Genomic DNA, 64,800 nt, shown 5'->3' with positions numbered 1-64,800 from the left:
GACTTCATACAGTGGACTACGGATAAACAAAGCTGACTTCAACAGAAATGGCGGCCAAACGGAACGATGGTGTCAACTATAGTTGGCCTGGAAAAGTCCGATAAATGCTTCAAATGGTGATGCACTCCATCGGACAGTGACACGGAAGGTAATGCAAATTAAGGATGTCAAAGTTGCAAGGTATTGACATCATGAGGAATTCGCTGGGCAAGCAATGATCCCTGATGAAGAGAGCGCTGCGAGGTAGGTAGGGTCTTGCATCAACGCTTAATTCGATTTGAGACACCCGGCCAAAGGCAGCGCTTGGTGGACCAGTAGGTTTCCTTATACCTAACTTTACCCTACTGGTGGCGACAAGAATCTCAAGATAACAACTCCTCTTTCGAAAATATGAGCCCCTCCTTGCTGCACCGGGTTACGGACATTTAGCGCTCCCATGGAATGTCCGGTTGTGTGCCTCTTGGCAATGCGAAGTTTCAGTTTTCTATTACTATGTCGAATACCGCAATTGAGCCTGTACATGAGCAGGTATGGGTTCGCACCATCGATCCTTTGTGCATCACGTGGGTATATAGAATCACCTAGTCATTTCCTCCTCTATTGATTAAAATTTAAACTTTGAGCAACCCCTATCGCGTATGAACCTTCAATTCTAAGTGATTATTATTTCATCTTCTGGCCCACATACCCTTCGTCGAGCCCGAACGGAAGTTTGTCTGATTGTGCATGAGTAATGCGTTGCTACAGGGAGACTCTTGCACTGAACACCTCTTTCATCATCACTAACATTAGATCGCATTTTCCCGTAATCTAGCAAAATCGTCAAAAATTGGTATGATCACTTAAAAATAATTTATATTCGTTCTTATTTAAATATATATGTAGTATCGACCACTAGGTTAAGAAGAAGCTAGCATAATATTAAAGTGTTTTGTAATACTATGTTTCCATCGCGAACAACTGCCGTACCGCTCTCGTGTGTATGTGCCAATATTGTTGTTGTTTCCTATCACGTTTGTGGCTCATACCCACAATGGATCGATGTTGAGGGCGACAACAGCAAGAATCACGCTACCACTTATTCTTCGTTCACTCCTTCTGGAACAACCGACTTCTCATGGTGCCCAAATTTTTACCTATTCTGAGGAGAAATGTGAAAAATTTGAGGGTCTATTGCGTGGCGAAGGATGTGATTGTATTGACGAAGAAACCGAGAATATTGTTCGAGTGCAAGTTACTGTTTCCGACCAGACGGTAAGAGATGCAGTTGGAAGCCTGCATGGAATGTTTTGGAATGCAAGAACTACGCTGAAGTATTCGAAACCTTCCCGCATGAACACGAACTTAAAAAAAAAATTTCTGCCCTTCCACTTTGCGAAGAAGGATAACCAGCGAAGCTGTTTAGCGCACGACACAGAGGTGACCCAGAATATTGAAGAAAGGTACGAACATATTTATTGTCCTAATCTGTGGTCATTATGCCGATATAGGTAAGCACAGGGGCGTAGCAAGGGGGGGGGGGGGGGGCTTATGGGGCTTCACCCCCCCCCCCCCCGAAAGTTTTTCGTGCTCTCATGCGCCGCCGACCTAAACAACCCCCGGCGTTGGAAGTTATGTTGGATTTTGTCTACACTGCAGAAAAAATTTGCCTTACGTTACAGAAAATCTGCTGGTAATTTGTGACCGAACACTTTTCCCTAAATTAAGAACGGTCATTTCCGTAGAACGGACAACTGTAAAAGAGAGACCGTAATACAAGATACGAGTGCTTCTGTATCTAGAATACGGAAGACTCTGTATTCTGAATCTGTACTATAACCGTTAAAGTACGGTGCTTCTCGTATTCAGAAAACGGAACACACTGTGTGCTGAATCTGTACTATAACCGTTAAAATACAGGTGCTTGCCGTATTCAGAAAACGAAAGACTTCATATGCTGAATCTGCACTATATCCGTTAAAGTACAGGTGCTTGCCGTATTTCCTCTTGCAGAGCATATCCATTGTTCAAAGAATGTGTCATCGGGGACAAAATTGCCCAGGACGTGCGAGAGTCGCCCGAATTTTATTGGTGCACTATTTGCTGAGATCAGCCGTGCTAACATCTGCGTTCGGAATGTGCATACGTGACCCACTGTTTTCAGCGGTCTTGAACGGAAATGCAATATTGTCGATGCTCGCACTTCCAGGGTACTTTTGTCCACGATAATATATCTCCTTTAAAGCAAATGTCATGAAGGCAACTCATAGCCGAAGCAGCAGGTCATCATTGAGAAAATTATCTTGCCAAGAATCTGACATGGCTGCAGAGATAAAACACTTTGCCCTTCGTGATATGAATGCATTGCATAGCATATATACAAAAAGGTGCAACATTTCAGTCCTCAAGTTCTTAGATCGCAGAAGCAACTTTGTTTTCTTCAATCACTCGTCTTGCACTTTTTGCTGGTGAAAGTTGTTCTTGACCCCAAACGCTTGCAAGGATAAACTTGCTGCTGTAAGGAGAAACAAATAGTATTCGTGAATATCCATCCTAAAGAAAGCGGCAAAAAAGTAAAATCACAGAACATGACAAAGCAGTAACTTCTGTGTAAGAAAGACATGTAAGTAGACCAACATTGTTGGAACAACGGATGTTGCTGTAGCCAACATTTCGACATAGGCGCTTGTCATTAGGGTAGCAAATGTTTTCCTTGGCTGTGTTGTTTTGGATTGTGCATAGCTCACTGGCCCCTAGCCTCATTGGGGGAGAAGAAGCTGGTGCATATAATAGGTCAAGAGAAGCCAAAGTGTTAAAATAAAGAAAGGAAGGGTGTGCTTAGCAGTGGTGATTGTGATGGAGCGGGTATGAGCACTGCCGTCAGTTCTTGCTAAGAGTAGGGGTGACCAAAACAGAAAACGATGTACACATGTAAGCAGTCGTTAATCCAGTAGACCTAATCTTCCCAGAAAACAAAATAGGTATTAAGATAAACAGTTTGCACATTTGGAAAAAGGAAACGAAGAATTAAGGAAAATAAATTTTGTATCAAGATACATCTGGTTAAGATCACTGTAAATGGTAAATGAAGGCACATTATGAACACTTATTTTGTTGAAAGCCGATGAAGAAAAGATATATTAACCAAATATTAAAAAATAGGGACATTAAAATTAAACTGGGTTTGACCATAAAGCAGTAAAGAACAGCCTGTGGAAAAAAATGGGATGGACAATATGATAACCAGGTGCAAGATTGCAAAACGTCGAGCGCTGTTTATATTCATGCTGCTGTTGACGGCTTCAAGTTTCTGTCTTACTGTGGAACCTTTGTCTTACTTGAACAAGGCAATGGGTCATTTTTTAAACAGGTCAGTTCAAATGCTGTTCAAAGCTTCAGCATTATTGTAATGAAAGAAAATATTATGGGCAGTTCTCCTGGGTGTGCTTTCATTCACCAGTTATTTCCACAGGTGTAAGCTCAAAATTTAATGGTCTAAATGGACCTCAGCTCCGGCAAACCATTAGCTGGTCTTTTTTTTAACACAGATGCCTGCACATTATATGTGTTGGCAGAAGCGCTAGCGAACTACATTATACTTGTTGCCACCACCAAAGTGAAACTTAGTAACAGTGAGTGAAAAAACAGCGTTCCACAATACTGATTCAAGTCATCTGGGAAAGTTGCTTAAGTTATTGTATACCGCCCACCCCACCATAGACACAATTATACACCACACTGACTCTCATGGTATCAACCATGCTATTATACCACTAGGCATCAAGTGAGGGGAATTAGGGGATAAGAGGACACAATTCTTTTTGTTAGAATCAAATGTGCTTTATAATAATGCTACATTGCAACTAAAAAAGGAGCAGCCGGTTTGTGAGATAGTGACCAATGCATACGAAAGCTAATGACATTCTGTGCAGCAGAGTGTTGCCGATGAGGTATTTGCACACAAGTGCACTCTTTCACACAAAATGACACCCTGCAGTCAAACCTTGTGCCAACATTAGAGTTTGAAAAACACCACAGTGGAAAGCAAAGAGTGCTAAATTTGTTGAAAATTACTAAATATTATTCGATTATTCATTATCCTTACTGTTCGTTAAAGATTCACAGACTTTTCCTAACGGATGCTGTAAATAGGCACCCTGCTTTTACAGTCGTAGCAACAATGATCGGTGGCACAGACAAGAAGAAATGCTCATGAAGTTTATGCATGAGTATACCCTACAAATTACACCCCATTTCACATTCTAATGTGGTAGAAGGGGAAGACGAAAGAAACTTTTCTGGTGGAGGATGCATACCCAGAGTATAAGAAACAAGTGTACCCTAACCATTGCTGTTGCCGATGCCTGTGCACTATCAGTTACATGTAATATGGCAGTTACAATTGTTTGTCCACAAGCACTGCAAGCTGCTGCCAGTTTACCAGTACACAGCTGTAATACATTTAGGGCAAGTCAAAGCTCTCTAATGGATTTATCTCATATGACACAATTGGAATGCAATATTCTGCACATAAGTGAAGCGCGATGTGCCATTCCATACAATGAAACACCTTTGAAGGATCTGAATCACCACCTGGGCACTGACGAGGTAAAGAGTGTGTTCTGTGTAAAGTAGTGCACCTGTATACCCTAAAGCTGTGGAGAATGCATTTAGTATCAGCTGTGAAGGTTTCTAATTTTAATTGCACACAGTAAAAACCTCCGTGCAGTTTTGAAAAACGCATACCCCCTACCATTTTGCTGTTCAAAGGTAATGACACGTAGGGCCACAACATGTACATTATGGGTTTCGTTTCCAAACAATCAAAGTGAATAGCCGCACCCTAAGTGTTATGTGCCTCCTGTCTCACATTTTCTGTCAAAAATTGTTAGTGTTGGATGCTGCGATAAGCAGACAAACTGATTTCTGGAGCAATATAAAGTATTAAGTACTGTGATCTCAGTTATTTCACTACTGTTTAAGCATTATTGCGTCTTAAAGTAAAAAAAATGAGGAATCAATACAACATGTATATTTCACGTCACAACCCTCATGAGGTATTTAGTAGTCTGGATTATAAAGGATTCCAGATTTACAATGCAGGACAGATTTTATTCCACTGAAAAAAATAGCATCATGCCAATGATTCTGCATTTGGTGCTATATCTATTTGTATTTAGTTCAGTTGGAATGTGTGTGCATTGTCAGCGATATCGCTTGACATGTTTCAGATTGACTTTTTCCCAATTTAGGCAAATTCTTGTTCGCAGATAACCTTGTATGACACCAAGAACTTGTTTAGCAGGAGTATTTCTAACATTTGCAAGATATGAGGCTCCTGAATGAATAGCTAAGCCTGGGGTGCACGCCGCCCTCTAATCTCATCAGCAAGTTTCTAGAACTCATCTACAAGGTTTCTTATGATGAATGTAAAGTCGCTTGAACGGGAGAAATAGGGAATTTAAACAGGTAAATTATGCAGCATAAGAATGATGTTAGCAAGAAGCAAGCATCAAGAAGCACTGTCACTCGATGTGCATAGGCTATCAAACACAAGATTTGGGATGATATAAAATTATGGCATTGGAACGAAATGTCTTTTAATCTATATATCTATATATAAACTCTGAATATTCACTCTACTGCCACTACCTTCACCAGAAACATTCATAATCATTATCATATCTATGTCACATCATCCTGGCCAATATTGAAGCCTTCATAAGCTGCTTCGTTTACTGCAAATTCTCTGCGGGAAAGAGGTGTCCGTATGAAGACTATATCATATACTTATTACCCGTTTTTTGATAAATGATAAGGGAAAAACTTCACACCAAAATGCATTGAGCTTGAGCAAGTTCTATGTTTGAAGCTGTTGATTCTATTTTCCCTTTGGCATCTTTGACCCACCTGGTTAGCTAAGTAGACAGAAAAGCTGCAGGAGAAAGATGGGGGTGCCAAATTAGACTTGTGCCCCAGGGGATCTTTTCACGGTCACTGGAGGAACTGCCTGTGGTCTCAGTATCTTCCTTGAGGGCCATGGCCATTCTATGGAGCCTTGTCTCCACAGGCTGCATAAAGAAGAATAATTTCCTGAGCTAAGTCTTTTTCTTAAAAGAACCCATTTAAGTTGTATTCGTGGCCTTGCACCACAAAACTGACACATGACTGGCCACTCAAGACACTTTATGTGTATTCGCAGGCTTATTCCTTGGAAAAACACTTTTATGTAGCACACAATGAGTAACAGTAACAGAAAAGTGTATCGGGTGGCTTTCATATTGCTGTACAACTTTTCATTGACACTGTTCATTTAATTATTATGTAAATTATGTCATTAGGCAGAGTGCAAAAAATAATCCGAATATCTCCGAGTGATGGCAAACTACATTACCTTCGTTCTGTCTAGTTACATCGCATTTACATATTTCTAAATCTTGCTGCATGATAGTTAGGACACCCTGTAGATCAAAAAACAATATTACAATTTTCATAATCATCTCTTGCATGTTATTGGTGGCTATGGCTGCTTCAAGTTATTCTTTCAGTAGGGTACAAGCAGTTTTGAAGTAAAATTGTTTTGCATCAAGGGCGCGTAATCTAGAAAATCAAGCTAAAGGTCAAGTTGTGTTCACTGTTCAGATGTTTACCTAAGAAGCTGCAGGAAAAGAAAACAGGACACAACACCTAATAAACAATGCAAAATTTGAAAATCTCAACTGAGCAAGAAACCAGTTTTTGCAAACGCAGAAAAAAGCCCTTGTCGAGTACACCCTTGCTATGTACTCCAAGTGAAGTTGTTACCGCAATGCTTGGGCACCATATGAACGTAACAATCAACAACTTTGAGCAGAATATTAACACCACTAAATGAACTGGCCTTTGAAGATTCTTGATCTGAAATCCTCAACGACTTGTTCTGGCGTTCAATCTGTCGAGTTCAATCTGCATTCTCAAAAGCTGGCTCTCGGCCATAATTTCTCTAAACGTAACATCAGCTTAAATCTCAAGATAGGGTTGACCTGTAGATAAAGTGGATAATGCATGGCAAACATCATGAGCACTCGTACATGTTAACGAGAGGGTTCACGCATGCAGCCATGAAATTATGTGATGCAGACATGATATATTGAAGCTGGTTTTGTGAATTGTTTCATGCTTCCAAGACGTCTTCTCCAGTTGTGAAAACTGTCTCCACTAGCTAAATAAGCGATGAGAATAAAAAAAGAACTTGAACATCCTCGCAATACGTTGGCCATGTGCAAGTAACCAGCAGTCTTCTTGGGCTCCTAGGTTGCCTGGTGCAAATCTACTATGCCGCAGTACTTGCGTTACCCAGTACCAGCCACTTTAAAATACAATGTGTTCGGAGCCCTTTCCCTCTGTTTTTCTGCTTTGGAAACAGTTTACCATGTGTTCAGTAGGCGTCGAGAAAGGGGACCGAAAACACTGTGCACCACTGATTTCTAAAATGTTTTGCTAGATGCAGCACACCGTACCGGATGCAGGTGAATCTTGTGGAAATGCGGCGTCATGCAGTCGCTTGTCCTGGAAGCAGGGCATATGGTGGACTAACTAGTGCGTGCGATCAGATAATATTGCTGCCGAAAAAGCTTTCTTTGTGGTTTTTCACATTTTAGGAAGTCTCTACATGTCTGGTAAGCGTGCTTATGACATGGCTTTGCACTTCCACATTTTACAATGTTGAGCCAAATGGGAACCTATGCCTGTTGGTATGGATCGCTCATGTTCGCAATGTTTCGTGATACTACGATTTTGAAAAAAAAGCTGTGATACCACCGCCCGAGAGTTATCGGAAGCTTTATGCATACAGTCATTGGGGTAACAGTGCATTAGTGTACCTTTTCTTGTGCAGTGCTCCATATGGTTTTTTTGGATTCTGTCACATGAGTGTGCTCTTGTGATCGGATGTTGGTAGTTCCTGCACATGCTGTTCAGAGCGCATGTTCTTCTAGATTCTGCTGTCTATAAAGGAGTGACGCAATAAAGAAATGTCAGTTGAGAGTAGTGCCTTGTTCTGTCGTCTTTCTTGTGTCCGTTGTTTTGCGCTAAAAAAAAGTAATTATGTATTCCTTGTGTGTGTTTGAAGACACGCAGTAGCGATTCCAGTAATGCTGCCCAGTGGATTAGCTCGCCGCAGTTTGAAGTGCCACAAAATATAAGGAGAGAAAACTGCATTATAGTTTTGTTGCAAACAAGAATATAACTTGAAGTGCATTCTGAGGCGAGAAACTATAACAAAAATTTCATGATGTACCACTGTGCAAGGTTTTAAGGCAGTCAAATACATTTAGTGCAAATATCACGCTATAATGGTACACAATGGTGGTAATCTGTAATAATATAAAAGGTGCCTTAATGTTACAAGAAAAGTTGACATTACCTAATAACAGCCTTCTAAATTTTAGCATGCAGGGGCACCACTTGGTTAAACAATAGTGATGTAATGTCTATGTGAACAAGTATTACCCATGCATTTCTACCATTGTCTAAATGGCAGAAATGAATGGATAATACTAGTATACATAGATATTACATGACTATTGTTTAACCAAGTGGTTAAACTATGTCTGCCTCATACAAGATTAGAATTAAAGCATAAATTATATATAGTCACCCTAACAGTAACACCTCATTTGAACTTCACAGTAAGTAGACGCCTGTTGATGCCAGCCTCCCGCAATGCTAAACTGTGCTGCATGCTTTACAGAGAAATTGTAGTGGTATCACTTAACTCTGAAGCTATTCAGGACTACAGCATTGTAGAAGACATCTACAAATGTCCCATTTCATGTATAACAGCCTGAATTGCTTGCACATCTTACCAAGGGCAAATTAAGATTACTTCTCCTTGTTGAGCATTTTTACCTGCTAGACCACAATCCAATGACATCAATATATTAACACATTACCTCAAAGAACCTAATTTGGCTTATAGATTAACACTTTCGCATACTGCCACAGCTGCACTCTTGTCATATGCGTTGCAATCATAAAGGAGTGCTTGTCCACCAGCACTCCAATGTCACCAACATTGATCACCTACACAGCTATGTAGATGGTCGTGATTCAGGTAGCAAATAGCCAAGAGAAAAAAAATCCACTCACTTTGAGAGCTACAATACTGCGATAACTTGAGAGAGATGGACCCATTGCAGGCAGCAGACCTCTTCTCAGCTCCAGCAGAGCAACAGCAACTTGCCTTTCAGTAAAAGAAAATGATTAATTAGTGATGACAAGTTACCTTGTTTTTGCTGAGTATCAATACAATCTGACTTTCATGCATATCCATTCTCCGCTTTAGTAATACAACTGAATTATTCGTAAAATAGAGTCTATGAGGATACCATTCGCTTCTCTTGTATGTCCAGATCTTTTCGCACTGATACACCGTTTACTGCTTGCTTACTGACACGGATGCTTTCACTGCCCAGACATCATCCGAAGCAACACGTTTTGCTGCACCGCAAGAAGTAGCACCAAGGAAACACAGTAGAGCAGCCAGAGCTAAGAACTTTTTTTTCTGGCCACAATTAAAACACGCACCCAAGCAAGAAAGTAACGATCACAGGTAGTGAGCCACTGCTATTGCCTCGAACTATTTCCGTATTTTAACAGAAGTTCTTGTATCGGATACAGTATGCTCTCAAGGCAATACAAGCGTCAATACAAGTGCGCAACTGAACACAGTTTTATTCTACGCTTTTAACGCGAGTGAGCAAAAGGTTAGAAGGACCACATGGAAATTGCGATGGAGCCGATCGCGCTAACACTGGCATCGATCTGAAAAGATAGGGTGATCCCTTTCCCCATTCATGTGTCATTTTTGCCCTAAGACGTTGCATAGTGGTCTTTTGGAACAATATTTCTGTTCGCGACACCGGCTTACCACACATAATTTTAACACGTACGTTATGCAAATCAAATAAGATTAAAATGGGCTTACCTCATGAGCAAGTTACGAGCGCGCGTAGACTGTTGAACACCCGTTGAGAGCAAGCAGGCTATCCGTGTCCAAGCGCATACGTGCACCCAAACACAGGACGACTTCTTCGATGCCGCAGCATGCAGAGTTTTGTACACGAAGTGAACGACATCCAGCGCAAATATCCCCGCGCGATGACGGCAAATGACGAGCGCACAAGCGTACACCACACAGTGACAAATTCGGAACTTTGTCAATTCGAACGTGCCGAGACCCAAGCCGCGTAACCATCCATCGCTTCTGTTCTTCGCTCCCGATGCGTCAATCTCTCTTCCTTGGGGTCTTGCTCCACTCTTGAGTACAAATCAAGAGATATTTACGGCAAATTAACAACTTTTACAACACGACACAATAAATGCCGGCAGCTCCGTCTGCCACTCCTAACGGATGGATGGATGGCTGGATGGATGGAAGGTAGGAGCGTCCCCTTTGAAGCGGAGTGATGGCAGTTGCCACGATGCTCAGATTTTTATTTTGCCTTTTATTTTTACATTTATCTGTGTTGTGTGTTATTGAAACTCTTGATTTTCTTTAAATACGTCTTCCTACACTTTTAACCTTATGTCACCTCTCTGCTTTTGAGCCACCGATCCTCCAATTGTCTTTTGCTAATTTCCACCGCATATTTATTTAAATTACTATTATTATCTCTGAACCCTAGGGCCTCAGGAAGCGTGAATGTGGCCGCATCGACATCGGGATTGAGGCCATCACATTTTAGTATGGGGTGTTCCATTGTGTCTACATATTTACCACACACAGTACATGTGTCTTCTTCTTCATTAAATTTCTTTTTATAGTTCAGCGTTCTAAGACATCATGATCTAGCTTCAAAGAGTAGGGCACTGCCTCTTGAGTTATCATAAAACGCTTCCTTCCTGATCTGCTGTTTCCATTATCGGTATAGTTCCACACTATGCTTCTTTTCCATTGATTTTATCCAATTTTTACCTTCCGCGTTTTTAACCTGTCATTTAATGCTCTCTTCGTCCTCGTGTCTGGCATACTTGCTGGTTAGCTTCCTAGTTCTTTTCAGCCATTGTGAGTCAACGCTCTTTATGTATATGTATTTAAATACCTTAGCTGCCCACCTCTTATCGTCCAATTTCCTCAGGCGTTTTTCGTATAGGATTTTACTCTGAGCTTCCCGTGCTTCGAACGATGCCCAGCCCATATTTCCCTGTACTGCTTCGTTTGTGGTTTTCCCGTGGGCACCCAGTGCTAACCTTCCCACAGCTCTCTGATTTACTTCTAGTCTCGACTGAACCTCTGCCCTTAAACACAGGACCACATTCCCGAAAGTAAGCACCGGCACCGTTACTCCTTTCCAAATACCTCTCAGTGCCTCATACCTGTTGTACCCCCACAATGCCCTATGTTTCATTATCCCGGCATCTCTTCGCCCTTTTGCTATGAGAGACTGTTCGTGCTTTTCCGTGTACATCTGCCCTTAGTTTATTCATACCCCGAGATATTTGTATTCGGCCACTCGGGGTATTTCATGGCCTTGTATTGTAAGCTCCTGATCAGTTGTATGGTTGAAAAACATCCCACCGGGCTTAGCTGCGCTAAAACTGAAACCTAAACTGTCTCCTTCGTCTCCACAGTAATTAACCAGAGTTTGCAAATCTTCCTGGCTATCTGCTAACAGTACAATACCGTCCGCATACATTAAACCCGGTAGTCGTTGCTCATCAACCTTTTCACCTAATCTGTACGACAGATTATCTGTCTGTACGAGAGACAGAAAAAGAAAGAATGCATGGTCGTTCTTCGCCATCACTGCGGCGATTCTATATGGATTGCAACGCGTTCGCTTGAGCGCAACCTCTCCGGAAAATTTTGTCTCGCTGGTGTAGGATACCGAGGAGTATGCGTGTGGTTCTCTGTGGACCAAGTGTCTCACGTTTTCTTCGATATTCTTTCGGTAGCCACATCAGGTGCCCAAATTAGTCATTCCATTGTGGCTTACATGCTTTCCTTGCCTTTCTTTCATTTCCGTGCCTCCGCCCCACAAAAGAAAAAAAAAAGACATTTTTGCGGCGCAGCAAATAGTCGCATGGTGAAAGTTCGACTTTGTTACTTCTTTTGCGGAAAGTAATAGGCCACGGGATGCGTCAGTTGCCAGATACTCTTATTATATTGTCGCGTATACTCTGCTGAAGTATACACACTGAATGGGGATCCAGGCGTTTGTCCTTCACGAAACGAAACCGTTGATGCGCGATGCCGAGACGAACCTCGTTCTCTTCTTTGGTCCCCTTGCTGTGCCACTGCATGTGGCACTACCCCCTCTTCAAAAAAATACCAATAAAAGAATGAAAACATACATAGGCTTGACGTGAGAGCGCCGAGATGGCCTAGGACGAACACATTGGCTATAGTCACAATCACTGTGGTGTGCGATATAGTCACAAGGCACTGAGGGACGAGCAACTACAAAAACTAACCTAAGCGGCATAAAACGTCGAATTTTAGGGGCTATGGTACGGTTTCAACCGCACAACATGCACAATCTCAGATTGTGGTTGTCGACGTCGGGGAGGCTGGCTTCCGTCAGGGAGGACTTCGTAATTCACGTCACTAATTCGCTTCAACACTTTGTAAGGTCCGAAGTAGCGACTCAAAAGCTTCTCGGATAGTCCTTTTCGGCACGCGGGAGTCTAGACCAAAACTTGATCGCCAGGTTGGAACTCGACTTGTCCATGGCGGAGATTGTAACGTTGTGCATCGATGCTCTGTTGTTTCTTTATGTGCACTCGGGCAAGCTCACGGGCTTCTTCCGCTCGTTGCACGAAGAGTTCGGCATCTTGGGCGAGACCGAGGTGATCGATGTTGTCGCATGGCAGCATTGCTTCTAACATAGTCTGCACTTCACGGCCGTAAACGAGGTAAAGCGGCGTGAAGCGTGTTATTTCTTGCGTAGCAGTATTATAGGCAAACGTTACGTATGGGAGTATCTCGTCCCACGTCTTGTGCTGTACGTCTACGTACATAGACAGCATGTCAGTCATCGTTTTGTTCAGTCGTTCGGTCAAGCCATTTGTCTGGGGATGATAGGCAGTTGTCCTTCGATGGGTTGTGCAGCTGAGTTTAAAAACGTCTTCAATGAGCTGCGCTGTAAAGGCTTTGCCTCGGTCTGTGATGACGTGCGATGGGGCGCCATGTCGTAGGACGATGCTCTGTATGAAAAACTGGGCAACCTCGGAAGCTGTGCCTCGAGGCAACGCCTTTGTCTCAGCATACCGCGTTAAATAGTCTGTGGCGGCGATTATCCACCTGTTGCCAGAAGATGACAGTGGAAACGGGGCCAGAAGATCCATGCCAACCTGGTCGAAAGGTTTGCCAGGTGGGTCAATCGGATTCAGCGATCCCGCAGGCTTCACAGCTGGCGACTTTCGGCGCTGGCAGTCACGGCAGGCTTGGACGTATCGCTTAACACACTCGGCAAGTTTCGGCCAGTAGTAGGATTTGCACACTCTATCAAGCGTTCGCGTAAAACCCAAATGGCCAGACGGAGGCTCGTCATGACAGGCGAATAAAACTTCAGCACGGAGGTCTGCTGGAACGACCAAAAGGTATGCCTTGTTGGTGGCAGCGGAGTTCTTCTTATACAAGACGCCATGTCATAAACAAAAAGACGACAAACCTCGAGCGATGTGCCGGGGTATTGATGGGTTTCGTCCTTCCATATGTTCGAATATAGGTCGTAGTGAGTCGTCTGCGCGCTGCCGTGTGGAGAAATCAGTAACGCTTACGGCCCCAAGGAAAACGCCGTCGTCCTCAATGTCTTGGTCGGTAGTGTCGATAGGGGCACGCGAGAGTGCGTCAACGTCGTCGTGTATGCGGCCCGACTTGTACACGATGGTCACGTCGTGCTCCTGCAGGCGTAGACTCCACCGTGCCAGTCGTCCAGATGGGTCCCGCAAATTTGCAAGCCAACATAACGAGTGATGATCGGTTACAACTTTGAAGAGGCGGCCATAGAGGTAAGGTCGAAATTTGGCCAGCGCCCATACGACGGCAAGACACTCTTTCTCCGTAGTGGTGTAGTCGGTCTCTGCACGCGATAGTATGCGACTTGCGTAGGCAATCACTCTTTCAATACCTTCCTGCCGTTGTACAAGCGCCGCACCAAGACCGACGTTACTGGCGTCTGTATAAACTTCCGTGTCCGCCTCCTCGTCAAAGTGGGCCAGAACTGGTGCTGACACCAGACGCTGTCGAAGCTGAGTGAAAGCAGTCTCTTGCTCTGAGGGCCAGACGAACGATACATCGTCCCTCGTGAGTCGAGTCAGCAGCTCCGCCATCTTCGAAAAATTTTCGATGAAACGCCGGTAGTATGCGCAAAGGCCCAGGAAGCGTCGGACACCTTTCTTGTCGGTCGGTGTTGGAAATGTGGCTACAGCGGCAGTTTTCGCGGGATCGGGGCTAACGCCTTCCGCGCTGACCACGTGTCCCAGAAACATAAGCTGCTTGTAGCCGAAGTGACACTTCTGAGGCTTAAGGGTGAGGTTAGCCGATCGGATGGCTTCGAGAACTTGCCGCAGTCGTTTGAGGTGGTCGTCAAATGTCGCCGAGAAAACAACCACGTCGTCGAGGTAGACGAGGCAGGTTTGCCATTTCAGACCAGCGAGAACGGTGTCCATCATTCGCTGGAAGGTTGCTGGTGCCGAACAGAGCCCGAAAGGAAGTATCCTGAATTCGTAAAGGCCATCTGGAGTGACGAAAGCAGTTTTTTCGCGGTCTCGTTCATCTACCTCAATTTGCCAGTAACCGCTCTTTAGATCGAGAGACGAAAAATACTTAGCTCGCCGCAACCTGTCTAAAGAGTCATCGATACGTGGTAGTGGGTACACGTCCTTCTTGGTGACATCGTTGAGGCGTCGATAATCAACACAGAAACGAAGCGTTCCGTCTTTTTTCTTGACCAGAACGACCGGGGACGACCACGGACTGTGCGAAGGCTGAATGACACCATCATCTAACATCTCCTTGACTTGGGCTTGAATTGCCTCACGTTCTTTCGGCGAGACACGATAAGGCTGTTTGATGGGGCGTGCGTCGGCGGATGTCGTTATTCGGTGCTTCGTGATCGGCGTTTGGCCCACCTTAGTACACCGAGTGAAGCACGCGCGGAATTCGTTCAGAAGTTCATGCAGTGCGCTCTTTTGGTCGTCCGTAAGCTCGGAGTCTACATCGATGTCTCTGAGTGAACCGTCGTCTGTGTCCACTTCAGAAGCAAAGCACTCGACGATGTCCGTTGATGATTCGGCGTAGGCGACGGCAGTGCCACGAAAAATGTGCCGATGCTCAAAGGTCAAGTTGGTAACGAGGACCGCTGTCTGGCTATCACGAAGTTCCACAAGGCTTCGCGCTACACAAATACCTTGGGTCAGCAGCATAGAAATGGCTTCACCGTCTTTTAGCTCGTCGGACTTGACCGGAACCATAACACTTGCATGCGGCGGTATCGTGATGCTGTCGTACGAAACGCGAAGTGCGGATCTGTGTCCAACGGCGTCGGTCTGTGTTGTTGCCCTTTGCGTCGAGAAAGTGATGCAGCGCTCGCGGAGGTCAATAATGACGCCATATTCCCGGAGAAAGGCCATCCCAAGGAATAAATCACGGGAACATTCGCGTACAACCAGACAAGTGGCGAGAAAAGCAGCACCGCGAATTTCTACTCTCGCCGTGCATAAGCCAAGTGGTGTGACGACGTGGCCACCTGCAGCGCGAACTGGTGCCCCGTTCCAGGGCAACGTAACTTTTTTCAGAACCCTCGCCAGTTTGCCACTAAGAATGGAGTAATCGGCGCCGGTATCTACAAGTGCACTCATTTTTCTGCCGTCGATCAACACAGGAATGTCCAGTGAAATCTTGTTGGCGGGAACTGGTTCTGGCGTAGTCGTGTTTTCGTTGTTCTGCGGTCGGCACGATACGAGGTCTTCAGCGCGTCGAGTATCAGCGGCCCCGCCTGGGAAGGTCGCTGACGTCAGTTTTCCCGGCGTGGACTTGGTGATCTCCCTTGCATCGTCCTCGAGGTGGTATCACGAGCAGGGAAATATCGCCGCGGTGATGGTGAGCGTGACTGCCGCTGCGATGTGCCCGGACTGCGCTGCTGCTCGATTAATTCTGCGATGTCGGGAGGCCTCTGGCCAAACCTAGGTCGAGGCGAATCGATGGAAAAACCCCGTAGGCCGAGTCGGCGATAGGGGCACTCCCGATACACATGACCAGCTTCGCCGCAGTGGTGGCACAGCGGTCGTCGGTCGGGTGCTCGCCAAACCTCTGATTCCCTCGCGGGCGTTCGGCGGTCGTCGAAGTACGGTAGCGGAGTTGTCGGAGCGGCTTGCGCCGATTGCAACGCGACTGGCGACGCAACATAAGTAGGTGCAAAATCTTGGGCTGGGCTCAGTAATGTTTCTGCGTAAGTCTTCCGCCGGGACTCACTTGGCAGAGGTGGCGCTTCACTGCTGGAAAGAGATGCCTGCAGTGCCTGCTGTACTTCGTTGCGTACGACGCTGGCGAGGGAGCTGACTGGCGGTGGCGATGTACCGTGGTGCTTCTGCAGCTCGTCGCGAACCACTGAGCGAATCAGCTCGCAAAGCAAGGTGACGTCGCACCCAAAGCCTACCGGCGTATCCGGAGTGCAGGCGGAATTTACTTGTCGGTTGTACATGTTCGACCGTTGCTGAAGCGTCTTTTCCATTGCGGTGGCTTCGGCGAGGAACTCCGCGACAGTCTTGGGCGTATTCCGAACAAGACCGCCAAAGAGCTGATCCTTTACGCCTCTCATCAGATGACGCACCTTCTTCTCTTCCGACATGCTCGGATCGGCACGCTGAAAGAGACGCGTCATGTCCTCCACGTACATCGTGACGCTTTCGTTGGGCTTTTGGACGCGTGACTGAAGGGCTCGCTCCGCTTTTTCCCGGCGATCAGGGCTGGAGTAAGTCTCCTGTATCTTGCGCTGGAATTCAGGCCATGATGACAGGGCACTTTCGCGGTTCATAAACCACGTGCGAGCGCCATCCTGGAGGCTGAAGTAGACGTTGTCCTACTCGTTAAACGCAGCCACGCGCTCGAACTCCGCCAGCCAGTCTTCTACGTCTTCAAATATGTCGCCATGAAAAGCCGTCGGCACTTGGGGGTTCAGCAGCGTTAGGTGAGACGGTGTCATCCTTTCTGTAGAAGTGGCAGTATTCGTAGTCATCACTTTATCCTGGAGGTTTTCAAATTCTGGGGCGAGTACTCGCATTCGCCAGCTTGTGCGGTGAACTGGAGTCAACTCCAATTGCGCGAGGTTCTTGCTGCCCAGTGGGGTCTCCTGCATGAGTTGGGTGTACCCAGCAAGCTCCACCAAATTGTCGCGTATACCCTGCCGAAGTATACACGCTGAATGGGGATGCAGGCGTTTGTACTTCACGAAACCTAACCGTTGACGCGCGATGCCTAGACGAACCTCGTTCTCTTCCTCTTCAGTCCCCTTGCTGTGCCACACTATGTGGCAATATGGACACTGCAGGTGCATTCCTGCTGTCGCCGTCGCCCTCATGTTCTGTATAAAGTCCAAGGGCGATAACACCGTGACGCGCGCCGCATGCTGTATGTGCGAGTGGAAGCGTAACGGGGGTGGGGGTGGCCTGGGTGAGCCGACGATGGTGGCTCAGTGTTGTTTGCGCAAGAGAGAAAAGCGGAGACGAAGCGCGCCGCCTTCCGTCGCGCGCGGTACATCGAGGGGAGTGGAGGGAGGGGGCGCCTGTGATCGGTGAATCTATGGTTGCGAAACATGTTTATTCGCCTTGTTTGACGCATTATGTGCAGTGACTTTTTCTTAGATAAGTAGATTTATTGAATATTTATACGTATGTTTAAATATCTTGTTGCGATGTTTTGTGTATACGTGCAGTGAACTTTGTTTCCAGTGACACTTATTTGCGTTTTATCAAGCTGTATATTCGCATTTATATAGTTCGTTGTGTCTTCGCATTTCTAATGTACGAGGGCGAGTCAAATGAAAGTGAGCCAGCCCATCCCGCGCAATGTTGTTTCGGTTCATTATCTGTGACGCATGCGCGTAGCATACAGACATCTCTCATTTATAAAATTGACACACACGGGTGAGGATAAATGTTCTTTTAATGCTTTCATTCACTACGTTGAACATGGTTGTGACAGAATGGACCCACCAGGATTTGAACAGAGTGTTGTCGTGAGGTTTTTTACAGTTGAACGTGTTTCCCTAAAAGAAATTATTCGCCATATGGCTACCGTGTACGTTGAACATTCTATTTTATTGACCACTGAGAAGAGTGGTGGTTTGAACAGTTTCACTGGCCATCCACCTTCACAAGGCCGGGATGACGACTCACGTTTTCTTTTGCGTCTAGCGTTGTTGCTGCGCAGATTATAGGCTCCTTTCCTTGACGGTTTCGCCCGTTATCGCGGCCGCCGATGCAAAACCACAAGCTCTAGCGCAACAAAGTGGCGTGACGCGTTTGTAGCCAAATGCCAACTATACAGCTCTTTGAGGCGCACGCGAGAGCTTTGGGGAGCGAGTCCTCCTCGTCATCCGCCTCTATCAACCCCTGAATCGACTGAAGGAGAGCGCTCCGGCACCGCTACAAATGTTCTTGTTTACGGTTGGATTTTGTAAGGAATGGCTCAATTAAATAACGTGTGAGCGCGACCCATGACTGACTCTTCTTCATCTCTACACATCATCATCACTTGTACAAGTTCCTCATCTGCAATTATCGTCATTAGCCACGCAGCTTGTTATTCGGCTTCGTAACTCGAGCTCGGCTGGATTAAACGGTTCCTTATAAGTGATGGAAGGTGCTTTTCGTTCCCCGCGACCTCTCGCCCTTATCAATCACTGGAGTGCCGCTGGGTTCGCAGCATACCACCTATTGCCATTCTTGCGCAAGACAATCCGAGCACGTCCGTTACCACCACCCCAGCACAGCCTTCGCCATCCGTGGTCGCCATCCACAACCACCACCGTGACCCACCAGTCTTCGCTTGTCTGCGGGAAGATGATGTCGACGAGTGGCTCCAAAACTACAACCTGGCAAGCGACTTCAATAAGTGGGATAACTCACAGGAATTGTACAATGTCCCCTTCTACCTCACCGATGTCGCGAAAACCTCGCTTTGTAACCATCGGCCTGATCTCCCAGACTGGGAAACATTCACGCAGCATCTTCGTCAGATCTTCGGCGCTTCAGCTGTCCGCACTGAGGTCGCGAAGAAGAAGCTCGGTGAACGCGTCCAATTCCCCGGGGAATTGTGGGACACATCCTACACATCCTACATTGAGGATGTGCCAGCTTTGTGCAAACGTGCCAACGCCACCCTGTCCCAGACCGACCGCATACGGCAATAAAGGGATAAACACCGTCGCCTTTAGCGCACTCGCCGCACAAAATCCTTCCACCATCCTAGATGTAATAGCCACTTGCTAGCGCCTAGAGGAACTTCCATCTCTACGGCTATGCACGCATAGCACAGACCTTCGTTTGCCTTCAGCAGTAGAACGTCCCGGGCGGCGCTCATACTGTGCGCCAGAACTTGGCGTCGCCCCTTCTCCGACCGGCTTACGCGAGTTAATCAAGCAAGAGATAGCCTCTGCGTCGCGTCTGACATGGTCCGACGGCCCCTGCTCTCGACAGGTGCAACATACGCCGACGTCGCGGCGCTCCCTCCGGTCACCACGGCGCCTCTACAAACGGATCACTATGTCCCTGTGCAGTAGAAGTAGGTGGTAACTCCGTTAGACAGGATACCAGTAAGCTATCCTAGGAGACGAAAGATCTGATCAAGAAACGCCAATGTAAGAAAGATTCTAACCCTGCTGCTAGAATAGAACTGGCAGAACTCAACAAGCGTAAGACAGCTGACATAAGCAAGTATAATATGGATAGAATTGAACCTGCTCTCAGGAACGGAGGAAGTCTAAAAGCAGTGAAGAAGAAACTAGGAATAGGCAAGAATCAGATTTATGCGTTAAGAGACAAAGCCGGCAATATCACTACTAATATGGATGAGATAGTTCAAGTGGCTGAAGAATTCTATAGACATTTATACAGTACCAATGGCACTCAGGACGGTAATGAAAGAGAGAATAGCCTAGAGGAACTTGAAATCCCACATAGTAACGCCTGAAGAAGTAAAGAAAGCCTTGGGAGCCATGCAAAGGGGGAAGGCAGCTGGGGAGGATCAGGTTACAGCAGATTTCTTGAAGGACGGTGGGCAGATTGTTCTAGAAAAACTGGCCACCCTGTATACGCAATGCCTCATGACCTAGAGTGTACCGGAATCTTGGAAGAACGCTAACATAATCCTAATCCATAAGAAAGGGGACGCCAAAGACTTGAAAAATTATAGACCGATCAGCTGTCCGTTGCCTACAAAGTATTTACTAAGGTAATCGCAAATAAAATCAGGAACACCTTAGACTTCTGTCAACCAAAGGACCTGGCAGGATTTCGTAAAGGCTACTCAACAATAGACTATATTCACACTACCAATCAGGTGATAGAGAAATGTGCGGAATATAACCAGCCCTTATATATAGCTTTCATTGATTACGGGGAATTGTTTGATTCAGTCGAAACCTCAGCAGTCATGAAGGCATTACGGAATCAGGGTGTAGACGAGGCGTATGTAAAACTACTGAAAGATATCTATAGCGGCTCCGCAGCCACCGTAGTCCTCCATAAAGAAAGCATCAAAATCCCAATAAAGAAAGGCGTCAGGCAAGGAGATACGATCTCTCCAATACTATTCACAGCATGTTTACAGGAGGTATTCAGAGACCTGGATTGGGAAGAATTGGAGATAAAAGTTAATGGAGAATACATTAGTAACACGCGATTCGCTGATGATATTGCCTTGCTTAGTAACTCAGGGGACCAATTGCAATGCATGCTCACTGACCTGGAGAGGCCAAGCAGAAGAGTGGGTCTAAAAATTAATCTGCAGAAAACAAAAGCAATGTTTAACAGTCTCGGAAGAGAACGACAGTTTACAATAGGTAGCGAGGCACTGGAAGTGGTAAAGGAATACATCTACTTAGGGCAGGTAGTGACGGCGGATCCGGATCATGAGACGGAAATAATCAGAAGAATAAGAATGGGCTGGGGTGCGTATGGCAGGCATTCTCAGATCATGAACAGCAGGTTGCCATTATCCCTCAAGAGAAAAGTGTATAATAGCTGTGTCTTACCAGTACTCACCTAGGGGGCAGAAACCTGGAGGCTTACGAAAAGGCTTCTACTTAAATTGAGGACGACGCAACGAGCTATGGAAAGAAGAATGATGGGTGTAACGTTAAGGGATAATAAAATAGCAGATTGGGTGAGGGAACAAACGCGAGTTAATGATATCTTAGTTGAAATCAAGAAAAAGAAATGGGCATGGGCAGGACATGTAATGAGGAGGGAAGATAACCGATGGTCATTAAGGGTTACGGACTGGATTCCAAGGGAAGGGAAGCATAGCAGGGGGCGGCAGAAAGTTAGGTGGACGGATGAGGTTAAGAAGTTTGCAGGGACGACATGGCCACAATTAGTACATGACCGGGGTTGTTGAAGAAGTATGGGAGAGGCCTTTGCCCTGCAGTGGGCGTAACCAGGATGATGATGATGTCCCTGTGGCTTAATTACCGCCACCAGCGCATGTACAGCCTTATCACTCCACTCCGCCTCCTGCTCGACCCATTTGCTATTACTGTGGCTACCGCCGGCATATCTTCCGGTTCTGTCTACGGCGTCAACATGATGAGCAACGTGGTTATACATTCGAAGAGCGAACAGACGTCTGTCCAGCAACGGGCTACCAGAGAACCTCCTACCGTTCTTCATTTCACCGATCCTCCTCTCCTCCGTACCCTACAAACCTGCCTCTGAATTCTCGAGAATCTCCGTCGTCGTTCCGTATCACCTCTCCGACCTGCTTCTCATGTTTCCAGCGCTCACTCGGAAAACTCTCCGGTGCAGTTTTAGGAGGGGAAACTGCATCCACCGGACAGCCTACAATTCCTCCAGAGAGACCGTCGAACTTGTCGTCAGCGGTTGCGGAAGGTGTGCTCGTCGAAGCTCTCATTGACACAGGTGCCGTCATTTCGATTATTTGGGCAGAACGTTTTTCCCAGCTCCAGAAAGGGATGATGCCTTATTGTGGCCCGTCTGTTCGCGGAGCGACCAACGCCGTTCTTCGTCCCAACGCGCAATGTACAGTTCGAGTATTCATTGACGGAATACGTCGTCACATTGTTCTTGCTGTGTTTCTCGAGTGTTCCCATGAAGTGATTTTTGGATAGGATTTCTTGTCTTCGGCGTCCACTGCTATCACTTGTCGTGAGCGACTCGTACACCTGAATGCCTCCGGTTACTTTGTTCCTGATACTGAAGAACGCAGGCGCCTCGTCACCTCCTCCGATGATGTTCGTTGGCCAACAAGACAAGAAATTATGTGCCAATTCCAGTGACATTCGGGACAGCTACGTTCCCATTCTTCCCTACGGTCATACACTATCTAGAGAAATTCTGATTACTCCTGGCCTTTTCGCTTCTCTCATTGCTTTGCATTCCTCACCGCATTAAACCAAACTACCTAACCTCGACTGCAACCCCGTGGATCAAATGTCACTTGCGCTGTTCATACACAGCCTAATGCAGTTCTTGCCCTTTGGACTGTACTACCAGAGTCAACGTCGTCGCCACTCTCTGCCTCTTCCACGCCGCTCACGGCAACCATAAGCCCTGACTTGACCCCTGCCCAGAGTCGCGATCTGCTCGCACTATAAGAAAAACACCGTTCCTCGTTCGGCATCAATTCTTCAGCCCTCGGTATGACAGCTGCTGCGACTCACCGCATGCACACTGACGGCTCCCGCATTGTTCACCGGCGACCATATCTCGTGTCTCATGAGGAGCGCGAAATCGTTGAGGTATTGGACATGCTTCGACGGAATACAATACGACCTTCCTCAAACCCCTGGTCCTCTCCAGTTGTTCTAGTGCACAAGAAAGACGGTTCAGTGCGTTTTTGTGTTGATTACCCTGGTCTGAACAAAATCACGCGCAAGGATGTTTACCGTTTGCCACGGATCGACGACGCACTAGATTCTTTACAGGGTGCCGATCATTTTGCTAGTCTTGACGTTAGATCCTGCTACTGGCAAATACCGGTGTCAGAGTCCGACAAGGAGAAAACTGTTTTTGCCACGCCATATGGGCTATACGAGTTTAATGTGATGCCCTTTGGGCTCTGCAATGCACTTGCCACCTTCGAACACGTGATAGATAATGTCCTGCACGGTTTAAAATGGAAGACCAGTCTTTGCTATCTCGATGACATTGCAGTGTTTTCAACCACCTTCCCAAAACGCAGCTTCTTCAACAAGTGCTAACCTACTTTGCAAACGCTGGCCTACAGCTCAACACGAAAAAATTTACTTTCGCAGGAAAGACTACCAAAGTTCTGGGGCACTTAGTCAGGAAAAGTGGCATTCGATCGGACCCTGAGAAACTTTCCACCATCCTTGTGGTTCCTCGTCCTCTGCGCCCAAAAGACCTGCGCAGTTTTCTCGGACTGGTATCATACTTGCGGCGCCTCATACGCAACTTCGATGCGCTTGCGTCTCCGCTCCATCAACTTCCCTCAAATAACACGCTCTTAGTTTGGTCCGCCGATTGTAAAAGTGCCTTGTTTTTGTTTAAACTTACAGCGCGCAAAACAAACAGGGACGAAGAAAAGGAGCAAAACAAAGGACCGGGTAGCGCTTATCCGCTGCATTTTATCACAAGTGTTGTATGCGCTATAGGCGTGTTCTGTTGAGTAGATCGCGCAGATCTGTGGGTATTTAAGCACGTGGTTCTTCGAAAATAAAACCAGTTGTTAGAAAGCGCTCGTCCTTGTGTTGCTTCTTTTCTTCGTCCCTGTTTGTTTTGCGCACTATAAAGAAATGAATCTGTTGCTACTAGGCCGACTCGCACTTATGCCTTTTTTTGACCCTCAAGGAGGCCCTGACGTCCGACGCGGTACAGTGCCACTTTGACCAATGTGCAGCTACTATCATTCACACTGACGCCAGCAGTCGTGGTCTCAGTGCCGTTCTCCTGCAACATTACATCACCTTGCGTGAACGAGTCGTTGCTTACGCAAGTCGGACGCTGACTGCTGCTCAGAAAATTACACTATCACCGAACAAGAGTGCCTTGCTGTTGTTTGGGCAGTGCAAAAGATTCGGCCGTACGTCCACGGCCGTCACTTTACAGTCGTCACCTACCATAACGCACTGACTACGGTCACTAAAGAACCTACCGGGTCGCCTTGGTCCCTGGTTGACCCGTTTACAGGAGTATGACTTCGATGTTAGGTACAGGTCCGGCAAGAGTCACCAAGACGCAGATACTCTATCTCGTTGCCCTTTGCGGAGCAATAATGACTCAGTATCGCCTAATCTTAATGATGTACAGCCCGAGCCCACTTCATCACCTCTGTCCGTCTCAACGCTCGAATGGCTGAAACCTAATCACCAATCAGTCCTTGTTTCCCACCAACGTGCTGACTCATACTGCCAAACTATTTTCGACCGCATGCAACGCTCTGCTTCACCTCCGAACGCCCGACTGCGTCGACAACCTGAACAATTCAAGTTTCACGATGGCGCTTTGCATCGCTATATTTATCATGTCGATGGCAACAAATGGGTACTAATCACACCACGTTCTCTGCAACGTGAGGTGCTTGAAGCGTTTCATGATAATCCGACGCCAGGCCTCCTGGGAGACCACAGTATACGTACGACAGAATATGAAGTCGGTACTCTTGGCCTGGCCTCTCTTCTGCCGCAGCCACGTACGCCGCATCTTTCGCTATTTGTCAACGCCGCAAACGACCTACGACTCCTCCTCCTGGTCTTTTGCAACCTCTTCCTTGTCCCGCTTCGCATTTCGAGGTCGTCCGAATTGACTTGTGCGGTCCTCTTCCCAAGACTTCCCATGGCAATCACTCGATCGTTACGGCCGTAGACCATATGACACGCTACGCCGAGACAGCCTATATACAGCCTGGGAGTGCCGCTGAAGTCGCCGATTTCTTTCCACACAGCATCCTCTTACGTCGCGGAGCTTCGCGCGTTCTCCTCAGCGACCGCGGCAAAGCCTTCCTCTCGTCTCTTCTTACCGAAGTTATGCGCGCCTCAAACACCATTCACAAGACCACTTAGAGTTACCACACGCAGACCAACGACTTGACAGAGCGTTTTCATCGTACTCTATCGGATATGATTGCAAAGTACATCAGCCCCAAACACACCAACTGGGATGCAATCGGACCGTTGTGACATTTGCATACAATACGGCTCTACAACTCACCACCGGCTTTTCTCCATTTTTCCTCGTCTATGGGCGCTCACCTAGTGGACGTCTCGTTCCTTACGGCTCCCGTGTCCTCAGCAACGCCCTTCACAGAACAATTTTGGCTCGCCTCAAAGGCTGCCGTCATCGAGCCGGCATTAACTGCGACATCGCTTAGGATGTGCGTAAGCATCGCTACAACTCGACTCACCGTGTTGTCATTTACTCCCCTGGCGGCGAACGTTTTCTATGGACTCCTGTGCGTGTTCCCGGTTTATGCGAAAAATTCGTCAGTCGTTTTATTGGACCCTACATGGTCGTTGAGCAGACAAAACCTGTTAATTACCACATCTCACCTCTTAGAATTTCTTCGGACCACTGTTGCCGTGGTACAGAAATTGTGCATGTATCTCGCTTATAACCGTAAACTCGGCGCGTTTCATCATATGCCGCGCCACCAGGCGGCCGCTTGTACTGCGGGAGGGAATTAGTGCGAGCGCGACCCATGACTGACTACTTCATCTCTACACATCATCATCACTTGTACAAATTCCTCATCTGTAATTATCATCAGCCGCACAGCTTCTTTTTCTATTGAAATGAAAATAAAAGAAAGAGACGTAGTCACCTTATAATGGCTGTGTAAAGGGGGTCGGCAGGCTAAAAAGCCCCGTTGCCATCGCGTGGCTCACACCCAGTTCGTTCACTGGCTGCGCCCTAGCTGCTGTTGCCGCGTAGGCAGTCCGAAGGGACAGTGCAGAAAGCGGCGTCGTCACTTTTACTATCTTGCGGCAAATACGGGCATCTATCGCTGAAAGTGCAGCGCCGGTGTCGACAAGTGCTAGCGTCAATGTTCCTTCTATTGCGACTTTAATAACGTTTTTCGGGGAAGTGTGAGGCCTTATACATTTCGCAGACAGCGCAGTTCTCGCCTCCTGAACTGCGATTTTTAGTTTTCCTGGCGCAGAGGGCTCCGCCGACGGTGCATGGGGGAAAGGGAGCGGCGGCGAGGAGAAGGTGAACGGTGAGCGGAGAGTGCGGTCTCGACGGCAGGGGATTCAAAGATGTCCGAATAGTTGCGGCGTTGTTGGAAACGTGGCGCATATGGACGCACATTGCTGGGGACGTTCGGTGTAAGGAGGCGAGAGTGACGTGCTACGTGTCCAGCACGGCCACAAGAAAAATTGGCTGAATGCTTAGCATGGTTAAGCCTGGAAGATTGCGAAAGCAATCTTCCAGGCTTAACCATCAGCCGAGGCTTGGCTGCGCCTTAGCTCGGCTGATGGTGTGGACATGGTTGCCATTTGTTAAACTTATGGCTACACATCATCCGACATAGCGCAAGGCAGCGCGCGTACCACTGCGAGGAGCCGAGCTGTAGCCCCATTTATCCTCCTAGCGTGACGTCACACTAGCGAGCGCCCTTTCTCGGTAGCGCCGCAGCAGCGGCGCTCAAGGCTTCGCCTCCACCATCGATGCCGCGAGCTGGGGCCCCGTCTCTCGGTCTGACGTGACGTCACACGGTCGCGTGACGCGCAGCTGTGTAAGGAGGCGCCACGACCACCGATGGGCCGAAAGTGCGAGCAGTATTGCTTTCGTAATAAAACAAATCGGACGATTGTCTTCCGTGCGCCAATGATCTTGAGGTCGTGCGTATATACTGCACCAGTGGCAGGACTGGAGCGGATACGGGCGGGCGCAAAGGCGGGCGAAGGGGACCGTAGGTCTGTGGTGCAGGCCTTGAAGCGACTTCGGCGTACGTCAAGGGAGCGGCAACCGGAGCCTGCTGGAGAGAAGGTGGAATGTGGTCGGCTACCTGCTCCTTGATGACAGGTTGGAGAGCGGGCGCCAACGGAGAATTCGACTGGCCGTGTGTAAGGGGAATCACAAAAAGCTGACGAGCCACCTCTTCACGGACGAACTCCTTGATCTGTAGCAGCAGCGACGTGTTATCCGGGGAAACAGCCAAGCTCGACATTGAAGTCGCCTGAGGAGGAGATTGGCGGGTGGCTATGCGTTGTTTGCGGAGTTTGTCGAAGCTTTGGCAGAGACTGACGAGTTCAGAGACTGTCGCCGGATTTTTCGCCAACAGCATCTGGAAGGCGTCGTCTTCAATGCCTTTTAAGATATGGCGGATCTTCTCGGCATCAGCCATTGTGACGTCAACGCGGTTGCAGAGGTCGACAACATCTTCAATATAACTTGTAAATGTCTCCCCGCACTGTTGCGCACGACTGCGCAAACGTTGCTCGGCGCGAAGCTTGCGAACGGCGGGGCGCCCGAATACCTCCGTCACGTTAGTTTTGAAGGCTGCTGCTACGTTTCGCCTACGACGCGCGGTATAGCCGGCGTGGATGCAACGGACGCCGGGGTATCGTTCAAAACGGCGGACATTTTGGCCCGTTCAGCGCCGCCGATACGCCTCCCCGCCAAGCGCGTCCAGGCATGTTTCAATGCCACGTGTCTTCAAGTGTGCGTGTGTGTGTGTGTGCTGTTGGTGCCCACGCTTGTCAAAGCGCGGCAGCCGGGGAGAGGAGCTCCCCAAGTGTGAAGCGAGGAGGTCTGACCGGCGCCGGCCCGGTGGATGCGTCACTACACTCGTCTCAACGTGTCTCTCAGCCTGTCCGTGCCCCGCATCACGTGCGCCTCTGACGAGGCGTTCCTTCTCCCCCTCGACTCCGAGAGTATAAAAGCAGCTGCTCCCGGACGCCGAGAGAGGCTCCGATTTCTTCCGTTGAGTAGCGTGCTCTCCCGTCTCTCCACATCGGTCGACCTGACCGCCCGCTCTTTTGCGATGCTAGAATAAACAAGTTGTTCTGTTAGCAGTCGACTCATGCTTTACCAGGACCTTCGGATGCTTCAAGTTGTGCCCCAGGCCGCCAGGCCAACGCTACCCTTGGGGCTTGCGACCAATTTGCAACAACTCGTGCCAGCGGCGCGATTGCAACAACCGGTGCCAGCGCTGAGATCACAACAACTGGCTGGTAGCGGTGAGATCGCGACAACGGAGGCCAGCAGCGAAGATCTGCAGTTGACTGTATGCTGAGCAGCACAACGACCATCCGGGAGCAGTGCAACGAGCCCTGTGTGATGACTGGTTGCCTGCAGCGGAACGACTGCGCTGAATTCTTGGCTGCGAGGTTTGGTGAGTGCGGGACTTTCTTCTTCTGAGTTTTGCCAGGCTTTTGTTAGTGTCAGAAACAGAGCTGGTAATTGTGGTTGTCGTTGCTGCCGGGTTAGTTTGCGGCAAGACAATAGTAGGCAGTAGAGAAAGCAGCATTCAGAGCAGCCATGGATTGGAACTCGTTGCGGAAACCGAAATTGCTGGAGCTTGCAAGAGAGTTGGGTCTGGATGTCTCAGACAAACTCAGAAAACCAGAACTGCTAAGGGCTATTCTTGAGTTAGAAGCTGAGGATGACGAGCTGTCGGAATCCCTTGAGACCATTGAGGAGAGGGAGCGCGAACTTAAAGAGCAAAAAGAGAAAGAAAAAGAGGAGCGCGACCGTCAACACGCTTTGGAAATGAAGCGTCTCGAGGTAGAGATGGAAGGCGCTCGTAATGGAAGTCAGGCACACGGTGCAGGAGAACGAGTATTGTTCAACATGACTGACCTGATGCGGCCGTTTAAGCTTGGAGAGGACACTGGTTTGTTCCTGGTTAACTTTGAGCGAACGTGCGAGAAGCAGGGGTTCTCTCGGGAAACGTGGCCACAGCGCTTGCTCACTTTGTTACCCGGCGAGGCGGCCGACGTAGTCGCTCGCTTGAAGAGAGAGGAGGCAGAGGATTTCGACAAAGTGAAATCGAGTCTGCTAAAAAAGTACAGGCTGTCAGCGGAGGCGTTCCGTCGGAAGTTTCGGGAAAATGAGAAAGGCAGAAGTGAGTCATATACAGAGTTTGCCTACAGGCTAATGTCAAACATGCAGGAGTGGCTCAAAGAAGACAAAGCGTTTGGTGACCACGAGAAAGTTCTGCAGTGTTTCGGGCTAGAACAGTTTTACAGTCGGTTACCTGAGAACGTGCGGTACTGGGTCTTGGATAGGCCAGACGTATATAGTACAGTGGCTAAAGCCGCTGAGCTACCCGAGGAGTTTGTGACGCGTCGGGCTCGCGGAGCTAAGGACGGTCAAAAGGGTGAATTTGGCTCGAAGTTTGAGAGGCCGAAGTTCACACCCATGAGAGCAAGGGGGAACACACGTAGTGCGGATGCTAGTGAAAGCAGTCCGACCGAACCTAAGGAGACGGCGGCAGCCGAAGCCGAACGCAGAAAACGGTTCGAGACGAGGCAAGCGCGCGTTTGTTATACGTGTCAGAAGCCGGGTCACTTTTCGGCGCAGTGTCCAGAAACAAAAACAAAAGTCGTGTTTTTGTCATTATGCAGCACTGACGAGAACATGAAGCTTCTCGAGCCTTACATGCGAGACCTCCTCGTGAACGGGAAAAAGTGCCGAGTGCTTCGCGATTCCGCAGCTACAATGGATGTAGTTCACCCCTCCTACGTAGAACCCGATATGTTCATGGGCGAGTGCGCATGGATCAAGCAAGTCGTGGAAGCTCATAGCGTGTGTCTGCCCGTAGCAAAAGTGCTTATTGAAGGACCTTTCGGAGCGCTTGAGACGGAGGCCGCAGTGTCATCTATGCTGCCCCCCCAGTACCCGTACCTATTTTCGAACAGGTCCGATCACCTCCTGCGCGAAAAGGGGCTTTTGTTTGGTGAGGCTAGCGTTCAGGCCTTAACCAGATCGAAGGTTCGGGAGCTCGCTGCAAAGGCGGTAGTTGCGCGGCCGACGTAGTCGAACAATGAGAAAGGGTCAGAGGCGCAGCACACTGATATTCAGAGCACGTCCGAACTGAATAAAATTGAGCCTGCAGCGTTGAAGGCACCAGATACTGGAGAGGAAATGCCCGACACGGGAAAGTTAGAAGAGCTATCTGCAGATCTGCTCATCGCGCCTACGTCCGACGGACTTAATAGGTTGCTAAAAGTCAGCCGGTCGGCTTTGATAGCCGAGCAAAAAAAGGATGGCAGCCTAGAAAACATACGCTGCAATGTCAAGGAAGGTACCACCAAGAAAAATGCTCGCTTTGTGGAAAGAGGTGGGGTCCTGTATCGGAAGTATCTAGACCGCAGGGGAGTGGAGTTCGATCAGCTGATCGTGCCTCAGTGCTACCGTCAGGATCTGTTGCGCTTGCCGCATGGGGTTTCGTGGTCCGGACACCTAGGAGTTAAGAAAACTAAGGACCGTCTCTTGCAAGAGTACTATTGGCCAGGGTGTTTTCGGGACGCGGACCACTTTGTGAGGACATGTGACACCTGTCAGCGGGTGGGCAAACCAGGGGACAAATCGAAGGCGCCGTTGAAGTTGGTACCTATCATTACGGAGCCTTTTAAATGGATGAAAAACGTTTATTCAACGGATTGAGAGTTTGCAGGCCAAACATGGCCCTTTACATAGGTGGAGTCCTTTGTCTGGGACCCCACTGGACGAAGCTGCTACCCGCGCCCGTTGGACTAGAGCCCTTTGGGACTCCAGCGCCGAGCAATTGAGTAGGGCTGCCTCCCATGCCTCTCTAGTGGGGGAAGGGTTGGGGGGAAGGGACGGATTCATCTGACATGCCCACACCATGTGAAAGTTATCGGAGACTTCCTCACAGTGAGGGCATCGCCCATCAACTTTTGGGTCAAAATGTTTTGCTATTGCAGGACACAACAGGGTGTTTGTCTGCAGGCGCCGCAGTGTTCGTTCATCGGCCTTACTCAGGCCCTTAGCAGGGACCGGGAAAAGCCGATGACGTTCGCAATAGTCTGCCAGAATTTCCCTGAACCGCAGAAGCGGTTGTCTAATCTCTGAGCCGGAAGAGTCTGGTTGAGGTGCCCGGTGGGTAAGCGCTCGGGCGGCCGCGTCCGCAGCCTCGTTACCTCTAAGGCCCTGGTGGCCCGGAGTCCAAATAATGCGTTTAGGTGAGGGGTCCGATTTCCTCACGGCTCGCTGTAAAATGCGGTAGGCTAAAGGTGATATCTCGCCCGCCAGGTAGTGCTCACAGGCTCTGCGCGAATCTGTGATGATTACCTTCGAATTCGGGTCCGAGGCGGCAAGTGCTATAGCAACCTCCTCGGCCTGCGCGGAGTTGAAAGCGTGGTAGGAAAGTCCGTTAACTCGTTGGTCCTGGTGAACTACGGCAGCCGTGTAGAATCCAGCGGGCGACGGCCCTGCCACATCAACGTAGTATACACCCTGCTTTAATCCATATTGGTGTTCGAGAGCCCGAGCGCGCGCCTTTCGTCTGCCTTCATGTGTCTGCGTGTCCATGTTGCGCTGGAGTGGAGGGACCCAGAGCTTGTGACGCCAGAGCTCCGGAAGCCTGCATGTCTCCTCTGGAATGCACTCGTGTTGTATGTGCAAGCGGTCTAGCAAGTGGCGCCCGGACACCGTCTGCGAGAGTCGCGTGTATTGGTTCACAAGGTGGGCCTCCTTTAACTCCTGGTAGGAGTTAAGCACACCTAGAGCCAACAACTTAGCGTTGCAGGTAGCCACCGGGAGGTCCAAAGCTCGCTTTGTAACCTTCCTTATGATGGCGTCGATGCGTTCACCGTGTTTCTTTGTAGTTCGAAGGTAGGGTACGGAGTATAGGATCCTGCTGGTTACGAAGGCATGGGCGAGCCGAAGCGCGTCCCTGCCCCGCAACCCGCCGCGTTTGTCGGAAACGCGGTGGATCATACGTCCGACCTGTTCGCCTATGCGTTTGAGTTTGTCGATAGTGGATTCCGGGCTGAGTTTGTGATGGATGAACAGACCCAGGATCCGGATCTCCTCGACCTCTCTAATAGGACCTCCCATCAGAAAGAGACGCAAACTCGTGTTGTCTTTGGGATAGGTTTTAATGTGAAGAAGTTCCGATTTCGCAGGAGCGCATTGGAGACCACAGTGGATAGCATAGCTATCGACGATGGAGGCGGCCCGCTGGAGGCGGTCCTCCATTTCCCCAACGCTCCCTTCGGTAGTCCAAATTGTTATGTCATCCGCGTAAAGTGCGTGTTGGATGCCTTCCACCCGGGCCAATTGTTGTGGAAGCTGCATCATGGCAATGTTGAAAAGGAGTGGCGACAAGACCGCTCCTTGGGGAGTGCCCCGTGTGCCCATGGTGTATGGGCCATATTCCTCGTCCTCGATCTTAAGGAGGGCCTGACGCTTCGAGAGGAAATCTCTGACGTAGGCGAATGCCTTGCGCCCGCAATCCGTGGTGCTCAGGTTTGCCAGGATGCTGCCGTGACGAACGTTGTCAAAGGCCCCCCTAAGATCGAGGGCAAGGATGGCCTTGTCGTTGTGGCGCATGGCTGTGGGTCGTATTATGTCGCGATGTAGTTGGAGGAGGACGTCCTGTGCAGACATATGCGGGCGGAAACCAAACATAGTGTCTGCAAAGAGGCCCTTAGCCTCCATGTACGGAGAGAGGCGATCGCGAACCATCTTCTCCATAAGTTTGCCCACACACGAAGTCAGTGAGATGGGCCTTAAGTTGTCGGTATTTACGGTCTTGCCTGGCTTAGGGATGAAAGTGACCAAGGAGGTCTTCCAATCAGGAGGGAGTGGACGCCCGTCCCAGATCTGATTAATGTACTCTAGCAAGTGAAGGCAGGCCGAGTCCGGAAGATTCGCCAATAGTTTCACTGTTATGCGATCACGGCCCGGAGCCGTACCTCTGCGCATCTTAGCCAAAGCCGCCCTAAGGTCGTGGAATGTAAAAGGGGCATCAAGATCTGGATTAGGCTTGCCCGCGTACTCGTACTCGGGCCCAATCGGGTCCTCTATGCGACAGAGATACCTGTCGCATAGCGTGTCCGCGAGTTGAGCTGTCGTGCCTTGGCACCCGCGCAAAGCTCTCAGAAGTTGTCGTTGCGTCTCCCCTCTCGTCTGAGTGGGGTCAATGAGGCTGCGAAAGAGACGCCACGTCCCTCTCGAGCTCATTTGACGCGCTGCCAAATTGCACTTTTCCATCCAATTTGAGTCCGTGAGCTGGGCAGCATACGCTGCGGCTTGCTCCGTGAGTTCGGTAATGCGAGCCTTAAGCTTCCGATTCAGCTTTTGCTTCTTCCACCGTTTGGTAAGGCTTCGGCGCGCCTCCCACAGGTGCATTAGGTGATTGTCCACTGCGGGGATGTCTTCGGAAGTCTGAACTGTCGTAACGTGTTGTTGCTGTATTGTGTGTAATTGCTTTGCCCACTCAGCGTAACCGCTGGAAAAGAGCAAGGGAGGTACCTCCTGCATTCTGAACTTATTCCAATCGGTCAATTTGGCCTTGCTCCACTTTTTGCGAGCCGCCTTCGCCAGAAGAGTGATCCGGAGAAGGCAGTGATCGCTACCAAGACAGTCCCCCAGGTTCTCCCAGGCGGCATCTTTAGCGTTCTTAGCGAGAGATAGGTCAGGGCATGTGTCACGCATTACCGAATTGCCCACGCGTGTGGGCCATGCCGGATCCGTGAGCAGCGTGAGACAAAGTGTGGATATTAACTCCGCCAGTTTGCGTCCTCTGGCCTTCTCAAAGTGGTATCCCCAATGAAGGCTGGGAGCGTTGAAGTCCCCAACAATCACGAGAGGTTCCTTGTCAGCCAATTTGAGCGCGCGGTAGAAAATTTCGTTGAAAGTTACGCGCTGCTTGTGCGGGGGGCAGTAAATATTAAGAATATGTATTGACGGGTAATGGCGCTTAAGTGGCAGGACCTTGACCATGGTGTATTCTTGTTCAATCTCCAAGTCGAGATCGACCGGGACTGCGGTGTACGCCTTGTTCACCAGGATGCACGTTGTAGGACATCCTTGAAACGAGCTATACCCAGTGAATTTAGCTTCCGCGCCGGGTTCCTGTAGAGCCAGGACCGCCAGCACGGAACCGAGGGACTGCAGGTAGAGCTGGAAGTGCGACCGTTTCTTCCAGCTCCGAAAACCCCTGCAGTTCCACCGTATGATCTCGAATTTCTCTTCTACGGCTTTATTAAGGGCTTTCCGCTGGGGTCGGATAGCCATAGTGAAGGTTGTTTTTAATTGGGAAGGGCATGCCCACTCCCTGAAGGCGATGGCACCTCAGACAGAGGCACCACGATCTCCGGGGAGGCGGCAGCCGGACTGTGTTCCTGGGAGCCTATGGTCTGGCGAGTGACCACCTTTCGCCTACGCAAATCCGGTCGCGGGGAACGAGAGCGAGAGCGGCTGTTCCTAAATTGGACGCTAGCCCGTTCCTGTACTATGGACAGGACAGTGTCAATCACGGCTGGAGTTATGCTCTGCACAATGTGCGGGAGCTGTTGTTCCCAGAGTTCCCGGAAGGAAGCCCTGATGTCTGCTAAAATTTTACCTGGCATGTCCGCAATTGTGCGTTCTAAATTTTCCAAACGGTGCTCTACAATGGGCATGCGCTCGACAGTTGTGCTGCCCGAGTACTGCGAGACGCTAGATAGTTCTGACGTGGCCGAGGCCCTGTCATCTTGTTCTGCCACCTCAGCTTGCTGCATGGGCTCCGAAGGCCCGTCCTCTGCCCGAGGCTCCGTGAGCCTGGCCAATTTTGCCTCTAGCTCGTGTATTTTGTTAGCTAGAATTTCGGTCTGGCGCCTGAGTTCAGCATTTTGCCGCTGTAGGGCGGCTTCGGTTGGGAAGGGGGAGGGAGGCCCGGAGACAGTCCTAACCCAACCGCTCACCTTGATTTGGGCGTTTTCCAGGGACGGGAAATCCCCAGCGTTGAAAGTCGGCGCCTTCGTCCTGGTCCCGTACTTCGCGTTCCTCTTGACTTGTCCGGACTTGCCCGTCGTAGTGGTAGACATCCTGTTGTTGACATTGGTGGGCGGAGCCTGCTTGGGAGCCGACTTCCGCCTGGCGTTGGTCGGTGGAGTCCTCGGTTTGATAGGCTTCCGGTACTTGCCGATACAGCCGGCAGCACCGGTGAGGTGGTTGCCCCCGCAGATGAGGCAACGAGGGGTGCAATCATGTTCAGCAGGGCCCTCGGAAGTGGTAGCCACTTGAGAGCCACAGCGGCCGCAGCGTCCTGACTGTGGATTCGGGCAGACGTCAGCCCGGTGCCCCACCGTGCCACAGCAGTCACAGGCGGGGATCGTCTTCTTATAAAGTCTTACAGGGATGCCCTGGTCGCTGCAGTAGATTTGACGGGGCACCCTCTTCCCTTCGAAGGTGACCACTGCGACGTTAGAGTCGCCCAGTTTCCTCACGGAGAGAATCTCGCCGTGCCTCCACCTCAGCTTTTGCTTAAGGGAGACCGATGTATCGTTGGGGTCAATGTTGATGACCCCCTTGCAGACATCACCCGAGGCTTTGGCGTGTCCACGGAATGGGAGCTGGCGGTCCCCTACCACCAGCATAACGTCCCCGAGGAGCCTCTCGGCGGCAGGCACTGAGTTCAGTTCACACACTAACACATTTTGATCCCACACAGGCCATACAGAGAGGTCCACCTCTCCACAGTCACGTATGAGGTTGCGCACCGCAACTCCGGCTTGGCCTGGAACGAAGGTCGCCTTCAGATCCAATGTTGTGCATGGCTTGAGCACCACGATGAGTTCGTCGCGCCCAAAGCGCGGCGTTTGCTGCGGCCGCCATTGGGGCTTGCGGGCTTCGCCTTTCAAGGTCGCGCTAGCCGCGTCCCCGTGCGCAGCATGCGCGGAGCGAGCCGGCGTCTGTTGCTGCTTGGCGGCACCGGCAACTTTGGGAACGTGAGGCTTCTGCTTGCGCCGTCATATGCGGACCATGTCGTCCAAATATTCTTCTTCGGATGGTGGAAGGTCCTCGAGTTGAGCAGTATCCATGCGTATGACTTGCATAGAAGCAGGATCGTAGCCAGTCACACTCTTCGGAGCCGCCATTGCCGGGCAGTCTCCGGCCGGGGCTGGCGGACGCCGCACCAGAAAGACGCCGCACCGCCGTTAGGCCTAGCGGTGCGGCGGTCGGCGAAATCTTCGAGCACTCAGGAATTCGTCAAGAATGGGCCCACCTTGATGAAAGTGGTGTCCACTTGTGCCGCTGATCTTCACGGAGACGATGGTACCAAAATTTGCGAGATCCGGGTTGAATGACCGCAATTAGAGACGATCATTGGCGGAGCCGAGGTTAAGTGCGTTCGTCGCCGCCGACGCGTCAACAGCGTTTTTTTCAGCCTTTTAGACGGCTCGTTATTGATACAGTGGGACCTCTGCCGGTAACAACCACGGGGTACAGACACATTTTGACTGTGATCTGCCCAGCGACAAAGTTCCCTGAAGAAGTGCCGCTTAAAGAACTCAGCTCAGTTGAGATAGTCAATGCACTACTGTCCATATTTGCTCGAGTTGGTTTTCCTGCGGAAATCCAATCAGATCAGGGCACAGTGTTTACTAGCGCTTTGACGACAGCCTTTCTCGAAAGGTGCAGGGTAAAGCTGTTACACAGCTCAGTGTACCACCCACAGTCGAATTCCGTTGAGAAGCTCCACTCCGTGATGAAGCGCGTGTTGCGAGCATTGTGGTTTCAAGAACAAACTGACTGGGAGCTGTGTCTGCCTGGGGTGATGTTTGCGTTAAGGACCGCGCCGCATGCGGCTACGGGGTTTTCGCCAGCTGAGCTAGTGTACGGTCGCTCGCTGCGATCTCCGCTTCGCATGCTTCGAGACGGATCCCTGCCCTCTCCAATGGCTGCAGACCATCTCTTCCACAAATGGCCGCCTCCTGCGCTAGAGCCTCGCTTTGCAGCAACATTCCTTTGAGGTGCGTTACAAAAAGGGGAGTCTCAACGGTAACGCCGATGGCTTAAGTCGAAGCCCCTAACGTAGGAATCAGTTATTTGTTACTGATGTTTTTCTTCCTGAGGCAGGATTTTTAACATATTGCTTTTGTTTAGTGTTTCAAAGTCATGATGTGCGTTCTAGTGCAATTTTCCAATTTGTGGACGCGTTCTGGGTGCTGCTAGACTATTGTAAGGAACTAGGCAGTAGTATAAAAGGGGAAAGAGCCTGGCATGACTTGGTGAGGGTTGTTTCGTGCTTGCTGACTGAGCGGTTGAGTTTCGGCGTAGTTCTAACGCTTGCCGGGAACGAGAACAAAAATGTCAACTCTCCCGAAGTCACTTTGCAGTGTCCTGTGTGAACCTGAACGAGAGAACGAGGCCTTCTCTCGCGGCAACAGCAGCTAGGGCGCAGCCAGCGAACGAACTGGGTATGAGCCACGCGATGGCAACGGGACTTTTATGCGAAGCATATTACTAGAGCTAAACCCAGCTCCTCAGGCGCGGCGGTGTCGCCTTTAATGACCTTTAGTGACCCCATGCCATACCACGTGACACCGTGACGTCACGACAGAGGAGAAACGGGGCTCCAACTCGCGCCGTCGCGGCTGTATATAAGCAGCTGCGCTTGTTTCTAGGTGGCTTTGGCTCAACTCTTGCAAGATGGGCTGGGTGGGAATCGAACCAGGGTCTCCGGAGTGCGAGACGGAGACGCTACCACTGAGCCACGAGTACGATGCTTCAAAGCGGTACAAAAGCGCCTCTAGTGAATGCGGTGTTGCCTTAGAAACGAGCTGTTTCTAAGGCTCAGGCGTGCGTTGCTTGCTCAGGCGCACATTTCGTTGCCGCGCCGAACGCTGCGTTGCTCGACGCTCACCGCGTCCAATGCGGGGCGCGTAGTCGCTGCGCCGTAGCCCATTGTCTTACACCCCTTGGCGGGCCGACGGGAACGCTGTCGCGTTCCACTCTTGAAGGTGAAGCAGAGTAACGCATGAGTTGTTTCTTCGTCTAACCGAACCAAATATAGCCAAGCAACAGCAGTTCACCAGGCTAAACAGTTCAACAACTAAAATAAAGGCTAGTATGCTTCGCATCCTGGGCTTAACCTTAGCTAAGCCACAGCCATTTTTTTAGCCTGCCGATCTTCGTCACAGCTGGATTAAACGGTTCCTTATAAACGTTATACCTAAGTGTACTTACTGAAAGAGCTATAGGTCCCCAGGGTCGTCATTTCTTGAATAAGGTGAATAAGCGTCTACAGGCGTTCAGTCACTCAATTCCACCCGACATTGTTTGCTTAGTGGCTATGATGTTGGGCTGCTGAGCACGAGCTCGCGGGATCGAATCCCGGCCACGGCGGCCGCATTTGGATGGGAGCGAAATGCGAAAAACGCCCGTCACCTAGATTTATGTACACATTAAAGAACCCCAGGTGGTCCAAATTTACCGAGTCCCCCACTACGGCGTGCCTCATAATCAGAAAGTGGTTTTGGCACATAAAACACCATACTTATTTACTTGATTCCACCGATTTATTCACATAGCTATTTGAGACGACCGTCACATGCGTTACGTCACACAAGACGAGCGAAAGCAGACAAGATGCGCGAAAGCTTGCATTCCAACACCGACCTGATTACACATTGCCGTGCACCACAAGCGGTAGCATCGTAGTTTTCTTTACATCGAGGCTGCTCCATCTTATCGATTGGCCCAGATCCACCAGTAATTCCCTCTTATTACTCGTGGATGACTCTACCAAGGCACTGAGCAATATCTTAGCGCTTTCTGGATCAGCCATTGTCGTAACAAAGCAGGTTGAAGCGTTTTTTCGCAAGAGTAAAAACTGTCATCTTGCTGTCTCAACCATGGTATCGCCATCGTCATTGTCGACGTGTTGCTCTTGTCGTCATACTTACAACTGTTCATTTTACACAGGTACATCAAACCATCTGACAACTCCTTGGAGAAGTCGAAAGAATGCTTGAACCTCAACGTGCAAAGCGCTTCTCATAGCATCGATTCCTATAGTGCGTATTATTTGGGATCCGTTTTAGACATTTGTTTCATTTAATATCAAGAAGCGTGTATTTAAAATAATAAATAATGGACGCGTCAAACGCTGGCAGAGCATTAGAGGTGTAAAAAATTTTGAGGATGCTTAAGCTTCGCCTTTAATAGCGGAACGCGAGAGCTTTCAAAGATCCTTGACTGCTTCACACGCTTCCCGGCAACTGCGCCTTAAGTAACCGTAATAAACGCCGGACGCGGGACGCCGACGCAGAATTTTCTGCGACAAGGGGCCCTTAACGCTTTCGTGTTAAAAGCTTGGTTAAGGTGACGTAGGCGGCTTCGATACAGCGGCGATAATTACAGGTACAGGAAAGTGCCTTGTGATCCCATAACTGTTTGCGAAAAGATAGAACTACGTAGTACAGCCATGGAGCGTCTAAAGACAAGCGATGCGCATCGAACCAGAGTTTGTGCTGCATCTTGTGCTGCAGAACTGCGCTGCAGTTCCGTGCTGCATCCAATGGGCATCGTATGGGAGCAATGAATATATCCGTAACCAGGCCCAGAAAACATGTTGAAAATTAATTCTTACGAAATATTCGCGTCGTATTCACTCTTGTGCACAATGTACCCTCAGCATGCGAAGGAATAAGGCCGGGATACACAAAGCGGACGCTCTATGGAACTACCAAAAATGTCGCCGTGTCCCAGCTGACCGGTTCAGTCTGTTCTACCACCACGCCCTGACTGTGGCTGATTGTGGTGTTCTCGGTGCCTGTCGTGCCGGTCGTTGTAGCACTAGGCGTTGTGACACTGGTCGTTGTTGCCGATGTAGCCGTCACCTCCACGTCATCACTGATAACTGTGGTCGGCCTGGTGGCGTTCGTGCCAGTAACCCTGGCACGCCTGCGGTTCGACACGAGCATACCGATGATGACGGCCAGCATGAGACAGATGATCACCGCGCTCCCAATCATCGGAAGGATGACCCTGTGGTAGGGGCGAGCAGAGAAGAATCGGTTATGTTGAGCTGAATTGCGTCGGGTGGGCTCTTAAGCTTAACTGTGGCAGAAGAGGAGCGAACAACAAGCACTACGTTATTCTAGGTGCTTTCTGCCATCCAAGCAACTGAGAGTTTCGAATTCTGTTAAAAAGGGGTCTAGTAACACTTTTTTTTACGTGGTGGGGGAAGCTTATCAGTCCTTTGGCAATCTGTTATGAACGTCTGAGCCTGGCATGTAGCAAATTTTACAACTGCACTGAATACAACGACCACTATTTTTATTCCGACCCGCATTATATGGAGTTCATGTTCTTTTGGCGCGATATTTCTTAAACCCTTTCAGGCCAACTTGGGCCACTTGGTATGTTCCACTGAGTACCTTCTCAAATAGACAATTTCGGAATAGGCAATTTGGGCAATTGAGAATGTGCAACAGGGCAGGTGCCGCTAGGTGTCTGACCGAACAGACTACTTTGGCCGCGGGGTATGTGCAACAGAGCATGTGACACTTGTTATATGTGAACATTCTTGGTTATTCCTCTAGAAAGGGCTTGTGCCACTGGTTTCGCGTCTCAACAGGCAAGCAGGACGAGAGGTAAGAAGTGAGGAAGTCGGCAATAGGAAATTACAGTATCAGCTAGAGAGAAGTTAAAAAGATGGCGTCAAATGTTGCTTAGTTTGCAGAAAAGTAAGCAGAATGGGCCCAGAGATTGCATTGAAGAGTTTTTAACTATGAGGAGTGAGGAAGATGTGGGTAAAAATAAAGTGATATCAACTGCACCGAAGTGAAGAATTTGGCAATGCGGTCCGTCGCTGCTCTGCGTCGACACTAATTGCAATAACGTGCTGGGTTCCGCCGGAGATTTTTCAGTAATCATTAACAATATCGTGTTCGGTCACCACATCCAGGTCTCGAACAATCAACGACCGCACCGTTACTCATGCCCTTAAGATCAGGGGCCACGTCGAAAGGCCGGCGCACATAATCTAGAGACACAGATTTGCAAACAGCGGTGCTGTCGTAGCCGGAGCACAACGGCAGAGCTGACGAAGCCCGCTTTGAACATCGTAAAGAAAGAGGTAGTTGCAAGAACGCGACAAAGGCGCATAAGCGCCGATGTGACCCAAAAAAGGTGAGGCCGCCTTACGTCTTCGGTCCCCTCTGTTCGACCGTGGCAAGGTTGTTGTCGAACTCAACAAGTGCCGGGACATCTCGTGCCGGTGGGTACGTGGCGAGCTGGCCATAGTGCGAAGAGTAACAGAGTTTATTTCACTCATTCACTCGAAACTGCTAGAAGACGCGAAATTAAATTATTAAATAGATTAAAGTCATGCCTAACTGAGATGAAAATTAATTATATGAGCTATTTCCTTCTGAAGTTCCTTTTACTTCCTTTTAAATAACAATGCTGAAGTTCCGGTTGAAAGTATTTCCGCACTTTTTAAATTTTATGTTGATACAACATTCATTTCCTTTGAGGATGAGCTGTTTGTGCAGAAGAATGGTATATGTAGAGCATCATGTGTGGCACCTGTGTGAAGCAACACTTTCCTTGCAAGCATTGACCACCACATGGATGCCGCTTTGTTAAAGCACAAGGTTTTACGGGTGTTGAGGTATGTCGATGATATTTTTATTGTTTTGGAGAAGCAACAGGAGATCGCGCACACTGAGTGTGTTACGGGCGTTTTAGACACTTATTAAAGTACATGTACAAAGACTCAAGCTTACCCGTGAGCTTCCTAATATTGACAAGCGGCATTTTTAGATCTTCAACTCCCGCTTCGTGAAACCCATGTGTGTTGGACGTACAGCCTCCGCGCACACAAAGAATTCTTCCCGTTTCATTCCGTTCATTGAAACACAGTCAGCAGAGCAATTGCCAGAACAGGCTTACAGTAGACGTTAACTAGGTCCTGTTGGAGCGCATACGGCAGACATACTCAGATCCTTCCTGGAAGCTTACCATTATCACTAAAACGACAAGTGTAGAATGAATGCATTCTACCGGTGCTAACATATGAAGAAACTTCGAGACTTACAATGAAGCTCGAAAAGAAGTTAAGAACCGGACAAAGAGCGATGGAACGAAGAATGATAGGCATAACGTTAAGAGACAGGAAGAGAGCGGTGTGGATCAGAGAGCAAACGGAGATATCTGATATTCTGATCAACATTAAGAGAGAGAAAGGGAGCTGAGCAGGTCATGTGCTGCGCTGGTTAGATAACCGATGGACCGTTGGGGTTGCACAATTGGTGCCAAGAGAAGGGAAACGCCGTCGAGGACGGCAAAAGACTAGGTGGGGTGATGAAATTAAGAAACTCGCAGGCGCAAGTTGGAATTGGTTGGCGAAACACAGGCGTAATTGGAGATCGCAGGGAGAGGTCTTTGTCCTGCAGTGGACTTAAAATTGTCTGATGATGATGATGATGATGATGATGATGACGACGAGGTCCTGTTCCCACGTTATTCAGGAAAACTTCAATTTGCAAATTTCTAGGCTTGTACCGGTGGGCTTCCCAACTTGTTTGTTATCTTCGATCCGCGAAGCTTTGTTAAAGAAATTTCTGCGTGAGCAAAACAATGCTTGAGAAGAAAGCAAAAAGAAAAGGAAAACGCGCTCCTGTTATCATCCCGGCGGCACACAGAGTGGCTCACTAGTTAAAAAATGGCGCTTCCAGGTATGATGTCCCAGTAGTGTTTTCGGCTTCCCGAAAAGTTTCACGCATTTGTGCTCGCTTGCCATCTCTACAAAGTGCCGTGTGTGTTCAGAAGCACGCAAAGTGCTTTTTTTTAATGTTCAGCCAGGGTCGTTTATAAGATTTCTTTAAGCTTCGGCAGGGCATACATCGGCCAAACTCGCCGTTGTATAAATGATCGCTTGTGATAGCACGCATTATCAATCAGAAATGGGACAGGCTCCCATGTGCAGTATCATCGCACGGTGTGCACGTGTGAAGGTTTGCTGGTAAACACATTCATACTACGGAAAACCCGATATACGGTGGCGCGGGAAGTAACAGAGGCCATGTATTAAAGAAAGTTTGGAGACTAGTGTGTCCGCGTTCCGTCGTTGTTTCTTTACGGGAATGTGTATAGTTTTCTTGCGGAGAGGATGTCATTAATCTTGGTATCATAGTCACATAAACTCATTTGCTCTTGTTCTTGTTCTTGTGCGCATGCCTGAGAGTATATGAAGGGAAGTACCGCGAAAAATGAAAATCTGTTGGAAGTGTGCGCCTGTCTGTGATTGTTCTTTGTCCGTGTCTCAGTTTGCGCCTAAAACCATTTCTAGCCATGTACCAACTAGCCCGCCAGGAGACGCTACTAAGTTCTTGTAAGCACACGGGGAGTATATTTTTTCTTTTCCTGTAAGCAATTATAGTAGCAGTGCAATATATGCTAAATATTTGCTAAGGTGCTCACGTATGCTTTCTGCACACCTCGAATGCGCAATGCATTCGCAATGCAGATACCAGCAGATACTGCTGGTATCTCTAGTGAACCAAACTTCTTTTTGTGATCCATGACAACCATACAATGTGGTTGTCCGTATTTCACAGATTTCTCAATGACGTGGTGGATAACGTGGATCCGGTCCATTGTTGAATACCTCATTCATAAACCAGCGTGTTCGCATGGTTGATTGAAATCAAGTGTTGCCGAAATTCTACTAGAAATTACATTGGTGAATACTTTATGCACACCGATAACAAGGCGATGTGCCTGCCATTATTCAACCCTTTCGCGTCTCCATTGTTGTGGGTGAGCATCATGTTGGACTTCTTGCGACTCTCGGGGACATTTTGCGTCACGTGGCATTGCAAATAAAGGGTCGCAAGCTTTTCGAATTGTATATCTACTCCGTCTTAGTTAAATCGATTGTTATGCCCTCTTCTCGTGCCGCTCTTCTCCGCAACATGTTTTGCAAAACCCTTCTCAACTTATCGGCCGTCACACGCGGAACTTCTCTATCCTTTTCGTCACTACTTTCATTGAAGGTTACCTGTCCTGTCTGGGGACTGAGCAGTTCACTGCAGAATTCCTCCGCTGCCTTTTCTGTTTAGTCGAAATAGCTGATGGCATTGTTCAGCTTAGCTTTCACTGCATACATCTCGCTCTTTTCTGTATCAAGCTTTATTCTTACTTCCCCAGATCCTACGGTTTCCCCACTCTTTCCATATGTTATATTTTGGAATATTACTTGTTCTTTTATCAGCTTTAACACTTCAGGCAGTTCTATCCCTACTCTGAAGTTAGATACTTTACTGTTTCGCGTTTATTAGGCCCTTATTTACTCTCGTGGATTGCCTATTTGTTTCATTGGTGCGTTATCTCCAACTTCAATCGCGGTCTCTGATATTTAGGTTAGATAAAGTCTAATAATTTTTCTGTTATGTACATCTTCGTGTACCAAGCCTCATATTTGTTTTAAACGTTCCACTTCCTTATTTCACATTTCTTCCTCTTACAAAGAAAGGGGGAAAATGTTCGGATAGGAACAAAAAGTTACAATAGTAACACAGTTCAACGCGTAAATACCACTGAACGTTAATCCATTCGTATAAACAACCTATTCGCGAGCACTAGCTTGAATTCATCTGCTTGCACCCTGCCTGCGTATACGTTGGGCGATTTTCTTTCTTGTCTAATTTTGTTCTTTCTGTCGTCAAATTTAGAGAAACCACCTGCCCACTAACTTTTGGTCACTGCATCGTACTCCACGTAACACGTCGCCCTCTGGCAAAATGCTGCGGTCGGCACACGATATAAAATATATTCTTTTTCTTGTTTCCCCGTAAGGGATTTTCCAGATTCATCTCCCGTTATAGCGCTTCGGAAAAAAAAGTAATAATTATATGCAAGCGATTCGTTTTCATGAATTCTGCCAACTTGTCTCCTTTGCTATTCTTAGTCGGTTCCGTAGTTGTCCACTGCCTGATACCTAGCATGTCTTTCTCCATTTTTGCATTGAAATTACCCATGACAACAGTATGCTCCGTTTCTCTTTTCTGATAGGCAAATCAACGGCCTTATGCAACAGTTATAACTCTGCATTGTCATGGCAGGACTTTGGGACGTAGAGTAGTAGAATCTGGGATTGATATCTTATATTTAGCTTTATTACGATGGCTGCGACCATTACCATAATGCTGTAAATGTTTCGCCATGAGAGGCAGGAAAATCGATTCCGTCACTGAAAACAAGCAACCTGGCGAGGCGAAAAGCACATTTTGTGCGATAGTGAAGATATCTCGCACGGTGATTTCTGAAGACAATTCTTACGTCTGCAGGTTTAGGTGCTTCAGGAGCACCAGAAGGGGGCGCAGCCGGAAGCGCATCCGGGGTAGTAGCCAACTTTCCAACGGAAGGCAGAGGCGGTTGGGAAAGCTCCAACGGGCTGTCGATGGGAGACAACGGTCGTGGCACTGAGGTTCCGCCGCTGTTCTTGGCCTTCGACTGTCGCTTTGGTTTCTTGTCTTTGGCCGGCTGAGACTCAGCACCGCACTCAGGAGACCTGCGTGGGTGCACCGCATTAAGCGTGATTCATGTGGCCACGCCAAAGCCGCGTTTTATAGGATTGGAATTATATGGGCCGTCCAGACGAATTCCTGTGGTCGTCATCGCGGTTGGGGTCGGCGTCACCGTCACCGTGAGGTTCCAGATAACGTTCAAGTGCGATAAGATCGCGGTCGCACGCCGTATGCTGCAGGTACGAGGGAAAGTCCGAAAGTGAGACGAGAAGGACGATGGCGTGATGCGCTCCGTCTTCTCGCGTGCACAATATAGAGGAGGGGAGGGATGAAAACGAGTAGAATGCGCGCCGTCATCTCGTGCGAACGAAAGCGGGAGCGGACAAGTGACTACGTGCTGAGGGGATCAGTAGGGTTAGCACACGAATGAGGTTAGCACACGTCTCCTTTTCTAGTGCGGTCGCGGGTGAGCACGGCCGTACGCGCTGTATCTTTAAGGTAATAAGCGGAATCTGCAAAGTTAAGGTGAACCGAGGCAGCTCTTGACTTCTTATACGTTGTGTTCTCATGGCCTATTTCGCGTTGAAACGAGAGACCGCGCCAAGGGAAATTCGCTCACCGCTGCTCCCGCTCTGCTTCACACCAGCGTTGTGACAGCGAGCGGGCGTGGTCACCGAGCGAGATCGGCTCATTACTTCTGTGCATCCGTGACACCAGTCTTGTTAATTTAATGAGTAAGCTAATGCAAGAGTAGAGAGGTCAGGGCTGGGCTAGTTGATAACACGACAAGCCCCTAAAGTTCTTGTGGTATCTGGATATTCTGTGTCCCTTTGTTTGCGCTCTTTCGCAATAAAATAAGCTAAATGCCAGCTGCGATTTGTGCGGCCGATAGAACTAAGAAACCTTGCTTCGCGTATTTGTCTGTTACTTCGCTATCGTTATAAGAGTTTCGTCTTTCGGGCAACACTGCAACTTGTAGGTATATTTGTGTTGTTTTCAGTCGCGTGAGTCAATAATGAGCACAGTGGTTGTCTAGAAATGCGTGAAGTGTTTTGATGAGTTCCTGTTCACTACATAAAATAACACAATGTCTCACTGCATAAAACAAATATAGACGCAAGCAGCCTCCACTACGGCTGCACCTGTGTCTTTGCGGAAGAAGACGAAAGCTCTGGGAATAAACGAACAAAATTGGTGCCGCACCTTTCTTTTGGAATGAATGAATGAACGAATGAATGAATGAATGAATGAATGAATGAATGAATGAATGAATGAATGAATGAATGAATGAATGAATGAATGAATGAATGACTGCTTTATTTTCATGCTGACGCCTAATGCCAGTGTGGGTCCCCTTTGCTCACGGGACCGCTTGGTTGCGTGCTGTGGTTTCCTGGGGGCATCATGGGCATCAATGGCATGTGTGGGGTCCAAGTCGGGGGCTTGTCCTTCCTTGCGATGGGGTACTAGATGTTGCTTCATGTAACCAATCAGTCTTGTCTTGTCATCCTGTGTTGAGAGTGCTGTGATGGTCTCTTGTCCTCAACCTCCGTTTACATACGCCCAAGAGGAAATGCTGGTTTAGCACTCCCTGGCATGTAGTGCATCTTGGAGGCGGTATTCCTTGGTAGAGGGTCATTCAAGCTGGGGTTCTAGGGGGCCCATTTGTGGCTGCTACAGTAGGACCTGTTCTTCTTTGGTAGGCTGTGCGTGTGGCTTAGCGCAAACTGCCAAGCTGTGCTAGGTCTTTTAGTCTGATGAGATTTGGCGCGGTCAAATTATTTAGAGAAGATTGACAACTTTAAAGTGCTTAGTGATCTACTGATAGGTAGTGTCTACATATGTTAAATTAAATTATAGGGTTTTACGTGCCAAAACCATTTTCTGATTATGAGGCATGCCGTAGTGGTGGACTCCGGAAATTTCGACCACCTGGGGTTCTTTAATGTGCACCTAAGTACACCGGTGTTTTCGCATTTCGCCTGCATCGAGATGCGGCTGACATGACCGGGATTCGACCCCATGACCTCGTGCTCAGCAGCCCCCTACTTATATGGTATATAGATTTCACGTTTTATACGATGATTATCATGAAGAGAGACGTCTACGCAGTGATGAAAGTTGGCGACAAAGATGTTTATGGGAGAGTTGCACATACCCAGTGACGCTAGAATAGCAGCTTGGGCTTGTTGGTTTTCCATCCTGGTGTTAACAGCGCCAAACGTAGACGGGACACGAGACGAGAAGACGACACCACAGCGCTTGTGGTGTCGTCTTGTTGCCTCGTGTTCCGCCAACGTTTTGCGCTGTTGACACCAGGATACCCAGTGACGCAAGTTGGTCTAAAGTTTGGAGCATTGGGACCATGCTATTTAGGATGGGGACTTGACACGTGTACTCATCTATCCTTTTAACGGGGACAGTATTTCACCCGCTAACTTAATGTTATCGCTCAGCGGAAGACGCGCCTGCATGATTTGGAACTTAGCGGAGTGTTGTCGTTGATTCTTTCTGTTATGTATGTTCTTGCCGAACTTTGTGTAATCAGATTCAATGCGCGACATGAATGGTGTAGTACTTTCTGAAAGGCGCACGGGCACCAACGATTACGCTTGATCGTTGTGCTTTGGGTGTAGCCTGTCTTTCTGGGCACAGGCTCGTCCAATAAACAGTTTCGTGAGTCGCAGTTTTACAGGAAAGTTGTACGCCTCTACCTCCCAATGTATTTGGTTTGTCCATGGATAAAAATAACTTTTTTCGCGGACCGATCCCGGAGATAGTGCAATACCGGGCCGACCCGTAAAGGAGGTGAAGCAAAGTTTAAGAAACCCGTTCCTAATTATATTAATAATCACGAACAGTAAATGCAGTACATAAATCAATATTTCCGTGTATTTTTCATGTTTGTGCGTCAACAATAAGAAAGGTGAGCATGGGCCGATCCTGGTCTCAGTGCAATGAAGCAGGCTTCAAGCACTCCGCCAATACTACTACTACTACTACTACTACTACTACTACTACTACTACTACTACTACTACTACTACTACTACTACTAATAATAATAATAATGATAATAATAACTGAAATAGATCAATCGAGATGCATTGTTTGAAATCGGAGGGTATACTGGAATTGCTTGTGAACAGCCCATGGACTCACGAGCAGGCGGCATTTCCACATACGCAAAGGGTAAAATGTTTGTACTGTCATAAATACCTGACTCGCTAGAGGATTATGCCGCAGACTGTGGTGATGTATCTGCCGTACAAATAAAACGGAACTGTGATATTCACTGTGTATTTATATCCAGGCACACCCAAGTGTGATATCTAGAAGTTCATTACAACTAACTTTGAATGGTTCAGCCGTGATGACACAACTCCTGTTATAATCGTTGGGGACTTCAATGTGGACATTTCAAAGCCAGAGAAAAAATTGTTCACTAAATTGTGCTAGAACAGCTTGGTTTGAAGTGCCACACAAATCCAAGTCACTCAACTACCCAACCAAGGTTGTGTATGTAAATTTAACTTTGGCCAAGGTTCTGTCTAAGGTTGTAAACGAAACAGTCACTGTATATCGCAGCAATCGCAACGCTATCGTCACTACCATTACCAAGTGATAAAAATAAATACATGTACCCTTGCATACCCCTGTGATATGATAGGTGATACAGCTTCGCTGGTCATCCACCTTCACAGAGTGGAATGGCTCCTCAATTTTCTTGTTATTATGTTCTTCACCATCCCTACAACGAGACAATATTGATTCAGTGCTAACGCATTACCGTCGACAGTCATTGTGTGACAGGTTCTCCCGTAATGTTTTCTTTTTCAGTTCCGGTAACGAGGTATGCTCTTGCGAGCTTTTCGCATGCACTCTTATCTAAACTTATATCTTACACGGAGGCAGCGTGTACTATGTCTACACAATCTTAAACTGCACTTTTTGCAGGTTCGAAATTTTGTTGCCGTTGGCATTTAAGAAGGCACTCTTCCAACTCCAACGGTTACCGCTGGACTCGAGCGCTCAATAAAACGGCTAGAGGAGCGAGTCCCTAACAGCTGTTGCTGTAAACAAAACCAAGAGTGGCGACTCACTTGCTGTCTCTGCGGTTTGCGTCGAGGGACTTGATGTGCTTCTTGGTGCGTTTCTTGTGCGCCTTCTCGTACGCGGGTGATGCGGCTTGCCCCGCATCCGCGGGGCTAGTGACCGCAACCTGCGCTGATGTTTCGACGGGGCTTTGCTCCGAAGCTTTTTTCTTGCCGCCTTGATTCTGCATGGGGTTGTCTTGGGGCGGTACTCTTCTTCTTCTACTTCTTCCTTCAAAACCATGGCACATCCCCGCGAGGGTGGGGGATTACCCATGGTTCTCACTATTAACATAATATGACCTTCTTGAATCGTGTTAACTGATTGAGCTGTACTTTATATATTTATTAATAGTCGTTTTAAATTATTCTTCAGTTGTTTTCATTTCTTGAATAGGGGTCATGCCATTTTTCACGAAGATGCTATATTATGAAAATAACGCGATACAGTGTTAACATTGAGGAAAAGCTGTTTAACATGGGAGTCTCGAAGTAGCAATCACGTAGTTATGCACAATTGGACACACTTCTTTCGGGCTCGACGACGGGTACTTGCCCCAAAATATTGCTGCGGAACAGTGTTTACAATGACGAAGAGGCGAGCAGTGAGAAGACGACGACGACGACGATTAGAGGCTAGCGCGGGCTGTTGCCTCTTGGCCAAGTGCGGCGTATTCTCTTGTAAATATACTTGTATATGGCTTTTCGTATGCGTCTTCCTGCGTAGCATATCTGGTGGAGGTGGACCTTCCCTGTACCTCGTCACGGAGCTTCGCCGTGGACGGTACGTCGAGCCTTACTTCATGGCTTCCGGCGACGACAACTCGACTCCGCCGGCTCCGACACCTCGACTCCGCCGGCTCCGACACCTGCTGCCACTTCGACGTCCTACATCACTCTCCCCGCTCACCGTGATCCTGGCGTATTCTTGGGCAAAGATGGGGAAGACGTCGATGACTGGATCAGCCTGTACGAACACGTCAGCCGCAATAACCGGCGAGACCCTACTATCATGCTCGCCAACGTAGTCTTTTACCTCGGTGGCACACCTCGAGTTTGGTTTCGGACGCACGAAGATGAGCTGACCAGTTGGGATTCGCTTAAGCAAAAGCTCCGAGACTTGTTCGGCCACCCATACGGTCACCAACTTGCCGCGCAGAAGGCATTATCCGGCGGCATGCAGACGTCAACGGAGCCCTACGTCAGGTACATTCAGGACGTCTTCGCCCTGTGCCGCAAAGTTGATGCACACATGACTGAGTCCGACAAGGTCTCCCACATCCTCAAAGGCATTGCCGATGACGCCTTCAACTTGCTCGTTTTCAACAACGTGGCGACGGTGGATGCAGTTATAAAAGAGTGCCACCGCCTAAAACTCGCTAAAAGCCGACGCATTGACCAGCAGTTTGCCCGTCCGCCCAACACCCCAGCGACATCTTCCTGTGCCGACGCTCCTCGTCCCACCAACACTGCCGATGTTACCAGGATCGTCCGCCGTGAGATCGAGGCCGCCTATCCAGCTGCCTTCGACTCCAGCCCCTCCAACGCACCTGCAGTCACGGTTTCCCTGATCCAGGCAGTTGTCCGCCAGGAATTCGCAAACGTGGGTCTTCACACAATCTGCTCGGCCCATCAATTACCCGGCTTCATCGATTCCGCCCCGTCCCGCATCTTATTACCCACCCCGTTTCCGCAATCCATCTGAATGGCGCACTGCTGAGGACAAGCCCATTTGTTTTCACTGGAATCGAATCGGGTACATTTCTCGCCACTGTCGCAGTCGCATTAATACCGGCGATGCCCCTCCTATTCATCGCCGCCCGTATCGAGTGTCACCGGCTGAGCGCCAAGTTATTCACGCAGAAGTTCACAAAATGCTTGCCAAGAACATTACTGAACCGTCATGTAGTCCATGGGCATCACCTGTTGTACTGATAAAAAAGGATGGCTCATGGCGATTTTGCGTGGATTATCGGCACCTTAACAGGGTTACCGAAAAGGACGTGTATCCCTTACCTCGGATTGATGACGCCCTTGACTGCCTCCACGGTGCTCGCTACTTTTCCTCTATTGACCTTCGCTCCGGCTACTAGCAGATTGCCGTGGACGATCTCGACCTCCAGAAGACTGCTTTTGTAACACCCGATGGTCTTTATGAATTCAAAGTGGTGCCCTTCGGTCTATGTAACGCTCCTGCCACTTTTAAACGCATGATGGACTGCCTTCATCATGGTTTCAAATGGTCCACAGGCCTGTGCTACTTGGACGACGTTATAGTATTCTCCCCAACGTTCGCTACGCACCTCGAGCGCCTCTCTGCAGGACTGGACGTTTTTCGTCGAGCCGGTCTGCAACTCAACGCACCGAAGTGCCCATTCGGCCGTCGCGAGATTACCGTCCTTGGGCATCTAGTTGACGAGAACGGATTGCAACCGGACCCAGACAAGATACACACTGTTACGCACTTCCCTGTTCCGAAGTGTGTCAAGGATGTGCGCAGCTTCATCGGCCTTTGTTCGCACATCCACCATTTCGGGAAAAATTTCGCGGCCATAGCACGATCACTAACCGAGCTTTTGAAAAAAGACGCCCCTTTCCAGTGGGGTGATAACGAGGCCTCTGCATTCTCGCATCTAATCGACCTTCTCACAACGCCGCCCGTTCTGGCCCATTTCGATCCTTCTGCACGTACCGAAGTCCGTACTGATGCCAGCGTTCACCGAATTTGCGCAGTACTGGCCCAACGCCACGGTGGCAACGATCGTGTTATCGCTTACGCCAGCAGGCTCCTCTCACCCTCGGAGTGCAACTATTCCATCACTGAGCGTGAGCGTCTGGCCCTAGTTTGGGCGGCAGCGAAGTTCCGCCCATACTTATATGGCCGACCCTTTTCCGTTGTCACAGACCATCACGCGCTTTGCTGGTTATGCTCAATGAAAGATCCTGCAGGAACACTTGGTCGCTGGGCCTTACGCCTGCAAGAATATTCGTATACTGTCACCTACAAATCGGGCCGACTACACAAGGACGCTGACTGCCTGTCTCGCTACCCGGTAGACGAGCCTGACGACGCCGACAGTAGTACCGCCAACGGCATTTTCTCTGTGTCTGCCTTCGCTAACATCGCTGATGAGCAGTACCGAGACCTATCGCTGCGAGCACTCATCGAGCGTCTGCGCTCTACACCTACCGACGCATCTGTTCACCAATATGTCCTTCAGGGCGGCATTCTGTACCGAAGAAACTTCTTCCCTGAGGGATCTGATCTTCTTGTCGTGCCAAACATCTACGAAAGACTGTGCTCTTTGAGATGCCTGACGCACCGACTGCAGGACATCTTGGGGTAACCCGCACGTACGACCGCGTCCGCCGCCGCTTCTATTGGCCTGGTCTCGCGCGCTCCGTGCGACGCTATGTTTGTGCCTGTGATCCCTGCCAGCGTCGAAAAACACCTCAGGTGCTACCTGCCGGTCACCTCCAGCCGATCAACGTCCCTGTGGAACCGTTCTTTCGTGTTGTATTAGACCTCCTCGGTCCCTTTCCCACGTCATCCTCTGGGAACAAATAGGTAGCCGTCGCAACTGATTACACCACCCGATATGCTTTCACGCGGGCTCTCCCTACCAGTTGCGCCACTTGCGTCGCGGACTTTTTCTTGCGTGACATTATCTTACTTCATGGCGCCCCGCGATAGCTGCTTACTGACCGTGGTCGTAACTTCCTCTCGAAAGTTATCGCCGATATTGTGCTTCCTGCTCCACTCAACGCAAGCTGACTACCTCATGCCATCCTCAAACCAATGGCCTGACAGAGCGGGTAAACCGTACTCTAACCGATATGCTCCCCAAGTACGTTTCCAAGGACCACCATGACTGGGACATTGCCCTTTCTTAGGTAACATTTGCGTACAATTCTTGCCGACATGACACCGCCAGATTTTCTCCATTTTATCTACTGTACGGCCGCGAACCGACCTTGCCCCTTGACACGGCACTTCTTCCTGCTGCGATCTCAACAAGCGAGTATGCGCGCGACGCGATCGCCCTCGCCGACCATTCATGCCAGCTTGCCCGTGCTCGACTGACGGCCTCGCAAACCAGTCAGCAGCGTCATTACAACGCCCGCCACCGTGACGTACAGTTTTCGCATGGTGCGCTCGTACTGCTGTGGTCGCCCTCTCGTCACGTGGGACTTTCAGAAAAGCTCCTTTCGCGATACACAGGGCCCTACCGCGTGTTGCGCCAAGTGACGCTTGTGGCGTACGAAATTGCTCCTGCGTGTTCAACCTCGTCCTCTACTCTGGTATCTAGTGATGTCGTGCACGTCAGTAGGCCCAAGACCTACTACATTGCTTCCGAGTCTGGCCGTTAGTCGCTCCGGGACGGCGCTTTTGCCGCCGGGGGTAGTGCTACGGAGCAGTGTTTACAATGACGAAGAGGCGAGCAGCGAGAAGACGACGACGACGATTGGAGGCTAGCGCGGGCTGTTGCCTCTTGGCCAAGTGCGGCGTATTCCCTTGTAAATATACTTGTATATAGCCTTTCGTCTGCGTGCTCCTACGTAGCAATATGAAATGTTAATGACCGAGAGAGGAATGCCCGTATGCAATACGGGCTGCTCTAAGTAGGCCTTTGTTTCGGAATTATATTTAACGGAAAAGGGGAGGAAATGATATCGTAATTCTGTACTCCCACATGACGCACAGAGAGTCGATGGTAAGAACGCAAGCCTAGAACGGTAACGGAAACTTTGCATGAATTGCTAAGATGGACAAGACCGGCCATTCCAGAGGAACGCCGGATGTTCCTACTCCGGTGCAGCAAGGAGAGGCTCATTTTTTCTACGCACGCTTGTTGTTACCGCCACCAGAGCAAGGTTGGGTATGAAAAAACTTAGTGGACCACGATGCGCTGCCTTTGCCAAGGTGTCTGCAATGTCATTAAGTGGTAGTCCAGAATGCCCAGGTATGCAGAAAGACAGGATTTCTTTAACATTATGTGGAATAAGAGATCGTAGAAATCCGTGTAATAATGAATTATTTATGCTTTCTAGCGACGTAAGGAGTGACGAGCAGTCTGTGAGCAATATTGCACTCGACTGGTTTGCGCGCTGGCACTTGTTGCTCTTCTCTCAGTTTTACGTGCTTCACGTAGACGACGACGAGAATGATAATGCGCCTTCAAAGCATGTCACGCAGTCACATTGGTCGATGCGCCAAGAAAGAGGTTATTGTATACACACAACGACAAAGACGACGAAGGTGCGCCTTAAGAACATGGCACGAACCCACGAAGGCAAACGGTGCCTCTCTTTCGACTCCGACCTCGCCCGGGCTCTGATGGTTCGAAATCCACGGCCAGGCTTCCAAGTGATCCTATTGTCTCGTATCCGAAAGGGGACTGGCCAAACTTTAACTGCTTGTAGTGCTTGGGTTCCTTTTTAGTGCGTTTTTTTTTTCAGGGACCATGAATGCCGGTCTCCGGTCCCGGCCAGGGCTCGCCCTGGTGGGCTAGTCGTTCCACTGAGTCGGTGGCCCTGGAGTGCTTTCTTCGCAACGGAGTCAACACCTTGCCCGTGGCGATCGTTTCCACAGATGGTGGATTCATTCGGTTGACCTCATCAGAAATTTTCCAGGAGGAGCTGCGCGGTATAACCGAAAACTTCATTGACATCTCGGAGGTGAGGCGTTTTGGCAAGAATGACATTCCGTGTAAGTCATCTACCGTTCAGTGCCTCCATACTTTGCTTAAGTGCACGAAATTCGCTAGCATTGCGGTTCGTGCTTTCGTGTCTCCACATCTCGCATGCGTGAAGGACATTGTTCTGGGGGTCGCCACCGATATTACTCCTGAGACCTTCTTGAATATGCTCACTCCGGCTGGTATTGTTTCGGTTTACAGATATAATAAATTAGTAGGTTATAACCGAGTTCCAACTGAGAGCGTTATCGTCTTGTTCTCTTGTTTAACGTGCCCGTCTGAAGGGAACACTCGGCCGTACTTGTAACGCGTGGAGGCGTCAACACCTAAACTACTGCAGTGCCGAAACTGCTGGAGATTTCGGCACAGTGCTAATGCCTGCAGATCTTCAGTGAGATGCTGTAATTGTGGCGGCTTTCACTCCACGTCAGCCTGCGATGTAGATGCTCCGAGGTGTTGCTTTTGCGATGGCTCTCATGGTGCTACGGATGTTACCTGCTGCGCGCGAGGCCATGAAATGCAGGTGCTTGAGATCGCAAAGAAACGTCATTGTTCGCGCACGGAAGCGATAGCAGTGACTAAAGAGCGTGAAGTCGGTTACGCAGCCGCTGCATGCCGTCAGTCCACGTCACTAGAAGTCACAGTTTCGGCCGCAGTAGCCGCAGCTATTGACAAGGCAATCCCATTAGGTATGGAGAGACTTCTTAACACCTTTGCCGAAAGTATAACCGAGATCATGATTGATCATGAGTGGTCATGACTGATCATAAATCGCACTTTGCTGCGGCATCCCCCACCCCCTCAGATAGTATTACTGTGCAACATTCAATCGAAACAAACTTTTATAGTCAGGCAGAAGTTGCGTCTCATACCTCCATGTGGTCTTCACTATCAAGCCTTGCCGAATATAATGATGGCTAATCCCCGAAAATTTAGGAAAGTTATCCTACCACCTGGGTCATTCTCGAACACGTTAATAATTAACAATGTTGCAGCTTCTTATTCGCAGACAATAACTTCTTTTAACATCTACTTCCACTCTGTCTTTACGACTGATAAGCCTATAACCCCTGTTTTTAAATCCGCACCATACCCTGCATACCCTCCATGGCTTCTAAGCACATGCACGAAAAGGTTGCAAAATAAATAGTGTTTGAAAAGATTGTTGTGTTTTGCTTAAAGATAGATTTATATCCCACTCGTGTTCAAGGTTACTTCAGAAGAGTACCAGAATACTGGAAAAATTCTGAAGAATGCGGGAAATGCCACTAGGATGTTTCTGAAACGTACAAGAAATTTGTAAATATGTTTCTAGGATGAGCGGCAGAAAGTTGAAAAAATTTTACTTGGATATTTGAAGGTCGAGAAATAAGAAGTTGGCAGAATGTTGCTATAAGGTTTCAAAAAAGTATTAAGATGCATAGTAAATCCTGCTTTTAATGTTTGAAACATGGTCATTGAGCGTTTAAAGAAAGTTTGTCACTAAGCTTTTTATTCAGTATCGGTGGCCAATAGTCGAAAGGATGTTGGTATGGAATTTTTAAACCGTTTGAAAAAAGTATGAAAACATTTATTAAACTGTTGGTACGTTCTAGTAACATTTGTTTAAAATATGTTTATTGAAAGTTACTAGAAATTTTTGTAAAGGAAGGGCTGCACTTCACATAATGCATAAGAGAACAAGAATATCATTTCGCTGTTGTATTTCAACAAGTTTGAGAACACGTGCACAGAATTCGGCTCTATTTTGCTTACCAGTGTCATAAAAAAATTTAGCCGAGCTGAATACCTGTGAATTTTCTTTGAAGATATGGGAACTTCTGCTCACTTTTACGTCACAGCTACTCACGTTCTGTTTCAAGACTGAAGAGCGCGAGCCTTCAATGAGTACTATCAGAGCCCTTTGATAATTTTACTGGTCATGAAACTTCTCCGTCATGCTATGGGAGAGCTTGAGGAGTGGAAGTTAGACAAGCTTAGGCTTGGCATTGTCTTGCCTGTTTCGTCAGCACAAAAATAGCATGTGAAATATGAAGGTGAAGTGCTTGTGATTGTTCTGGATGCAACGCAGTTGAAATAGAAACTACTAAACTAAAGCAACTATAACTAAAACAACTAAAAAGTTGCTCCAGCATATCAAAAATGCTACTATTCGTTTTACAATACTTTCCCGTACCTAATTACTTGAATGTATCAGATTGCGAGTGTCAAAAGATATATGTTGGGCTAAATGAAACGTAAAAAATATAGTGGAATCAAAGGTAAAAATAGAACTATGTGGTTACGGATGTTTTCGAGCGTTTGTGCTAGCAAGAAAGAAAAGAATTCTGTGCAATTGTTTTGCTCGTCTCTGATCGTTTGATCTAATACAATTTAGCATTTTTTACAGAACTCGCTGCTGTTCCAACTCTGAAGATCGTTTCTTTAACTGTGAAGAAATAAACAGCTGTGTCATTGCTACTTGTGCATGACGACGTAAGTTTATCACGATTTTGATCAATGAAATCTTTTCTAAAGAATGCTGGAATTCCTCAAATGACTTCAATATTGGAAACAAATTTCTAGCTATATAACAATTCGTTATATTTTATTTTCGCGTGAACTTAAGACCTGCTTAGTTTCAGCAGTTATTATTCATGCATTGCTCTTGCACTCACCGTGAGGAGCATTATTTTTTTCATGCTGCGAAAACGACCTTGTTTGGATTACACAGGTTATTGGAATAATGCTACGTTGTGGTATGTTTATCTATAGCCCAAAATGTTTGCAGTTAGGGCTGCATGACTACAGTATACTTTCTTGCCTAGTTATAGCAACCCCTTTACATTATGCTGCCACAAACACATGAGTATACTTCATGATCAGTAAGCTTTCTTTTTCGTCATTGCAGGACAAGAGCGTTTCGTTCACACCGTGTATTCTTGCCAAAACCTGCCACAGGCAGAGTTCCTCCGCCTCTGCGTCGACAAGGAAACTGTTAGTGGGGAAAAATGCGGATGAAGGGGTTGTCGCAATTACGAATGCATATTTTTTTATCTTGAACATACTATATGTGCCTAAAACCTGCAACACCAGTACAGTCCACTTGGAAAGAATTCTCAGGATGGCACCCTTTTCAATATATTAATTCCTTAACTTTGCGCAGAAAAGCATTGCCGTTTCATACATTTGTGCATTATTACATTAAACAACGTTTTGTGAAGAATGTAAGTGGAATGACAGCGTATTTTCACCGCAAGTGTGACGGCACATATTTCGTAATTGGCGTCATCCACACAATCTAGCGGATTGTGTGGATGACGCCAATGACGTGTAGCGGACATTCTAGCGGATTTGCCTTGCAGTCTTATTCGCTAGAATGTCTAAATTGCAATATACGAGAAGAAACGGGGTCAACTGAGGCGCCCGATTTTGATTATTGATATCACAAGAAGCCAACAAACACTGACACCAAGGACGACATAGGGGAAATTACTTCTTTGTAATAAATGAAGTAAAGAAACGATAAATTAATGGAAATGAAAGTGGACGAAGACATGACTTGCCGCAGGTGGGAAACGATCCCACAACCTTCGCATTTCGCGTGCGATGCTCTAGCAATTGAGCTACCGCGGCTCCGTTTCCCCGGCCACTTTCTTGGGTTGTATGCTTCCTTGTAGAACCTTGGGAGTGTTAGCCAGCGCCACCACTTACAGAGCTTGGCGGCGGACGTGGAACATCCTTTCCGCCGCAGGGGTCACGAGAACGTGATATTTTTGGGTGAAGGGAACCGGTCAATAAACCCACACATGCTACCTGAAGGCATCAATGTTGCCGGATTCGAGACGCTCGTTATGTAATAAACAAGAAGAAAGGGGGTTAACCGCGAGGGGCCCGATCTTTATTTCTTTTTATTTATTTTATTTCAGCATCAGACGAAAACAGAGCCTGATGCAGGGACAGAAGCTAAAGGCTGATGGAGCCTGACGAGGCCTCTGACCCTAAACAGTCTACAGCGATTACAGATACAACACAAATCTTAGAAACAAAGGAAATAAAGTGATGTCGTAAGAAGCCAACAAGCACTGACACCGAGAACAACATACGGGAATGTCGAGCGCACGTGTCACCACCTTCCAAGAGGGCCAACATTTTCTTTCAGTAATCGCACTTCTCCAGAAGCACCGTGGCTTTTCCGTTGTCGACCGGGAGTATCACAACATCTGCATTAGTACGAAGGCTTCTGATAGCTTCGTTTTCTTGGCGTGTCAGTGCAGAAACTGAAGGCTGCGAATGCAGCTTTTAAAGGTCGTTGACCACGCGCGTACGTGCTTCGTCTCGGTGCGACGGCTCGACCTGGCTCTCTGACCTGGACATCCCCCTCGCCTGCCGGTAATGGTAGGAATCGGGTTGGGTTTTAGAACACGGATATAGTGGTCCCAAAGAATTGGACATGATGGAAGTTGCGCAAGCTCATAGTTTCTTAAAGGGACCCTGAAACGGTTAGGACAAATTTTGTAGACTTGTAGGGTACAGCTAAGGTTAATCATTCGCACCACAATTTGTGTGAAACGTCCCATATTAAGAGAGCTACGGACGATTACAAGTTACCCTCCCCCATAGTCATGCATTTTCTTCTCAACTCGTTCGCCGAGTGATAGGGGCTAAGCTCCGCCTTCACTGGCTATGCGTCATGATAGCACGTCGTGTCATTGACTTCCGGTTCTCTAGGAGCGAGCGCGCGAAGCCTCTTCAAACTCTTCGCCAGCTGCTTGGCAGTCGACCCCAAGCGAGAGGTATCGAAGCGGCGTGCGTTGCGAGTATTCTGTTGCACCGCCGAACGTGTCTGGTATTCCGATAACGACAGGCGAGCTGGGCGTTTCGACGGAATGGTGGGGGCATAAGCTCAAGCCGATGAAGGAACTTTAGCGTAGACGTACGTGAGCTGCCTGATCGGTCTCCACGGTCCAGCCACCCGTTGGCGCAGAGCTTAAACAGTCAAACAAAGAGCTAATATTGCTCTATCCAAGCGTAAAACATTTTAAACATTTACAAAAGCAACGTGTTAACGATTACACTCCTGCAAAAATTTATGCCAGCATCAAAGAAGAATGCCTTTCGTTACTGCTACTGTGTGTGATGGAGCTCTGTGCCACCAGGTGGCTGCACCGCGCAGACTATTCACATTTGCGCTTCTGCTCATCCGGTAAAACGACACGGTCAAACGGCCAGGCCCTGTCCCCTTACGTTTGCGTTTACCCTAATACCGGACTCGCGAAACGCTATTGCGTTAGTAATCTTCCGGTGTAAAGTGAGGGCCGCAAACGCACAAACCCTGGCGCCCATCGGATAGTGGCAGCCGGATGCGCTGCAGCCAGTCTGCTCGTCTGCTGCCTTGCAGAGCGACACGATGTCACAGCTTGGCATATTGCCGGTCGCTACGTTTGCAGCCCACAACACCACAAAGTCGCATCATAGTGCTCACGAAAAGACTGAGACCGACTCTGACCGCTGAGCTCTCGTCGAAATGTAGCACGTTGTAACTCGAGCAGACGACGCTTGCTGTGTGCCGGAAGTACTTAAGTGTAGTGAGAAATTGTTCCTGTGCATTCTCTTTGTGTTACTTTCTTTTTATAGAAACAAATTAGCTAACATTACAACTATTACGAACATCATTTGTTCATTATAAAGGTGGTAAAATTATCGATCACGTGCTCTGGGCAGATGGACACAGCTCCTTAAAACGCATATAGGGGAAGCGACTACAACTATAGAGGATGAGGACGCACCCCCAGCACTAGACAGCAAACTGCTGAACTTGTGGAGCAGAAAGAGTAACCTAGAGAAAAGACTCAAGGCACAAAGATGGAACAGGAATATCCGGCGCGAACTAGCCAGACTCAACAAAGAAATAGAAACATATGCGATTAAGCTCAACGAGCAGAATCGGTACAGCAAGTGCGATGAGATGGAAGCCCATATGAGTCTCTCCGAAACATGGAGCCTTCTCAGACATCTAATCGACCCTAGTAAATAAAAAATGCAAGCTAGTACAAACCAGGTGAGAGCGAGGCATGGCTTTGTTGGCACAAATGACGAGCTCATTAGCGAGCTCCAAGAGACATATCTTGGAAAAGCAGAGAGCGAGGTGTTTAGGGACTATGAGGGACCTCCCAATCCAGATCTCGATGCTCCCATCACCCCGACAGAGGTTAGACCAGAGATTAATAACCTCAGAAAGAGATCGGCCCCTGGTCCGGACGGGATAACAAACACAGCTCTTAGGAATTTAGACGATGAGTCCATCATTGCATTAACCAAATTCATGAACCAGGTGTGGGAGAAAGGAGAACTCCCAAAAACATGGAAACAGGCGGACGTAGTCTTTATTCCCAAGCCAGGCAAAGTACCCGGCTTGAACAACATGCGACCAATCTCCCTCACCCCGTGCGTAGGGAAATTGATGGAGCATGTTGTTCAAACGAGACTGACCAGGTACATGGAGGAGAATGATCTCTGGCCGCATGAAATGGTTGGATTCAGGCCAGGGCTCAGTACACAAGATGTCCATTCTCAGACGTAAGCATGATATCCTAGACCGATACGACTCAACTGACACCAGGGTGATCCTAGGTCTCGACCTCACCAAGGCATTTGACAACGTTAGCCATAAGGCTATCTTGGTAGGCCTCGAAGAGGTAGATGTGGGACACAGGGTATATGCATACATCAAAGACTTTCTGTCACAGAGGGAGGCGAATATAAAATTTCTGCATGTAAAATCCCCTCCCATCACACTTGGGAGCAAGGGAACCCCGCAAGGGTCGGTGCTCTCACCCTTCCTATTCAACATAGCGATGAGGGGCCTCCCGGCAGAACTCAATAAGATTAAATCGATTAAATTTAGCATGTAGGCGGATGATATCAACATCTGGGTTAATAGTGGGAGTGACGCAGCCATCGAACTTAAACTACAGATAGCGGCAAATATGGTGGAAGAGTATGCGGCCAGCAGAGGCTTGGCATGCTCGCCACAGAAATCGGAGCTGTTAATCATTGAGCCAAAACATCAAAGGGGACACGCTGGGAGCAGCAGACCCATCACTGTTTTTGTAAACGGAAATGAGGTTCCCGAGGTGGAGGAAACAAGAATTCTGGGCATGTATATCCAGAGAAATGGATGCAACCTCACGACAATTAGAAAGCTAGAAGGATACGCGGCGCAGGTCATGGGAATCTTTAGGAGAATTTCACTCAAAGGCAGGGGCCAGCCTCCTCAGACTCATGCAAGCGTTCATTACCAACCGTATAGCGTATGCCACATCGTATCTTGTGTTTAAACGAAAAGAAAAGGATAAAATAAATGCGACCATTAGGAAGAGCGTCAAGAGAGCCCTAGGGCTCCCAGACTCGACCTCGGCAGACCTCCTCGTCCAAATGGGGGTTCACAACACGCTAGTTGAACTCACTGAGACAGTACGAGTGTCTCAGTTGGAAAGATTAGGCCAGTCTAAAACAGGGAGAAAAATCATGGAATGGGTAGGAATTCAATGCGACAGGGGTGCCCCGACTGACAAGAAAGACATTCCGTTGGACGTGCGTAAACGCTTCCAAACCGCCCCCCCTACCTAAATATATGCTTCCTATCTTCAACAAAGAGAGGAGAGCTCACATGGCTAAGGCTCTAGTAAATAAACTTAAAAACACACCGGCGCAAAACGTAGCGTACGTGGACGCCGCTTGCGGCAGAGACGGGGCTGCGCTATCGACGGTGGTTGATGGCGACGGGTGCGTTAAGAAAGCGTGCTCCACGTGCACAAGGGACGCCTGCACAGCCGAGGAGGTTGCAGTAGCGCTCGCTTGTGCGGGTACAAAAGCGGGAGTAATATTATGCGATAACAAATTAGCTATCCCAAATTTTAACAAAGGGAGAATCTCGGAAGAAGCCCTCCACATTCTACTCAAAAACCCTCCCAGGAGGGACATAACATTTATTTGGGTACCGGCCCATGAAGAAGTCCCAGGCAACGAAGCCGCTCACGAGCTCGCCCGAGCACTCTACCACCGGGCAACTCTAGAGCAGCCAGTTCCAGGGATAAAAGATAGCATGATCACGTACAGGGAAATTGTCGATCACTACAAAGCCGAAAGAAGAATCTTTCCGCCTCCGCATCGGTTTCTCTCTCTGGAGGACGCTCGCATTTGGCGACGCCTCCAGGGAAACATTTATACATCACCACATTGGATCTACTTAACACAGACGAGGGACGCCCTCTGCAAAATTTGTAAGCAAGAAGGTACGCTAGACCATATAATATGGGAGTGTGCTGGCTCCCCAGGGGCCAAGGAAAACATTGACAGTTAGAGAAGCCTGGGAGGCCTTGCTCCAGAGCGAGGCTGAAGACGACCAGCGTCGAGCAAACCGCCTGGCCGTTGAGGCCGTGAAGACTGACCGTCCTCAACGCGCGGGGACTGCTTCGTCCTCCCCCCCTACCTACGTGTAGGTTAAGAGGCGGGCACCCCAGCTCGGTGGAACAATAAAGTTTTCAATCAATCATTCAATCAATCAATCTAATCAGATAGCTCGCCCTACTGACGTGAAATTCGATTATTTACCTCATATGGGTAGGGGCGGCTGAAAATTCCGCCGAGCAGTGTGCTGCGATAGGCAACGATGCACATATTTAAAACCTTATAATAAATTACGCGCTTTACGCGGAGCACTTATATGCATCAATTAATGATCAGAAGGAGCTACTCTAACGACTCAGTACATTTATACAAAATCGTCAAAATCGTTTCAGGGTCCCATTAAGGCGGGAAGTGCCCAGCGCCAGGCGTTCTCCACAACGCGAGCGTATATGGCGAATCCTGCACGTCTTCCGCTGCACAGCGTCCCCAGAAGACACAAATAACAGTCATCGCTGTCCAAGCATGGATTTGCACAGTAAAGAAAAACACTACTTATGTGGTCACTGAATTAGGAAAGAGTATCTAGCTTCAATTCTAGGTTTGTTGGGCTTTCCAGCGGGCAACTGAAAAAGCCCGCTTTCAAAAGTGGGGTGTAGGGGCAAATGACACTTTTGACAGTCAGGGACAATTGCCCCCGTTGCTCCCCTCATCCCCCCCCCCCTGGTAGATACGCCTATTATCTGACTGGATGACCGCGGATACTCGCTGTCAGAAAGCCACTGTGAAGGAGAGATACAGCAGCGGCGAGCGAACACGTCGTGGTGCCTCTAGCTTTAACGCGTCTTCGAAACTTGAACTCAAGGAGAGTGCGTTGGGAGGCCAGTTGGTAAACATAATTCGGGAAATTGAAGTGCGCTATGGGCGAGACACCGAAGCAGAACACACGACGAATGCCGACTGAAACACACATGAAAGTTTCATGTATGTTTCAGTCTGCGTTTTTCCTGTGTGAA

The 64,800-nt window shown here is 48.5% G+C and overlaps 2 protein-coding genes across 2 annotated transcripts; both read right to left on the bottom strand.

Moving 5' to 3' along the window:
• Positions 1-30,765: 30,765 nt before the first annotated feature.
• On the bottom strand, positions 30,766-32,557 carry LOC126529578 (uncharacterized). Its single transcript, XM_050177101.3, has one exon. It carries the CDS (start codon positions 32,494-32,496, stop codon positions 30,766-30,768), a length of 1,731 nt encoding a protein of 576 aa, XP_050033058.1. The 5' UTR covers positions 32,497-32,557.
• Positions 32,558-39,683: 7,126 nt separating this feature from the next.
• Positions 39,684-49,880, bottom strand: LOC129384430 (uncharacterized). Its single transcript, XM_055069883.2, has 3 exons — positions 49,707-49,880; positions 45,418-45,649; positions 39,684-40,116 (listed from the first exon to the last, which is right to left on the bottom strand). The coding sequence occupies exons 1-3, from the start codon at positions 49,801-49,803 to the stop codon at positions 39,804-39,806; spliced, it is 642 nt and encodes a 213-aa protein (XP_054925858.1). The 5' UTR covers positions 49,804-49,880; the 3' UTR covers positions 39,684-39,803.
• Positions 49,881-64,800: the final 14,920 nt, after the last annotated feature.

Source organism: Dermacentor andersoni, chromosome 9 (assembly GCF_023375885.2).
Source record: "Dermacentor andersoni chromosome 9, qqDerAnde1_hic_scaffold, whole genome shotgun sequence".
NCBI classification, from domain to species: domain Eukaryota; kingdom Metazoa; phylum Arthropoda; class Arachnida; order Ixodida; family Ixodidae; genus Dermacentor; species Dermacentor andersoni.
The sequence above is the reverse complement of the archived record's forward strand: the minus strand, read 5'-3'. Positions and strand labels throughout refer to the sequence as shown.

Coding starts and splice junctions, on each gene's coding strand:
- LOC129384430 (XM_055069883.2), bottom strand. CDS start 49,803: ATGCGGGGCAAGCCGCATCACCCGCGTACGAGAAGGCGCACAAGAAAC. Junction 45,650..49,706: donor GCAAACCGCAGAGACAGCAA/GTGAGTCGCCAC, acceptor GCACCCACGCAG/GTCTCCTGAGTGCGGTGCTG. Junction 40,117..45,417: donor AAGCACCTAAACCTGCAGAC/GTAAGAATTGTC, acceptor CCCCTACCACAG/GGTCATCCTTCCGATGATTG.
- LOC126529578 (XM_050177101.3), bottom strand. CDS start 32,496: ATGGGCACACGGGGCACTCCCCAAGGAGCGGTCTTGTCGCCACTCCTT.